Raw genomic sequence first — 60,240 nt, 5'->3', positions numbered from 1 at the left:
CGAAAGCGGTCCGTCGCTGAGCGCTGACCATTGCGAACGCGTTCCGAGGTCGAGTCTAAGGCAGCCTCTCTCCTCTCGTCTGCCCAGTGGGCGCTCAGGTGGAATCTGCTCCGGTGGAAGTGACTGACTGGCAAAATAGGATCCGTTGGTTGTTACTGTTATTTTGCTTATTTAGTCCAGCTTGCTGTGCCTTGCTTCCTCTACACTCCTCAGAAAGACCAATGGAAGTGTTAGAATGCAAAAGCAGCCTCTTAATAGGATCCCTAAAGCAGAGACATCACCTTGCCAACAAAGGTGGGTATAGTTAAAGCTATGGTTTTCCCAGTAGTGATGTATGGAAGTGAGAGCTGGACCATAAAGAAGGGTGATGGCCAAAGAATTGATACTTTTGAATTATGGTGCTGGAGGAGACTCTTGAGAGTCCCATGGACTGCAAGAAGATCAAACCTATCCATTCTGAAGGAAATCAGCCCTGAGTGCTCACTGGAAGGACAGATCCTGAAGCCGAGGCTCCAATACTTTGGCCACCTCATGAGAAGAGAAGACTCCCTGGAAAAGACCCTGATGTTGGGAAAGATTGAGGGCACAAGGAGAAGAGGACGACAGAGGACGAGATGGTTGGACAGTGTTCTCAAAGCTACCAGCATGAGTTTGACCAAACTGTGGGAGGCAGTGGAAGTCAGGAGTGCCGGGCGTGCTCTGGTCCATGGGGTCACGAAGAGTCGGACACGACTAAACAACAACAATATTATGAGACCAAGAAAGCAACCCTGGGAAACAAGAAAAGGAGTTATTCTGTATGGAGCCAACAAAGATGCTTCAAAAGCATAGGGCAAAGCAGGACCAGGCCTCCCCCCCTTTTTTTTTGCTACCCAAGGCAAAAGGTACCCCCCTCCATGTCACATGCAGAAGCCATCTGGGCTATCTACATTTGACATTCACACTTCCCGGCAGGACAGCCAACTCCATCAAGCCACATAACTCACACAGCTCCATCCTCCCAACACCTTGATGTCACGCTCACCTGCTGCTCTGCCTGACGCCTACTCGACTCAAGGAAATGCTTTAATAGTACGGCATTGGCTGGCAAGCATCCCATGAGCAGAGCAACATGTGTGTTTGTGTGCAAGACAGCTGCTGGAGTCCGTGGGCTGGGCTGATTGGCCTGACCTTAATGGCATTGCTGTCGGTGATGTGTTGGGAGAATAATGATAACAACAACAACAACAACAACAACAACAACAACAACAACAACTTATTTATGCCCTGCCCATCTGGCTGGGTTTCCCAAGCCACTGTGGGTGGCTCCCAACAGAATATTAAAAACACAATAAAACATCAAACATTAAAAATTTCCCTAAGCAGGGCTGCCTTCAGATGTGTTCCAAAAGTCAGAGAGTTGATTATTTCCTTGACATCTGATGGGAGGGTGTTCCACAGGGCAGGTGCCACTACCGAGAAGGCCCTCTACCTGGTTCCCTGTAACCTCACTTCTCACAGGGAGGGAACCATCAGAAGGCCCTCGGAGCTGGACCTCAGTGTCCAGGCTGAACGATAGGGGTGGAGATGCTCCTTCACGTATACTGGGCCGAGGCTGTTTAGGGCTTTAAAGGTCATCACCAACACTTTGAATTGTGTTTGGAAACATGCTGAGAGCCAATGCAACAAGGCAAGACAGCACAGCAACAACCAGTCATCATTACCCTGGTATGAGCGCAGGAGAATGTAAGTCGGCAAGGGGCTTTGGGGACACAGCTTTGGGGCTGCTGCTTCACTCTGCCTAATGGCGGGGACAGCCATAGGGTAAAGTTCCCTTTCAGGTTCATGGACCCTCCAAAAGTCATTTCCAAAGTGTATTTCCATATAATTACCCCAGTGTGATATGATTACCAGCATGTCATGGTTTGGGGGAGAGGGAGGGGAGTCATGTGCTTAAAGTGCATGGCTATGTACACAGTCTCCAGTGTGCTAATATTGTAATACCTCAGGATTTACTTCCCTCTCCAGCATTTCTGGAAGTGAATCTTCTTGAGTGGGTGAGTGAATCTTGTTTCTAGGGCACACCATGTAAACATGTACCCAACATGAAGTGCATATGGCGCCTAAGGCTGCCTACAGTAGATCAGACATATTTTTCTTTAACAAAAGAAAAATGACAGATTAATAGAGCATATGACAGGGTGCAAAGAGACACCAGAAATCTCTAACAGCAGAGGAGGGTGCGGTTCACAAACTGAGAATTCTGACTTTATTTCTCTCTTTTCACTGATTTTGCCCCATGTTCGGGAAAGCTGAAGCCATTTCTTTTTAGACTTCGGGGAAGTTTACCATGATGATTGTCAAGAACTCAGGTTCTAACATAGGCTTCTAGAACATGTTTTATTAACACTATTATTTTTTTATCAAATGCATTTAAGTCTATTACAAAATATCAAAATCTATGAAAGAGCACAGCAGTTTCCTTCTGTTATTTGCTGCAGTCCTGAGAACGACGAAACACCACTGCACAATACTTCTCTAGCAGCACTAGAAAAAGTAGTAATTCTTGGACAATGAAAGCTGCATTTTTGATGGGGGGGGTGAAATCTGGCTCTCTTAACAGTTTTCATTCATGGAGGAAGGCCATTCACAAATCAAAACATACAGGAAAACATTCTTTTTCTGTAATCTGAAGGACACATTGCCATAATCATTCTCTCCGAATGGGAGCTTGTCTTCCAGAAGCATAATACAAATATTTTATTTTTTAATAATGAAAACAACAATCCAATTGTCCTACACACCCTTGTTAATTACACACAAGGATAAAGAGCATGTCATTAAAAAAAAATCTAACAAAAGGAGTCAGCAGCTGATTGATGTTCTGGCCTGCATGTAAAATATAATTATAATCTATTCTATTGCACTTCCATCTTGCAGAGGTTTCTTTTTACTGTCCACGTATCATTCATTCTCACGGCAACCCTGAGAGGTAGGTCATTCTTTTCCCCATTTGCAGAAATAGAAATGAAAGACTGAAACAGGCCAAGTTCATGACCAACTTGAAATCTGAACCATCTCTCTCTCCACAGTCTCCTAGTTAAGTTCTTCAACCCGAGTTGAAGAAGTCCTGAATGGTTCAACAGAAACAAGAATTGTCGATTCAAGAACCTTAGCATGTCTGAGAGGTTACGGGTATGTAGATAGGCTATAGCAATGTTTTCAAGTGAAAGTGGGCATTGGTTCTGGGCTATCTTCTGTTTCACTGTAAACGTTGACAGGTAGACTGCCCAGGACACTGGGAAATTTCAAGTTTCTCCATCATCTGTGGCAAAGCTTCTGGTAGCCAAGGCTCTGCCGACTTCACCCAGGCCCCAGGCAAATATGCCTAGAGTTCTGTGAGTGGCAAGTGTTCAAAGCAATTCACCTCTCTTCAGCAAAAAGGGCTGGTTCTTCTTGGAGGTTCCATGGAGAATTTTAGGCTGCAAGGAAAGAAAGCAACATGTGAATTTCTAATTGTGATGTGGCTGTAGTTTTTTCTTCTGCTGCTGCAGGGTTAGAATAGCTCCCAGCTGTCTTCAGTTTCAGATGGCAGATAGTGGTTTAAACACTGATTCCATTATTAAGTCTTGCCACCATCCGGCAAGCTGTTCTGTTTTGCTTTTCTCAGACATGTTCACCTTGGTGCATCGAAAAAAATAATTAAATGCACAAACAAGTCCTAAAATGTTGTAAGGGATGGAAGGATGGATGGGACTGTGACGTCACAGCCGCCAGGCAATCAGTGCTGTGCATAACCGGATTTTGCTGCAAAACAGCAGGACTAGGCTTCTTTCCTGAGCTCGCTTCTGAAGAACAATACGATAGTCTGACTAGAACGTAGTTGATGTGCTTCCAGGGCACAGCAACTGCTGATTGAGTTTACATAGCGTGGATACAAATTAACATTTAAGCAGCAGTTGCTTTCTGCGTCTGCTGGGCAAACTGTCTGCTTTGGCTTTTGGTACAGAAAGTCTTAACCCTCCAAGACTGACCATATTTAAAAGAAAGAAAGAGACAGAAAGATGCTTCTATGTATCTATGTGTAGTTATCCTTCCACTTGCATCAAAAAGTATTAAGAACATTTTAAACCAGCTGCAAAACTCCACGGCAGCTGGGGGGATGGTAGTGGTAGTTGTTGGAGAGGTGTGTTCGTAATGTCACGAGTGCTAGCCAATAGGCACCAAGCACAGGTCTGCTTTTTCCCAATTGAATCTAAACCACACTGAAAATTTACTGAAATATACAGAACTTTCCCAGAGTATTTCCCCCCACAGGATAGAAAAAACATGTACGTCTGTTTTAAGGATGGTGACTTGGCTGGGAAGGGGGAATGAAAAGGAAACAGTTCAGGCCATGTAAGTATGAGAGAATGCCTACCAAGAGCTTTGGGGGACTAATCCAGCACTAAAGCCCAAATTACTTTCCCTCTACACCTCCAGCCACCCTCCCACCTATAGAGATAGAACCGGGCTTTAGTGTCCTGGCAGGATCATTGCAAACTTACCCTTTTTCTGAGTGGGAGGAGCCTGCCTCCCTTTCGCAATGTCACTCTGGGCCAAGACATCCACCATCCACGACAGAGCATTGGTGCAGTACTCCATCTAGTGGAAGCAAGTGAAGAAATGGCAGGAAGATGATGTCACAGGGGGTGGGACAAGTCGGAAAGCTGCCATCTTAGGCCCTCAACACAAATACAGACACGCCCAATCTCCCCCTTCCCTTTGCCTCAACTCCCCATCTTTTGGCTACTCCCATTTGGAATGTCTGTGCACCTCATCATCTCCCAGTGGCTTCCCATTTCCTTCCTCCTGTCAGGGACTGTGCTGAGGAGGGCTGCACGGAGGAACAATGGTGGGAGCCTCTCCCTCCCCCTGCTCCTGCTCCAGATCCTGAATCTTCCCAGGAGCAGGAGGGACAGTATGGATTTGGAACAGTGGTTTGCAGAGGGGCATAGTTCACAATGCAGAAGCTGGGAAAAACTGGATGGGGAGCAGCTGGGAGAAGAAACATTAGAAGGGAGAGGGTTAACAGAGTCACAGTCTCTGGACAGCATTCACACACACACCCGTTTCCAAAGTCACGGAGAGCTCAGAAAGTGTCAGAACAGAAAGCACAGAGGGTACAAGATGTAGAAGTGACATAGATTAATAGGGACGGCAGGGGGTGGATTCCTTAATTAGGAGCACCGCCATTCTAGGAGATGTGTTCTTTGTTCTCTTGCTGTGATTATTAAAGTTTCTAACTGGTAAGAAGACTCCCTTTCCCTTTTTCTGCTTATCTACTGCCACGGGGGTAGGAAGCCAATTCCCTGAAGCCTGACACCTCCCAACCTTTCAGCTCCACTCTTCATACCTGTGTCTCGAGGGTCCTTAGGCGCCGCTCCGATTCCTTGATCTCCGAAAGCTGCTTCAAAGCCTGATCCACCCTGCAGGGTTAGAGGAGGGAGGGAGTTACAAGAGGAGTGTTTTCGCCTGCCCGCCTAGAGCCTCTCTAACCATCTCTCTCCCACCTTCTCTGACCACTGCCTAGATCCAATTCCTGTGCTGGTCTCTTCGCCAGCACAAGAATACCCAAAGTGCATTGGATCATCTCTCCAAAAAGTCATAATGAAAACTCTTCAATATCCATGCCCAAAGTTGCATGTTTGGAATGTACGGAGTGGAGTTATTGATGGGAACCCACTTCCACCAGAAGACAGGCAGAATTCTTTCTGAGTTCCTTCTGGACCCTGCGGTCATCATCAGAGGCTCTTCCTTGTGTGCCCACCATCGCAAAAGGTCCTGAGGGTGGCAACATGAGAACAGGGACTTTTCTGTGGGGGCTCCCCATTTGCAGAATGTTCTTCCCAGGGAGGCCTGCCTGGTGCCTTCGTTACAGATATTTAGGGACCAGGCATAAACATTCCTCTTCACACAGGCCTTTGGTTAATAAAACAAGCATAGAATCATAGAATTGTAGAGTGGGAAGGGGTCCCGTGGGTCATCTAGTCCAACCCCCTGCAATGCAGTAATCTCTTTTTTAATTTTTTTTTAATGTGTGTAACTAACTCCTTCCCAAGCAGACTTAGGGCATTCCCTGGGACGTTACCCCGCCATCCCAAGCCGACTGCCCCTTTCCCTTCACTTCCCTCCCACATTTCTTCCTTGCCTCCGCTCCCCACAAGCCTTACTTTTGGGAGGTTCGCCGGAGCCTCTCTGTGTCACAATCGCGTTTCTGCCGAGCCTGAGCAACCAAGTAGTTTTCTTTCTGCACCGACTCCCAAGTGAGCAGCCGTTCGTCTTGGGTAACGGAGAGATCCAGCACTGCTCAAAAGACAATCGGAAAACAAGAGGAGAAGTGGGGAGACCTGGGTGAGAAAGCTGTGTATTGGGACGACTGATACTTGTTCACACTCATAAATGGACATAGCCCAAGGAGGTAAAGGTAAAGGGACATTGGTGGTGCTGTGGTCTAAACCACTGAGCCTCCTGGGCTTGCCGATCAGAAGGCTGGCAGTTTGAATCCCCATGGCGGGCTGAGCTCCCATTGCTCTGTCCCAGTTCCTGCCAACCTAGCAATTAAAAAGCACACCAGTGCAAGTAGATAAATAGCTCCTGCTGCAGCAGGAAGGTAAACAGTGTTTCCATGTGCTCTGGTTTCCGTCACGGATGGTGTTCCGTTGCGTCAGAAGCGGTTTAGTCAGGCTGGCCACATGACCCATGTCTGTGGACAAACGCCGGCTCCCTTGGCCTGAAAGCGAGATGAGTGCTGCACCCCCCCCCAGTAGCCCAAGAGTCAGTGGAGTGAAAAGTGAGTCCGGTTATCCAGCAACCAGCTACTGCTTCAAATGCAGGAGTGTCAGGGACTGTGCTGAGGAGGGCTGCACAGAGGGGGAGTGGTGGTAGCCACCCCCTCACCCTGCTCCGGATCCTGACTCTTTCCAGGAGCAGGAGGACAGTATAGATTTGGAACAGGGGTTTGCAGAGGGGCATAGTTCAGAAGGCAGAAGCTGGGAAATACTGGATGGGGAACAGCTAGAAGAAACACTGGAAGAGAGAGAGTTAACAGATTCACAGTCTCTGGACAGCATTCAACCCCCTTGTCCAAGGACACAGAGAGCTCAGAAAGTGTTAGAACAGAAAGTACAGAGCGTACAAGCTCAGGTTACAAGACGAAGGAGTGACATAGATTAATAGGGACGGAGCGGGGGTGAGTAACTCTTAATTGGGAGCACTGCCATTTCTAGGAGACCTGTTCTTTGTTCCCTCACTGTGATTATTAAAACTGAAACCGTTCGAAAAAACCAAGGCACAGCTTCTGATTGGCTGCAGGAGCTTCCTGAAGTCAATTGGAAGCCTCATTGGACGTTCAGCTTCCGAAAAATGGTTGCAAACCGGAACACTTCTGGGTTTGCGGAGTTTGGGAGCCAAAACATATGAGTACCAAGCTGTCCAAAAACGAAGGTATTGTAATTTTATGAGATCTATGAGTATAGGGCGGTATGCTAATAATAATATTGATAACATTGATAACATTGATAACATTGATAACATTGATAATATTTGGCGTAAGCAGCTGAGGCTTTTTAGCCAGCAGAATGAACGTGGCGTAGTTTCTGTGGGAGTGCAAAAAACACACACCAGAAGGTGTGAGAGTGGGAACAAGGGAAAGGGCAGCTGAGCGCTCTTTGATTCTGGACAAGAATGTCCCTTCTACCTTCCCCATTCCCCTGCCTCCATCCCAGCACTCACAGAAGTGTTTTCCCTTTGCCGACTGCACTTTACGGACGTGTCGCTTGAAGAAGAGGTGCAAGTGGCTGATCAGGATGAACGGCGGAGCCAGGGCAGGGCGGCTGTGATACTCCAGGATCAGGTTGTAGCGCTGGGATTTCCAATAAATGTCGCTGTTGCCTTGCACTTTGGAGAACGTGTAGCTGTTGTCGAGGGGAGTGGGGTGCAGGAGGGATAGAAATATCATAGGTGAAATTGTAAGCCACAAACAGACAAACCTCAGCTTCCCCCTACCTAAAATCCAGTAGAGGAGGCAATGTTGGACTGGATGGACCACTAATCTGACTTGGTATACAGGCATTTCCCCAATATCTGCCGCTTATTGAAATACTTTATTGTCACTTGTACAACTTGTATACAGTGAGATTACACGAGCACCTCCACTCAGCTCTCTTAGTCTTAATTCCCCTCGTTTACGGACGCACACCCACCCAACCCGAAAGTCAATTGCCCTGTTGTTATCTTTTCATTCAGCAGCCTAACAGCCCACGGATAGAAGCTGTTCTTTACCCTGTTGGTGCGACTAATCATGCTTCTATATCTTCTGCCTGAGGGTAAGAGATATTGAAAGTGCTGGCCAGGGTGTGAATCATCCCTGAGAATTTTCCTCACTCTCCTGAGGCTATTTCATCCAGCGGATTCATGGGACTGCCCATAATATCTTGTGCTGTATTCACCACCCTCTGTAGGCACTTACTATCAGTTGCTGTCAAACCATCATACCACACCGTGATGCAGTATGAAAGGACACTTTCTATTGTTGACCGGTAGAAGGAGATCATCAAATGTTGATTGACATCATTCTTCCACAATACTCTGAGGAGATGGGTTTTCTCTGTTGGGCTTTCTTAACCACCTGGGTTGTATTTATTTTCCAAGTAAGGCGCTGTGGGTTAAACCACTGAGCTTGCTGATCAGAAGGTCGGCGGTTCGAATCTCCGCAACGGGGTGAGCTCCCGTTGCTTGGTCCCTGCTCCTGTCAACCTAGCAGTTCGAAAGCACGTCAAAGTGCAAGTACCGTATTTTTCGCTCTATAACACGCACCAGACCATAACACGCACGTAGTTTTTAGAGGAGGAAAACAAGAAAAAAAATATTCTAAACAAAATAGTGGATATATGATTTTGTGGTTCATGCTGTGGCCACAGACATGTGATCTGACAGTGAGTTTGGAGTAGCCCAATGCAAAAATCCTGAGGATCCATGTGGATCCATGCTTTGTAACCACGGAGGAGGGAAGGAAGGGGAACCATGGATCCTCTGCTCATGACTGCAGCAGATCCCCCGCCACACGCAGGCATTCGCTCCATAACACGCACAGACATTTCCCCTTACTTTCTAGGAGGAAAAAAGTGAGTGTTATGGTGCAAAAAATACGGTAGATAAATAGGTACCACTCCGGTGGGAAGGTAAACGGCATTTCCATGCGCTGCTCTGGTTTACCAGAAGCGGCTTAGTCATGCTGGCCACATGACCCGGAAGCTGTTCGCCGGCTCCCGTGGCCAATAAAGCGAGATGAGCGCCGCAACCCCAGAGTCAGCCACGACTGGACCTAACGGTCAGGGGTCCCTTTACCTTTAAGGTCTTTACTGAGATAAACTCCTAGGAATATGCTTATGCATATTTCGTATCTGCGCACATTCGCTTTTGAACCTCGTCTGCCTGTGGGTTAAACCACTGAGCCTAGGGTATGCGCCGATTCACGACAGGTGCCGGCGACCGCGGTAGGTACCTGAACATAGCGATGAGCAAGTTGAGAAGCAGAATATTGGCTACCAGCAGGAAGATCACGAGAAGAATAAGCACCAGCCAATTGGCATAGGTGTTGGTGCAAGGCTCCGCGTTTTCCATCAAGATGGCCAAGGGATCGTAGGTGCAGTTTGACGCTCTGATCAGGGCAGCTGGAGATGGAAGGGAAGAACGAGGTGGGAGTTCCTTATAGAGTACAGCTCTCTGCAGCCCCTAAAAGCAGGGGCGTAGTGTGGGGAGGCCGGGGGGGGGGTTCATTGTCCAAGCACTTTAAAGCTCATTGTCCAAGCACTCTTTTTTCTGTGCAGCCTGCGCTTTCCCTGCAAACGCCTACTCTTTGCAGCTGAATCAGAACAAATGACAAGGTGTGGGAGACCCAAATTGCTGTTCCGATTTAGCTTTAAAGAGCAAGTTTTCTTGGAGAAAGCTGCGGGGCAAATAAGGAAAAAGCTCTTGGATAGAAAGCATGGAATGAAAAGTGAATCTGAAAAGCCTCGGCAGTCGTAGGGGAAAGCTCTCCGACTCCTTGATTATTTTGGTTGCGCCCTCCTGTGTTTACTCTATTGCTTCCCTATCCCTTCTGGGTTGGCAAGGGTGGGTGCCAGTCTAGAATGGAAGCCAGAGCCCCCTGGGACACCCACCGTCAATCTCATCCAGTGGGATCTGCCCGAAGATTTGCAAGTAAGGACGGTAGAAGACACGGCGGAAGATCCAGGGGAGACGTCGGTCGTGGGGGAGCAGCAGCCCCTCAGTGGTGACCCCGTAGGCCACTAGCCACACCGCAAGGAAGAACAGGAAGAGGAAGACATCCTTCATCTAAAGAGAGACGAAGGAGAGACCAAAAATTACCCTTTTGACAGAAGAGATGAAATAAAAGAGAGGGTTGGTTAAAATAAAACCTGCTAACTCGAATCAAGTTCAATTTCTCATCTGTATTTTGCAATGCACTCTGTTAATCAAAGGAAACCAATCTGCCTATGCGGTGAAGTACATGGGGAAAGAAAGCTTGCAGGGGGAAGCAACCTTTGCAACACACAAATGTGCGTAAAACAAAACGCATCTCCAAGGAACCTCAGATTTATCTCTCTTGCTCCTCCTTTCAACGTTCTTGTCCTTTGCACACTCGCTGCCTTTTGCATATTACATTCCCGGCTAAGCCCAGAAAACCTTTGCACATTCATCTGCGTTGCATCCGAATCAGGGCTGGATTTAGGTTTGATGAGGCCCTAAGCTACTGAAGGTAATAGGGCCCTTTATATGTCCAGCTGTCCTTTGTCAACAACAAATTGCTGCTGTTTTTTGTGTTGAATATATGCTGTATGGTAATTTATGGACCTAATAGGTATTAATAGGACGCGGGTGGCGCTGTGGGTTAAACCACAGAGCCTAGGACTTGCTGATGAGAAGGTTGGCGGTTCAAATCCCCACGACGGGATGAGCTCCCATTGCTCGGTCCCTGCTCCTGCCAACCTAGCAGTTCGAAAGCATGTCAAAGTGCAAGTAGATAAATAGGTACTGCTCCGGCGGGAAGGTAAACGGTGTTTCCGTGTGCTGCTCTGGTTCGCCAGAAGCAGCATGGTCATGCTGGCCACATGACCCGGAAGCTGTATGCCGGCTCCCTCGGCCAATAAAGCGAGATGAGCGCCGCAACCCCAGAGTCGGCCACAACTGGACCTAATTGTCAGGGGTCCCTTTACCTTTACCTTTGCCTAAAGCTATTTGCACATAACAAATAGGAGCCTACACAACACAAAACACTGTTGCTGTATGTAGGTTTTATTTTGTTTGTTTTTTATCTTATATTTTGGAAATGTACATCCAGGTTTCTTTTCCTTTAATTTTTTTGAGATCCCCAAGAGAGTGGGGCCCTAAGCTATAGCTTGTTTAGCTTATACGTAAATCCAGCACTGATCCTAATATCTCAATTTGGGGCAGATGCTCTTGCACACTCAAAAGGCCTACTGTTTACAACACCCCACACAAATCGCACGCGCGTCTGCTCACCATCTTGCCGACGATGATCATCTTGGGCCCCAGCTGCTTGTTGACAGCAAAGATGTGGATGAGACGAAGGGTGAATACCATGAAGTCCAGGCAGAGAATGGTGCGTCCAGATTCATATGACTTTGGAAACAGCCTGAGAGGAGTACAGTGGGGTAAGAAACTGCAGACAAACAATCCTTTTTCCTTTCTCCAGAGCCAGTCACAATCGGTGATGTAGCAGTGGTAGAACCAAAGGGGCACATGGCCCAGGTGCAAATTTTTTTTGGGGGGGGGCACAAAATTTCAAAAGGAAAAAAACACCACTATCTGCCCTTTACAAAAACAACTGAAAATATTATTGTTCTGACAGACTTTCTCGGCTGGATAAACGGGTCTTCATGGCGAGCATCTACTTTGTATAGTTTTTGCATTGCTTTAAATATGTTTGGGGGTTTTAGGGTTTTTAAATGGTTGTTGTTGTTGTTGTTGCTACAGATAGGTAGCCTTGTTGGTCTGCCATAGTCAAAACAAAAAATTCCTTCCAGTAGCACCTTAAAGACCAACTAAGTTAGTTCTAGGTATGAGCTTTCGTATGCATGCACACGTATCTGAAGAAGTGTGCATGCACACGAAAGCTCATACCTAGAACTAACTTAGTTGGTCTTTAAGGTGCTACTGGAAGGAATTTGTTGTTGGTGGTGTTGTTATATTTTGACAAAGTAATAATCATACATAAATAGGAATCAAAATGTGCACCCTGTCACCAAGACCATTCCATTGTAACTATCCAACTTCCTAAAATTTCAACACCTCTTTGCGATGGTTTGACCCCCTTTCTGTTTTAACAGTACAAATTCTACAAACACCTTCCATATCTCCTCAGAATCATTTCTCCTGCATATTCCCTGTCTTACCTTAATGGCACATGTTCATTTATCATTAATAGCTATATCCCACACCCCTTTATACCATTCTTCCATTTTATATTCTGCTTGCCCCCTTCCACTTCCTAGCTATCATAATTCGTGCAGCTGTCAATAAATTTGTGAGCAAGTCCTTCGTAGTCTGCAAGCCTTCCACCCCATCGTAAATTGATAATAATGCTACCTCTGGACTTTTTGTCAGCTTTAACCCAGTGATTTCTGTTATCTCCTTAAACATCCTTTGCCAGAAATATTGTACATATTTACACCCCCACGGTTTTTAATGATCTTCAGTGCAAACCGCCTTGAGACAGTTGTTTAGAAGGCAATTAACAGAATGTATAAAAAGGAGGTTTACTCTACCTGATTATTTTGTGGATAGGCTACAATAAAATATAACAGCCTTAGCAAAAATTGGTACTCATACAGCTGATGTGCAGGGAGAACGGATGGATTATTATTGCAAATATAAATATGTTTAACTATATTGAATATTGAAATGAAATGAAAGTTGGGATAGCTGATGTATTTGGAGCCGCAGTGGGGGAAGGGAAGAAGGAGGAACATCTGGGAGATGGGTGGGAAGTCAGCTTTTAAATTTATATTCCATTTGTATTAATTTGGTGACAAAAAGCTACGGAAAATCAATAAAAATAATTGGCAAGTCAAAAAGGAAGAAGGCAAAGAATAAACTGTTTGTGGTGACGATGATGATCATCATTTCTGTTTAATTCTAAGAGAATTGGGGAATGATATATAATGAATAGAAAAATATGTTTAAAAGTACCGAAAGTCCTTTTTGTTGGGGATAATTCAGAGGGAAATTCCCAGTTGTCAAAAAAGGCTGTTTATGTAACTACTGTGGCCTGTGTTTTGTTAGCCCCAAAGTGGAAAACAAGCGAGGTTCTAACCAAAGAAGAATGGCAACTTAAACCGATGGAATACACACAGCTTGCAGATTTTGTGGGAATGTTCTGGGGTGCAGGAGAGGATATATTGACTAATTATATCCTTATCCAACTTGTACTAACAAGTTCCCAAAATATCAGCAGAGTTTATAGACATTCCCCTTTAAGTTCGCAACGGTAACGCTTGCACAGGTTCGCTAGAACCTCTATAATAATTACTCTGGTAATTTCCCCTTTGTTCCCTCTTAAAATACAAGACACGACACAGTCTTTATAAAAGTATAAAAGAGTTTACTCACGTTCTGTTCACAATATGATCCCAGAAGGTAGGCAGGCTTAAAAAGGTTACATACACTTAGAATCTATCTTGTAGTAAGATATTACTGTCCTCTCTTGGCTGGGAGCCAAGAGGGCATCCTTAGATGTTTCCTCATCGAAGGAAGATGGCAGAGAGAGAGGCAAGAGGCAAGAGAGAGAGTGGCTGCCTGCCCTGTGCTTTTATCATTACCTGCACAGGTGAGGCCACACCCACCTCTGGTCACATGCGGAGGAAGTCCGTCCCCAGGAAGTTTACCTGCTTGCTGGACAGACATCCCTCCCCATGTTCTAACATGTACACTCTAGGAATGTTGTCATTGACTGCTCCTGTGTTTACATCCCACATACCCCTTCTCAGGCAATACAACATTATACAAAACATAAACAACTTTATTCAACCACCCAGAGTCCCAGCTTGACACGTAGATTCTGGAAACTCTCTCTTGGTAGGGGTTTCGTCAGGATGTCAGCAGTCATCTCTTGGGTGCTGCAGTAGGATAGTTCCACAAGTCCATCCTGGATCATCTGGCGTATGTAGTGGTATTTAACCCCAATGTGTTTTGTTCTGGCCAGGAACTTCTCACTCTGCGTCAGCTTTAGGCAACTTTGATTGTCCTCTAGCAAGCTGACAGGCCCTTTTCTCACCAACCCAAAGTCCTTTATGAGTTGATCAAGCCAGGCGATCTCTCTGCAGGCTTCTGTTGCTGCAACGTATTCTGATTCTGTGGAAGATAATGCTACACAGCTCTGTTTATAACTGCCCCATGAAACAGGTCCATCACCAAACATGAAAACATGACCACTTGTTGATTTATAATCAGCATTATCCCCAGCCCAATCCGCATCAGTATACCCAACCAACTTAGGGTCTCTGACGGCTGGTAACCTTAATTTACAATTCATGGTACCCTTCAAATATCGCACCACCCTCTTTACACCTGCCCAATCATGCTCAGTGGGAGAATTCACTTTTCTGCTAAGAATCCCCACAGCATTTGCTAAGTCAGGTCTACATGTGGTAACTAAATACAAAAGTTTACCAATCGCCGACCTGTAGTCATTGTTGTCTGGCAACTGCTTCGAATCCTGCTGATTCTTCAGGAAGTCAGTAGCCATCGGTGTAGCAACTGGATGTGCGTCTTGCATCTGCATGTGCTCAATCAGCTCGTGGATCTTCTGTCTTTGGCTGAGAAGAAATGAGCCGTCCTCTTCTCTTTCCACCTGGATCCCGAGGTAGTACTGGACATCTCCTAGCTCCTTGACCTCCACCTCTTTGCTAAGGTGTTTTACTATCTGTGTATAGTCTTTCTCACTTGCTGTGGCAATAATCAGGTCATCAACAAATGCTAAGATATATGAGAACTGTCCATTATTTGACTTACTGTACAAGCACTTGTCAGCGTCGCCTTGCTTGTACCCAAGTTGCGTCAGCATTTTATGCAACTTCTGGTTCCAGGCTCTAGCAGCCTGTTTAAGTCCATAAAGTCCTTTCTGGAGTTTGCACACTAAATGTGCCTCATGTGGTTTTACAAAACCTTTGGGCTGTTTCATATAAATTTCTTCAGAAATCTGCCCATGTAGAAAAGCGGTAGCAATGTCTATGTGTTTCACTCTCATTTTCTTGGAGGCTGCAATGCTCAGAAGCATTCTTACGCTGCTGTACCTCACGGTTGGTGCAAAAACTTCATCATAATCTTCACCAAAACGCTGTGAAAATCCCTGTGCTACAAGTCTAGCTTTGTAGCGCTGCACTTCTCCTTCTGACCCCTTCTTAACCTTGAAAACCCATTTACTGCCAATGGCCTTCTTACCGGGAGGCAGCTCAGTGAGTGTCCAGGTCTTGTTCTGATGCAGTGCATCCATCTCCTCCTGCGCGGCCTTCCTCCAGAGACTGGCTTCTGCAGCTGGCATCTCCTGTATCTCTTCCCAAGTGGAAGGTTCTTGTGGAAACGCCGACCCTGCAAAGTAGGACAACCGTAATGGTGGGACACCTTTGTTGGTTCTGGACGAGCGTCTGACCTCTGGTTCTGGGACCGCATCAGCTTCCTCATCCTCCTCCAACGCAGGCATGTCCCCATCTGAGTCCTCATCTTCGTCTCTGGTGCCGCCAGGGTTCTGGTCCTCTGCGTCTTCTGGTGTGTCGCCTGTAGGGGGCGCTGTAACACTTGAAGGCAGATTATTACTTTGTGGGGTCTCAAAAGGGAAATATACAAATTCTTGAGTCCTTTCTGACTCATCAGAAGAATCCACAACAGTGTTCTTAGTGTCTACTTTTCCATATTCATCAAAATAAACCGCATGGTATGCATTTGTCTTACCAGTTTGTAAGTCCATAATTCTATATCCTTTGCCTCCAGAGGCGTATCCCACAAGGATACCTGCTTTTGCCCTGGAGTCAAGCTTGTGTCTGTGTTCCTTGGGCACGTGGAAGTAACACGGACTTCCAAACACACGTATGTGTGACAGATTGGGAGCTTTCCCATGCCAAAGTTCAAATGGTGTGCGCTCTGCACCTTTAGTTGGCAGTCTATTCTGCAAATAGACCGATGTGTACACTCCTTCGGCCCACAGCTTCTGTGGCAAACATGCATCCTTTAGCATGCACCTTGTCATGTCCATAATGGACCTAAACTTTCTCTCAGCTATGGCATTCTGCTGTGGTGTGTAAGGAATTGTGGTTACATGTGCAATTCCTTCCTTGGCCAGGAGAGCCTGCATTTCATTTGAGCAGTACTCACCTCCATTGTCGCTCATTAGCACAGCTGGAGCTCTTTGGAATTTATTCTTGACCATGGCAATGTATTCCTGGAGCTTGTCCACTGTCTCACTCTTCTCTTTGAGAAAATATACAACACAAAATCTTGAAAAGTCATCCAGAAATATTAAAATGTATCTATTCTTTCCCAGTGAGGGAACATTCATGGGTCCACATATGTCAGTGTGCACTATGTCAAGCACTTTGTTGCTTCTTTGTTCTGCACAACGTGGAAATGAAGGTTTTACAGCCTTCTCAGTAATACAGCTTATGCACTTTGCTGGAGCTTTGTCGCTCTGCTTTACCTGCAAACCTCTTACAAGATCTCTTTTCTGCAGATCCAGAATGACATTGGTGTCTCTATGTCCAAGCCTTCTGTGCCACAGGTCCAGATCTGCTTCATCCTTCTGGCTGGAATGTGCCACTTTTGCAGACTGATTCTCTGAAAGATCAAGCTCATATACACCATTGATTAGCTCTGCTTGAGCAAACACTTTGCCATTTCTAGTCACCTTGCATACTCCATTTCCAAATGTGATCTGGAAACCTTTCTTGTCCAGTGTGGACACGCTGATTAAATTGCAGCTCAGCTCTGGTACATACAAAACTCTAGAGATTGTGTTCTCAATGCATTCATTGTTTATATTGCATTTCAGACTCATGGAACCTGCACCTTTTGCTTTAACAATGTTCCCATCTGCAATTTCAATTTCAGATCCTTCTTCATCATTTATCTCATTAAAATAGTCCTTTTTATATGAAAAATGTGAGCTGGCACCTGAATCAATTATCCATTTATTACGTCTATTTTCACGATTCTGGACAGTTAAATTCCTTTCTTGCAGTAGCCATGTGCATTCACATTTCCCCTTCTTTTCCCCTTTTGGCTGAAAGGGGTGGGGTTTCTTGGCTTTAGGAGCCTTGCAATTCTTTGCAATGTGTCCTTCTTTGTTACAATTGAAACAAATCACTTTCTTAGGCATCTCTTTGGACTTTGTACATTGCCTAGATGCATAACTGCTGTCCTTGCTTCTAGCATTTCTCACTGGAGATTCAGCTCTATCTCTGCATTCTTCTTTTAAATAACCAATCAAGTCTTTAAAAGTCAGACCTTGTCTATGATCCATCAAACTTACAAATGCGCTAAAGCGTGGTCCAAGTGATGACAACAAAAATGCTATCTTTGTATCTTCATCAAAAGCTTTGGGAGTCAAATCAATTCTCTGAATAATCTCAGTGAACTTGTTGATGTGCTCTGTGAATTCCTCTTTTGAATTCATCCTCACTCTGGTTAATTTACACACCAAGTTTCTGAAGCAGTTTATGCTAGATTCTCCATACACGCGCTCAATATCTCTTAAGATTTGAGATGCATCATCTGTACTATTTATTAATGATAGCTGCTCATCACGAAGTCCACTCAAAATTATGTGTCTAGCTTCGCTGTTCATGCGTTTCCAAGCACTTATCTTGGCTAAAGCTTCCTCAGACGATCCCGTAGGTTGAGGGTTTAAAGCTTCCAAAATGTGCTTATAATCTAAACATGCTATCAAGCGCTGCTTCCAGTGCATGAAATTGTGTTCATTCAGCACAGGCATTCCTAGCTTTGCATCACTATCAAAAGCTGCTCTAGCCATCTTAAAATCCAAAAATTTGAAAATTCTTCAAAATTTCAAAATTTCTCAAAATTTTAAAATCAAAATCTCAAAAATCTCAAAATTCAAAACAATTCTTCACTGCCTTGGGTCACTGTGAACTCTGAGGGAAGGGGGGGGTGCTTAATCCCCACTGCACAATGGAACAAAGGACCATGTGCTTACCAGGAAGTTAACTCAGAAAAAATACTACTCAATTCAAAATCACAATCCAATGCAATCCTTCAAAAATACGCAGAAATATGCAATTCTGGGCCCATAACCCTTTGTGGGAATGTTCTGGGGTGCAGGAGAGGATATATTGACTAATTATATCCTTATCCAACTTGTACTAACAAGTTCCCAAAATATCAGCAGAGTTTATAGACATTCCCCTTTAAGTTCGCAACGGTAACGCTTGCACAGGTTCGCTAGAACCTCTATAATAATTACTCTGGTAATTTCCCCTTTGTTCCCTCTTAAAATACAAGACACGACACAGTCTTTATAAAAGTATAAAAGAGTTTACTCACGTTCTGTTCACAATATGATCCCAGAAGGTAGGCAGGCTTAAAAAGGTTACATACACTTAGAATCTATCTTGTAGTAAGATATTACTGTCCTCTCTTGGCTGGGAGCCAAGAGGGCATCCTTAGATGTTTCCTCATCGAAGGAAGATGGCAGAGAGAGAGGCAAGAGGCAAGAGAGAGAGTGGCTGCCTGCCCTGTGCTTTTATCATTACCTGCACAGGTGAGGCCACACCCACCTCTGGTCACATGCGGAGGAAGTCCGTCCCCAGGAAGTTTACCTGCTTGCTGGACAGACATCCCTCCCCATGTTCTAACATGTACACTCTAGGAATGTTGTCATTGACTGCTCCTGTGTTTACATCCCACAGATTTAACATATAGAATAAGAGAAAAAAGAAGAATGTACATTTAAAGAAGACTGGAAAATGTTTACTGAATATATGGGTGAAAATTGTGTTCATTTAAAAACACTGGTAGCATTAAGATAAATTCAACAGTGTAAATAAGTTTAGATGGATGTAACAATGGATTACTGAATGGTTTAGTTCATGTAAAATATGCAGGGATGTATGGCAGGCAAAATGAACCACAGAAAGAAAAGAAGGGAAGTCATTGATTTAAGGTTGTTTAAATTAATACAGTCGTACCTTGGAAGCCAAATGGAATCTGCTCTGGAAGTCTCTTTGACTTCCAAAATGTTCAGTAACCAAGGCGCGGCGTCCGATTGGCTGCAGGAAGCTCCTGCAGCCAATAGGAAGCCATGGAAGCTGTGCCGGACATTTGGGTTCCAAAAGAACATTTGCAAACTGGAACGTTCACTTCTGGGTTTGTGGCGTTCGGGAGCCAAAACGTTTGACTCGCAAGGCGTTCGTTAACCAAGGTACGACTGTATTTTGAAATGTAAATTAGAAAAATTAATTTAAAAATTATGTGTACATATAATAATTCCTGCCCAGTGCAGAAATTCCTCTGACCTGCAGACAAGCCCCAGCATGAAGAGGAGCAGAGCCGTGATGTCAAGCTGGTTCCAAGTGTCCTGGAAGTACCGCCGGACCCTCAGCGGCAGAGGGAGCGAGCCCACGAAACAGCCTTGGCGCACCTCCTCGCAGACCAGCGTGAAGACCCAGATGTACAAAGCGATCTCTGTGCCGGAAGGGCCTTTGGGAGGCGGGGGGTCGAAATCCAGAAGCAAGACGTAGGAGAAGAGGAAGAGGAAGAGCAGGTACATCACAACGTTGCCCAGGAAGGCCGTCACCGGAGCCACCCAGAACTGACGCCACCGTCGTAGCCAGGATGGGCGAGTGGAAAGAGGGAAGCGAGGATCTGGATTGCTAGGAGAGGGCAAGGAGTGGAAAGGACGAGAGGAGGTAATGAGTGAGAAAGAATCAAATGACAGCTGCCACCCAAATCCAGTGGTTCTCAAACTTAACCCGTTCTGGGAGCCGACTCCCTCAAACGCATAGCTGTCAACGTTTTCCTTTTTTTAAAGGAAATTCCTTTATTCCGAATAGGATTCCTCGCAAGAAAAGGGAAAAGTTGACAGCTACAGTGGTGCCTCGCAAGACGAAAAGAATCCGTTCCGCGATTCTCTTCGTCTAGCGGTTTTTTCGTCTTGCGAAGCAAGCCCATTGACAGCTTAGCGGATTAGCGCTATTAGCGGTTTAGCGGCTTTTAGCAATCAGCTGTTAAGTGGCTTATCAGCGGATCAGCTGTTAAGTGGCTTATCAGCGGATAAGCTGTTAAGCGGCTTAGCAGCTTAGGAAAGGGGGGGGAGCGAAAAAAAACCTCGGGAACTCGCAAGATTTTTTCGTCTTGCGAAGCAACCCCATAGAGAAATTCGTTTAGCGAAGCACCTCCAAAATGGAAAACCCTTTCGTCTAGCGGGTTTTCCGTCTTGCGAGGCATTCGTCTTGCGGGGCACCACTGTATGCTCAAGCGGAAGCCGCATCAGACATTCGGCTTCTGAAAAACATCCGCAAACCAGAACACTTACTTCTGGGCTTGTGGCGTTTGGGAGCTGATTTGTTCGGCAACTAAGCCGTCTGGGAACCAAGGTTTGACTGTAATGACCGCTCCCCGCTTAAAATGGGGGGCGCCCTTTGTGTGGACGCGCGCAGCCCCTAGATCTGGAGCGGCTCCATCAGCATAGGCTTGGCTTTGCCTTCCCTCAGGTGGGATACCTGGAGGTCTCCGCCTACCTCAGTCAGTTGTCCAATCCCACCTGGGGGAAGCGTTGCCAAGGAGACCAGGCCAGGTAGGGGAGGGATTACCTGCCCACACAATAGAGGGAGGATCTTACCTGGGAATCCTCACTTGGCTCCAGAGCTTCTGGAGGAATCTTAGTTGATTCATCATATGGGTTCTGGTCAACTAATCAATTCATCTATCAATTAAGCTTGCAGATGGATAAAAACTACTACTACTACTACCACTAATGATTATAATAATTTTATTATTTATACCCCGCCCATCTGGTTGGGTTTCCCCTAGCCACTAATCTTGAAATGAGAAGCAATAAAAAATATACTGCTTTTATTATACGCACATATGTCCCAGAATAATTCAAAGTGGTCTTATGTCACTTTTAACAGTCATGGCAGCCCCCAAAAGACTGAGCTGAGAACTGTAGTTCTGTGGGCAGTCTCCAATTAGCACTCGTAACAAACTACAATTCCCAGGATTCTTTGAGGAAAGCCATGGCAGTTAACGTTGGTATAGGAGTGCTTTAAATGTAGGGTACAGATGTGATTCCTTCCTCTGCTTGAGAAAAGGGAGAAGGCCTCTTAAGGTGGTGTTTACCACCTGCAGCTTTTAAGTGTACCTGTTTTACACACGCTCACATATGCACACACACACAAACACACACGACATCCACATTGCCTAATTCAGCAAGCTAGGAACAGTCAAACCTTGTTTTTCAAACGTCTCGGCTGCCGAATGATTTGGAAGCCGAACGCCAAAAACACAGAAATGAATGCTTCCGTTTATAAATGCACCTCAAACTGCTTCCAAGGCATTTTTTTCATTTTTACCCTTTGACTTTGCAGCCAGCCCTTTGATCCTCGGTTTACGAACGTTTCGGAAGTCGAATGGACTTCCGGAACGGATTACGTTTGAAAACCGAGGTTCCACTGTAATATATTTTAAACTGATTATGGTGTAGTGGTTAAGAGCGGTGGACTCGTAATCTGGTGAACTGGGTTCGATTCCCCACTCCTCCACATGCAGCTGCTGGGTGACCTTGGGCCAGTCACACTTCTCTGAAGTCTCTCAGCCTCACTCACCTCACAGAGTGTTTGTTGTGGGGGAGGAAGGGAAAGGAGATTGTTAGCCACTTTGAGACTCCTTAAGGGGAATGAAAGGCGGGATATCAAGTCCAAACTCTTCTTCTTCTAACCAATTCATATATTCAGCCTTGCACCCCAATCTGGAATGTCTCTCCTTCTGACCCTTCCTTCAGGAACAGAGAAATAAAAATGACCTGATTCTAACCATGCTTCCTATCCTTCTGGCATGCCTGCAGCTGTGTTTAAAAGCCCCTGGTCAGTGTGTGTGCTAAAAAGTAGTAATAATGTTAAAATGCACCAAGTCCCAGAGAAATCCATTGGCTATGGCAGAGTATGTTGGACACTCAAAGAGGGGATCTGGAATATCGCTAAATCAGAGATGGGGAACCCTCTTAAGATCCCTGACCACGGATGATGCTGGCAGGGCCTGAGGAAACCTATAAACCAATAGCATATGGAGGGCCGCAGGTTATGCAAGGAATCCAGCCTTCAGGCTCCTTTGTGGCAGCAGCGCTGAAGGTTAGGGTCTCCCCTCCCTGCTCCCCACACCTTCCCAAGGATATGACCGTTCCCCCTACTCAAACAGCATGTCTCCGATGGTACTTTTCACATCCGTGTCAAGGCTGTCCACCTCAGCTTGGCGCAGGTCCTCATCCATGGCTCTGTCGAAAGAGGAAGCCACGCTCAGGTTCGGAGCAAGCATGGTTAGCATCAAGGCATGGTCCTGACTTCTGCCTGAATTCAAGTCTGCGGCTCCCAGAGGCCTTCTAGGGTGTTAACGCTGTGAGCTCCTCCATCGTAGGCTCACGTTGTATATATGGTGGTACCTCTGGTTGCGAACGGGATCCGTTCCGGAGGCCCGTTCACATCATGAGCAGAACGCAACCCGCGTCTGCGCGTGCGTGGGTCACGATTTGCCACTTCTGCACATGCACGTGATGTAATTTTGAGCGTCTGCGCATGTGTCAGCGGCGAAACCCGGAAGTAACCCTTTCCGGTACTTCCGGGTCGCCATGGGACGCAACCTGAAATATTTAAGCTGAAGCAAACGTAACAAGAGGTATGACTGTATGTGTAAATAAACCATATATCATAAAGACACCACAGTCTCTGCTGTCCCTCATTCCAGAAGAAACCGAGCCCTGAGTAATAGCCTGGAACCCCAAGAATCTCACACTGCTAGGAGATTGGGGTGGCCTGCAACAAGCACAACAGTCTTTTGGCAACCATTTTAGTTTTAGACAGGGTTCACCCACCTGTACTTGATGAGGTCGGTAAAGATGAGAGGGGGGCAGAAGAAAGTCAAGAGGAGCTTCCAGACAGCGGTGCCTCGGTCCATCTCTCCCCACCAATTCTGGGTGAGCAGGGACTGCGGGGACAGCATGGAAGAGAATTAGCAGGGGTTGGGACCCCTCAACCTCCCAAGCCTTAACAATGCGGGGCCAGTTTACCTACAAGATCATCGTACCCCACATGTGCCCACTCGGCTTCGATTGGCAGAACTGGCATAGCTACAGGTGCCACAAAACACCCGTCCCGCATTTGTAAGGACCCGACACAGCTTCCCGCGCTATAGGGGTTGCTGTTGATCCTGCTAAACTGAGCATATGCAAACTCAGCCCTCCAGATGTTTTGGGACTACAATTCCCATCATCCCTGACCACTGGTCCTGTTAGCTGGGGATCATGGGAGTTGTAGTCCCCAAAACATCTGGAGGGCCGAGTTTGCCTAGGCCTGTGCTAAATGTTAGCTGCTTCACAAAACTCTTAAAGGGAAAGAGGATTCAGCAGCGCTGTAGCAGATGCTCGAGCAAGAAGCATCCTTGCAGTGCTGGACACAACCATACCTGCACACCATCATGTGCAAAAAACAGGCGGGCGTCAGCCTGGTGAGCGAGCTGGAGGACAGTGGCTCCTCCCCAGAGTTCGGAGCGGCGCACCAGCAGTTTGTAGGCCCGGGGCTCCCCATTTCGGTAACATTCCCCAAATACACCTGGAGTTGGGGTGGGAGGGGGGTGGGAGAGAAGAAAGTGAGGGGGAGAGGCTTACTTACTATGTGAAGGAATTTCCAACACATCCCACAAACCACACTCATTTATAATAGCCGTTTTCATTGCAGTAGACTTAACACTGGCATATCACTCTTGCGACAATGCAAACATGCTTTCCTCCATCACCTCTGCTATCCAATGGCGACGTTCGAGTGTGGACAGCCTTTGGCCCGCCAGATGTCGCTGAACTACAACTCCCATCAGCCACAGCAAGCATGGCAAACAGCGAGGGGTGATGGGAGCTGCAGTTCATCAGTACCTGGAGGGCGACGGGTTCCTTGGTTCGAAACAAACAGGGAGCGACCTAAACGCTCTTTAGAAATCGAGTTTCCCTGGAGTCTGAACCGGAAAGAATTGAGGCAGCTTCGCGGTCATTGACTGCAAACAGCCTCCCCTTCCCGACCGTTCCTCTCAGGTCCCTCTTTCCCACCCCAGCCTCCATGTCCTCAGCATGTCCGCACCAATGGCCAAGTTCTCAAAGCGCATGGCGAGGTCCTTCATGGCGGCCTCTTCCTCAGCCTCCTGCTCCAGGTGCGAAAGCTCTCGGAGAATTCGCGCTGCTGCCAAAGCCCCAGCCACAGCGTCGGGTGCCTAAGGGGGAGAGGAAAGGGTGGCCATCAATGGAGACAGAGGCAAGGAAACAGCCCTCCAAAAAAGCTGCAGGCAGCTGAGAGCCAGGAGGGGAAAATACTCTCATCAGTATCCAGATGTGGCAAAAGCACTGCCTGGTTGCCATGCCATTTCCAGCCGGTACCTTATTATTTCAACTCTGGCTCCTTGGTTTCTCCCATTATGAACCCCATACAGGAGCCTATCTATTTGTTTGTTAGCTCTGTCACATTGAGGTTGCTATATAATAATACAATAATAAAAATGAATTTATTTATTTATTTATACCCTACCCATCTGGTTGGGTTTCCCCAGCTACTCTGGGTGGCTCCCAACGGAATATTACAGGTAAAGGGACCCCTGACCATTAGGTCCAGTCGTGGCCGACTCTGGGGTTGCGGCGCTCATCTCGCTTTATTGGCTGAGGGAGCTGGCGTACAGCTTCCGGGTCATGTAGCCAGCATGACTAAGCCGCTTCTGGCAAACCAGAGCAGCGCACGGAAACGCCGTTTACCTTCCCGCCGGACCAGTACCTATTTACCTATTTGCACTTTGATGTGCTTTCGAACTGCTAGGTGGGCAGGAGCTGGGACCAAGCAACGGGAGCTCACCCCGTCACGGGGATTCGAACCGCCGACCTTCTGATCAGCAAGTCCTAGGCTCTGTGGTTTAGACCACAGCTCCACCTGTGTCCCTCAACAGACTATTATAAACACGATAAAACATTAAAAACTTCCCTAAACAGGGCTGCCTTCAGATGTCTTCTAAAAGTCAGATAGTTGTTTATTTCCTTGATATCTGGTGGGAGAGAGTTCCACAAGAAGGGCGCCACCACCGGAAAGGCCCTCTGCCTGGTTCTCTGTAGCTTCACTTCTCGCAGTGAGGGAACCGCCCGAAGGCCCTTGGAGCTGGACCTCAGTGTTAACTATATTAATAATAGTCATCATACACACCATTTCCCAGAAATACATGGCCATCTCTCTGCGGTTCAGCAACACAGCCCATATGAAGAGGTCAGTCCAAGGGTTTGGCGAAAGTTTGGAGCGGTACATGGCGTCTCCGTTGAGTAATGATCCTTTGCTCTTGGGAGAGGAGAGAGAGGCACGATTAGCAAGAGACAGAAATTGCTCACACTTAGCTTAGATCTTTGGTTGATATTCAACAGCTGCCCAGAATCTATCACCCCCCAACTTTAGCCTCAGCAGCTTTCCAAAATTTTACCGAGGACACGAAAATCCGAAACAAATTATTTCGGTGACCAGGTGAACATTGCCTTAATGTGTACATGTTGCTTCTGGTAAATAAGACACTGTAGCCGCTAGAGGGCTGTGAAAATTTGTGCCCCATGCTTTTTAGACTCATCTACCCATGTCTTATCTGAAACCAAAGGGGTGTATCAATTGCCAGATGTCAACTCCCCCCCCCCAGCTCTCCTACCCCGCTACAGAGACTCTCAGGACCAGAAAATGGGGGAAACCACTGCCTGGGGTGAGAGATAGTTAGCAGAGACAAAAAAGACCAGAGTTTCAAAAGGGTGAGGCAGAATTGCAGGGGGCGATGAGATAAGTGAACAGGAAAAAAGTGTCCCCTTTGCAAGCTGGAAGGTGGGGGCAGAGAACGAGGCAGACAGTTTGTTTTATGCTGCAGAGATGGTCAGACATTATGCCTGGGGTCTCTAGGAATCTGAGGGTGCAGCAATGGAAGGAACGGAACCCTCTCAGGTAGTGAATGCTGTGGACTCTCTCCATCTCAGCTCAGGTTGTATATATGTGTAAATAAACTACATATCATAAAGATAATAGGGTTGCCACCTGTCCTGTATAAAACAGGATTGTGCTACATTTCAGTGTAAAATGCTACGTCCTGTATGGATACAGTTCTCTCTCTCTCTCTACACTACACTACACCACCACTACAAGAGTGGTGGACTTGTAATCTGGTGAACCGGGTTCAATTCCCCGCTCCTCCACATGCAGCTGCTGGGTGACCTTGGGCCAGACACACTTCTTGAAGTCTCTCAGCCCCACTCACCTCACAGAGTGTTTGTTGTTGGGGAAGAAGGGAAAGGAGATTGTTAGCCGCTTTGAGACTCCTTAAGGTAGTGATAAAGCGGGATATCAAATCGAAACTCTTCTTCTTCTCTTCTCTCTCTCTCTCTATCTCTCTCTCTCTCTCTCTCGTGTGTGTGTGTGTGTGTGTGTGTGTGTGTGTGTGCGTGTGTGTGTGTGTGTTCCAAGTTAGGGATCCTCTCCAAATACATACGCTTGAAAGGAGTTGTGAAAAATCATGTATTTAAGCTCTAGATAGCCAAGCACAGACATATTTACAAATTTGTGTGTGTGTGTGACAAATTCAAGAGGGATAGTCTGTTAGGCTGCAATAGATTGTAATGGATTGCTTTGAAGTCACTTCAGCACAAGATGAAAAAAAACACAAAACCCCCAGCCCAGCCCTGCCCTGCCTTATATTTTGCCAGAACAAAGGTGGCAACCCTATAAAGATCCCACATTATCCACTGTGCCTCTTTGTTCCAAAAGGAAGGGCAGACCCTGATAAGCACACCTCGCAACCTGGAGATTGAGATGGCGTGTATCAATATATTAAGGGAAAGCATGCATAAAATGCACACGTTAGGAAAAACAGCATCCAATATATATATATAATTATATCAGTTTGCAAAATGTGCACATTAGAAGGGGCACTTCATTGAAAGATGAGCCTTTGGCCTGGTTCACCTACCCCTGTCCCTCTGGCGGGGTGCAATCCATCATAAAAGGGAGCACACACATCCCCCAGTAGGTCATGGAGGATGTGAGCCACCTGGGGCAACTGGTACTCAGGCAGCGACCGATCCAGCAGCAAGTATTCAGCAGGTGAGGCGGGCTCAGGGCCTGCGACTTGGCGCCGCTCCAGCAGCTGATGCAGAAGCGTGCCGCTTGGGGTCCCTGCGTAGAGCTGCTCCAGCTTCCCCCACGTCAGGAACTGCCCAATGTCCAGTCCGTTCTCCACAAAGAGGCGCACTAAGGCGGGACGGTCGCCCACCAGAGCGTCGTGCATTGGGTCCATCAGCAGACTAGGCTGCAGAAGAGAGAAGGGGTGGCGGTAAAAGGGGATGGGAAGATAAACCCCATGAGTGGTACCTCTGGTTATGAACTTTATTTGTTCCGGAGGTCCGTTCTTAACCTGAGGTACCACTCTAGCTAATGGGGCCTCCTGCTACCGCCGTGTCGCCACTGCGCAATTTCTGTCCTCATCCTGAGGTCAAGTTCTTAACCCGTGGTACTACTTCCAGGTTAGCGGAGTGTGTGTATGTGTATGAGAATATCTCCCGCACCTTGCCATTTGCCATTGTCCTTTACCTTTACCTTTTACACAGCATAATTCACAATATTGCCAGGCCAAAAATTATGCAACCCGATATCATGATATGGACTTCAAACTGGTTTTGGATGATATAATTGTTATAGGAACTCTAAGATCTTATATATATGGTAAATATAAAATAAATGTTCATAAATGTACAAGGCAAACAAATACATAAGAATATAAACCACGTGTCTGAAATAGTACAGGAGAGCAATCCTGAAGCCATTTTGTCTCTCCCAAACTGACCTCAAATGTTTCTCTGCAAAGAGGAAGGAAATGAGAAAAGCTTTCCAATTGTCTTTGGACTGTAGGGGCTCACACCTCCCTGTAAATACAGTCTGGCAAGTTATCTGTTAAGCTGAGCACACTATCAATATGCCTAAGAGATTCAGGAACTAAGTATTTACCACCTCAAAAGAATGGCCAGGCTATCCAGAAAAGGCAATCAGATAAGGCATTATCAGGTATCCTGGCAGACAGGAGAGAACCAACACACTCAAATTTCTGCTGGGAACCACCTCTTTCTGTGATGTATGTATGATGTTTTTTTGGGGGGGGTCTTGAGCTACAGGGTGGGCAATTTCAAAAGTCTATATAAGAGCTTGCACACTGATGTTCTGGGTTCCTCTCCTCCCTCCCTGCCTGGGATGAGCAGGGGACCCTGTTGCAACAGTTTAATAAAGATCAGGCTTATTAGCTGCTTTGCTTCTCAATATTCTCTGGTTGGCCTCTGTTATTTTCTCCTACCGATAGAGAACCAACTTAAGGACTCTATACGGGCTCTTAGACACCCCATAAGGGAAAGGAGTTTTTCTTATAACATACAGTGGTGCCTCGCAAGACGAAATTAATCCGTTCCGTGAGGCTCTTCGTATAGCGGTTTTTTCATCTTGCGAAGCAAGCCCATTGACAGCTTAGCGGATTAGCGCTATTAGAGGCTTAGCGGCTTTTAGTGGATCAGCTGATAAGCAGTTTATCAGCGGATCAGCTGATAAGCGGCTTAGCGACTTAGGAAAAGGGGGGGAGGGGGAAAAACCCGCAGGAACTCGCAAGACATTTCGTCTTGTGAAGCAAGCCCATAGGGAAATTCGTTTTGCGAAGCGCCTCCAAAACGGAAAACCCTTTCGTCTAGCGGGTTTTCCGTCTTGCGAGGCGTTCGTCTTGCGGGGCACTACTGTATTGATATATCACCCAGCCCTAGTCTGCACCCGGCCTCCTTGCTGCTCCCCAAAAGTCCCCTCCTCCATGTCTTCTCTGCCTTTGCTTTCATCCTCTCGCCTCTTTCTCTGCTGACTTACCTCCCAGTCAACATCCCCACGGAACAGCTCGGTGCTAGCAATGTCCACACGGTTCCAGGCCACAGCCAGGTGCAGCTCATCCAGGTAGCAGGTGGCCTCGCGCGATTGTTTACAGGCTGAAATGAGGGGAGAAGGAGAGACCTCCTTAGCCTTGGATTCTGTTGTCTCCCTCTGCAGCACCATAAATGGGGAGAGGGTGGTGGGTGCGAGGAGAAGGGAATCCTTGGAAGGGAGAGGATAAATTCTCAGAAAAGGGAGATGAGAGCTTTGCAAGGAGGAGATGTCTATGGGAATGACTTAGTTTCGAAATGAAACACCAGGGTTACTTTGCTTGGATTAGCTACAGAAATTGAACCCCAAACTATATAATATGAAATAAGACGATGGGGTAGAAACCTTTTTTTAAAAAAAAAAAGAGAACTGGGATGGATTCTTAAACTGTTTTAACAGATCTGATCAAAATGTTTATGGGGCATTTTGGGTACTTTTGTGGCTTACATTGATATAATAATTGATACCATGCCAATATGTTGCTTACAATGCGTCAACTTATTATTTAATTATTTGATTTCTATATTGAAAGCAACATTTAGGGTTGGCGTGTCATCAATGCTAGTCCAACTCAGGGTAAACCTATTGCAGCTTCTGGACATGGTCAACTTAGGTTCATTAATTTCAGTGGGCTAACTCTACTTAGTTCTAAGTTCTACTTAGATTGCTACAACCCTCAAAAAAAGTAAATGCAAGTTGGGAATGTTCAGCAAATCTCAGTCCTGGCTGACTTCCTTTTGTGGTTCATATCCAGCCCATGTTAACTTTTAAAATATTGCAAGGGCCAGACAGGCACCACATCTGGAGGTCCCTTCTTTATGATGCTGGTGCCGCTCCAGAATTTCCCTCAACCACTGAGCGAAGAAGGACTTTCTGGAATGTTAGCTAACTTCCATGATTGGGTTGTTTTTCAGAGCTCAGGACTGAAGGTTAGTAGGAACCATTGACTGGAAAGGAGTTTGTATAAAACTTCTACAGCCCACTTTTATATTTAGGAAATATCCAATGCAAGAAGAGGTTGATTGGGGAGGTGAACCCCAAAGCCACAGCTCAGCCAGAGATATCTGCGGTAGGGTACTCACCTTTCACCAGTGCTTGGAGAAGAACAGTCTCAAACTCCTCAAGACCCTCCTGGTCTGAATAGACAGTGACCAGTTCCCTTAGAGCCCCAATTTGCTCCACCTGTGGAGGGGGAAAAAGAAGAAGCATTGTCTTGGAGATCTATGAGAGAAAACGAGATTCCCTTCCCCAGAGAGAGATTTTCAAGTGAGGACTGGTAATGGGAGGTCTCAAAGCTCCACAGGAAGGAATGTGAGCTCTGGGTAGCCCATGGAGAAATAATAATTTGTGAAGGGGGTCAGGGTGTTGCAGTTCTGGATCCTACCTCCTCTGCCAAGTCCTCCAGTTCATCGGCGGGGAACTTCCCCTGCATTTTTTTCATCGCCAGGGCCTTCATGGGCTCTCCAGGCTGTGTCTCCTGCAGCAACCCAGCTAAGCAGTCAGCTGCTCCTCCGGTTCCTGCCAAGAGCAGGCAAGGGATGGAGGCATGGACCGCATCAGAGACGCGCTGAGGGAAAGAACAAGACAGAAGATGAGCCCCTCAGGAACCTACGAAGCCAGGGGCCATGAAATTGTTTGGGCCAGTGGTCACTAGGGATATTTCAGGTTCTCTCTGTTTTTCCTTTTCTCCGTTCTTGTTTTATTTTCATTACCGTTCTGGCCTGAATATAAGCCACACTTCCCCTCTTGCAAGTAGTGACCATGAAAAATTAAAAGTGTGGCTTATATCCGCGACCTTACGGTATGCAGCCAGGAGTGTGGCAAAGAGGGGCCTGCCCCGCGCATAGTCCCCCTGCCCTCTCCCCCAAGGCTGGGAAGGGAGAGAGAGCAACGAAGCGCCCCCCCCCAGTATACAGCCAGGAGCAACGAGGAATGGAGTGGCTTATATTCAGGTATTTCCCCCTTTTTTCCTGTCCTCCCTCCTCCAATTTTAAAAGTGCGGCTTATATTCGGGTGTGGCTTATATTCGGGTCAATACAATATGTATTTTGTGATTTTATGCTGCGATTTTATGCTGTGAACCGCCCTGAGACTTGCAGATATAAGGCAGTACGGTCGTACCTTGGTTGTCAAACGGAATCCATTCCGGAAGTCTGTTCAGCTTCCGAAAACGTTCTACAACCAAGGCATGGCTTCCGATTGGTGGCAGGAGCTTCCTGCAGCCAATCGGAAGCCATGTTGGACGTTTGCCTTCCAAAGAATGTTCAGAAACCTGAACACTCACTTCCGGGTTTGCGGCATTCAGGAGCCAAAACGTTTGACTCACAAGGTGTTCGGGATCCAAGGTATGACTGTATACAATTATTATTATTATTATTATTATTATTATTATTATTATTATTTCCAATCTTTACTTCAGTGTACCACAACAGCTTGTGATTTATTTCAAAGACTTCCTGATAGACACCTGTTCATATGCAATTTTGCCTAATATATTTTGGTTTCATGAATTTTTTGACGTTGTTATCGTTATATGCTTCTTTATGCACATTTTGGCACCAGTCGTCCCCCCCCCCCAAATGTGTATATCAATACACAAAGGGTGATTTGCAGCACGTTGCCAAGGGTTTCTGGCTCCCATTTGTTTAACAATAGAACAACTTTTGCGCCTACATTAGGCAGCTGAAATGAAGGCTCCATGCACCTTGTACATTTGAAGGGCAACCTGACAAGAATCCTGGGAACTGTACACAGAGCTACAGTTCTCAGCACCCATAACAAACTATAGTTCCCAGGATTCCTCAAAGAGGTGTGTGCTTTACAATGCGCTTTAAATGTATGCAGCCGGAAAAAGCTAACTGGAAGCGGACTTTGACGTGAAAGGATTGTGAGCTCAGTTCAGTCATTGCACAGAAAACAAATTCTTAAGGCCAGAATGTGCTCAGAGCCACCCTGGTTGGTGGGTTTTTAAATTTCAGCTATATCTTTTGCTCCTGGCTCCTGGCTTGTAGATCCTGAGGTTCTAGTAAAAAATGCAAAAATGCAATAGAACCTCAGTTTTTGAGCGTCTTGGAAGCTGAACATTTCGGTTTTCAAACGCTGAAAACCCATAAGTAATCGCTTCCGTTTTTGAACGGGCCTCGGAAGTCGAACGGCTTCCATGGCATGTTTTTCCATTTTCACCACTGAAATTGACATTCTCCCTTTGCGCCTCAGTTGTTGAACATTTTGGAAGCTGAACGGTCTTCTGGAACAGATTACGTTCGACAACCGAGTTTCTGCTATAGATCTGGCAAACCTCGAGTCTGTCCACCTCACTTTCTACTGCCCCTTTTACCATGTTCACAGCGACCACTTCATTTGCGTCTCTCCTTCCCAACAGCTCTTTCTTTTAGGACTGGGTGCTCCCGTAAGCCCATACCCTCCAACAGGTCCAGGCCAATAGCCAGGATGGAGCTTGCGGGCCACGCTCCCGGGCGAGTCACGTGATCCTGTGTGAGATTGCAGTCCTTCCCAAAAGGTTTTTTCCCCCCCAAATGCAATATCACAGCACCCAAAATGGCTGCCATGCTCTCGTGCAAAAAAGCAGGGTGTCCTGTTTTTCCCAGGACAGTTGAGGGGTATGCAACCCTCGCCCCGTCCCACTTCCCTTCACAAGCTCTCATGCCCATTACCTTGAACATAGCCGAGTCCCCGCTGATGAGAAGCAGCAACACAGGAATCTCAATACTCCCAGCACCTGCAGGCAGCAGCAGTGAGATAAGGAAATTACACAAGAGAAACCTAATGATGCAGGGCAAAACAAGGGACCAATATTTTGGGATACCAGGACGGAAATCTATCACGGGGGAAGCTGGCCAGGGGACTGGAAGTGTAGTAGCCACAGAATTTTGGGTACAGTCATACCTCGGGTTACAGATGCTTCAGGTTGTGTTTTTTCGGGTTACGGACCCGCCAAAACCCGGAAGTACCGGAACGGGTTACTTCCGGGTTTCGGCGGTCACGCATGCGCATAAGCACTAAATCGCAACCCGTGCATGCGCAGATGCAGGTTGCGAATGCTGCAGGTTGCGAATGTGCATCCCGCACAGACCATGTTCATGACCCGAGTGTCCACTGTAAATGCATACAGTGGTACCTCAGTTTTCGAGCGTCTCAGAAGCCAAACGTTTTGGTTTTCGAACGCTGAAAACCTGGAAGTGAATGCTTCTGTTTTCAAACGCGCCTCAGAAGTCGAATGGCTTCTGAGGTGCGTTTCTCAATTTTCTCCATTCCCTTTGCCGGCAGCCCATTGCGCCTCGGTTGTCGAATGTTTCGGAAGACGAACAGTCTTCTGGAACGGATTACGTTTGACAACCGAGGTACCACTGTATTAGTTAATGAGGCAGCAAACTCTGGCCTCACTAAGGTGGCAATACTGTGCCTGAACGCTGCTATTTCAAACAACAGATGGGGGGGGGACACAAACTGACTATTCCTCCAATACAAATACAGTGGTGCCCCGCAAGACGAATGCCTCGCAAGACGAAAAACCCGCTAGACGAAAGGGTTTTCCGTTTTTCGAGGCGCTTCGCAAGACGAATTTCCCTATGGGCTTGCTTCGCAAGACGAAAATGTCTTGCGAGTTTTTTCCCTCCCCCTCCTTTTTCTAAGCCGCTAAGCTGCTAATAGCCGCTTAGCCGCTAAGCCGCTAAGCCGCTAATAGCCGCTAATAGCCGCTAAGCCGCTAATAGCGCTAATCCACTAAGCCGCTAATAGGGATGCTTCGCAAGACGAAAAAACCGCTAGACAAAGAGACTCGCGGAACGGATTATTTTCGTCTTGCGAGGCACCACTGTAACAGCAACATCCTCCGTGTAGAAACTTTGACGTTAGAGAGTAAGGTCCTTCTAATCTTCAGCCCACTCCTGAGCTGACAAAGTAGTTTGCTCAAGAAAACATTCCGTCATTTATGGGCTGAAGGAATACAGAACAGGTTTGCCAAGTCAGAGAAAAATCAGGCCTCACCCCCAGGGATGTGGGAGACAGGTCTTTTTCCTAAGGGGGCACTGCACCAGACCCTCCCACCACCAGGTCTGGCACTGCTTGGCTCATTTATACGAGGGCATTCCCTCTGCAAAGGACCGTGTCTCTGAAAAAGCTCACTGCTGTTGTCACTAGGCTAACATAAAACAGAAGCAGCGGTAATAAGTGGTGCAGCTGAGGACACCTGGGGCAGGAACCTGAATAAACTATCTGACGTTTAGAAGACATCTGAAGGCAGCCCTGTTTAGGGAAGTTTTTAATGACTTGGTGTTTTAATGTATTTTTAATCTTCTGTTGGAAGCCGCCCAGAGTGGCTGGGGAACCCAGCCAGATGGGTGGGGTATACCGGTAAATAATAAATTATTATTATTATTAAACAGAATTTCAATTGGCCTGCTCTGAGTAGAACCAGCATCACACACATCTCAATGTATTGTATTTGAATTTGAATTTGAATTTGAATTTGTTTTGTTTTTAAATTTTATTTTATTTCCATGCTTACTACATACAAAAAAAAGGGAACAATACTGAAAAGGGGGTACAACTTAAGAGGGGAGGGAAAAGGAAAGAAAATGAAATTTCGACAATCTGTTATTAAGATAAAAATTTTGACAACAATTTATGATTACAATTTCATGCTACAATAAAAGTAAAAAAATCTCGTTATCTTTTATACCCGACTTCCCATTTATTCCTTAATTCTTTATCGAAACACTATTTTTTATGTTAACATTTTCACAATTTATAAATGTTTATATTTCTATAAGCAATGAATAAAAACTGCTGGGATCACTCAAAAGCTGCTACAGATTTTAACACGGTATAATTTTGTTTAAGATATGTTCTGAAGGCCTCCCATTTTGATACAAATTCAATTCTCGGTTTATTTTTTTTCAGATAGACTATCTATGAATTAAAATTTAAATTACAGAAATCACTTCTAAATCTGCAACTGTACAAATACAGTATCATATGCAAACATTAACTTCCTTTTCTTGAAAGAAATAAACTTGGCCTCGCCCCCCACCTCCTGATGCAATTCCTCTTTTGAGGCAGAGGAAGTTGCCACCCGCCCCAAGGTAAGCCAAGGAAATGCAATCCTTGCATCCGGGGAAAGTGTCTTACCGCCAGCTCCCACTTTCTGCTGGGCAATGTAGCGTTCTAGGCGGGCACGGAAGGAGGCCTCGCCGCCCACCCTGCCCTGCGTCCCGTTGTCCACCAAGAAGAAGGCAGAGTGGTTGGCATCCAGAGGGCAGTAAGGGGCAGAAGGGACCGTCCTGGGATAAAGTGCGGGGAACAAACCCTGCAGAAGGAGGGAAAAACAGGGAGCAAATGAAGGAAGGTGCCAGGGACTTTGAAAGTGACCCGGAAACTACAATTAATCCAGAATCCGGCAGCTAAACTGGCGACTGGGAGTGGCTGCCGAGACCACAAAACTCCGTTCCTGAAAGACCTACATTGGCTCCCAGTACATTTCCAGGAACAATTCAAAGTGTTGGTGCTGACCTTTCAAGTCCGAAACCAGGCATAGGCAAACACGGCTCTCCAGATATTTTGAGACTACAACTCCCGCCATCCCTGACCACTGGTCCTGTTAGCTAGGGATGATGGGAGTTGTAGTCCCAAAACATCTGAAGGCCCAAGTTTTCCTATGCCTGCCCTAAACAGCCTCAGCCCAATATACCTGAAGGAGCGTCTCCACCCCCATCGTTCAGCCCGGACACTGAGGTCCAGCGCTGAGGGCCTTCTGGTTGTTCCCTCACTGTGGGGTTATGGGGAACCAGGCAGAGGGCCTTCTTGGTGGTGGCGCCCGTCCTGTGGAACACCCTCCCATCAGATGTCAAGAAAATAAACAACTATCTGACTTTTATAAGACATTTGAAGGCAGCCCTGTTTAGGGAAGTTTTTAATGTCTGATGCTTTATTGTGTTTTTAATATTCTGTTGGGAGCCGCCCAGAGCAGCTGGGAAGACCCAGCCAGATGGGCGGGGTATAAATAATAAATTTTTATTAATAGTTGGATGCAGAGGAGCAGTGGGAGGCACCAGCTGGGGAACCCCCAAGGGAAGAAGGGGAACCCCCAAGGGAAGAAGAAGGGGTTGGTGATGGGGTGATGATGTGTGGTCAGAGGAAGAAGAGGGAGAAGACTGGGAGCAGGAGAGGTGTCGGAAGCTGAAGAGGTAACAGGGTTTAGTGAGCAGGGAGAGCCTGTGGCAGAGAGCAGTCCAGAAGCAGACGCAGAGGCTGGCCAAGATGCAGAGAAGAGGCCGGCTGGTGAAGAAGCCAGGGAGTCACAGCCCAGCTCCCCTCTTTGCTGGCATCCCAGAACCCAAAGACGTGTGAAGAGGACAGAGCAAAGACAAACAAGCCATGGTAGTCTCAGATTGCTCGGAAGGGACCCAGGGAGGGAGGAGACTTGGGCACCTGTGGGAAGGTGGTGACCTTCACTCCTGACTACAGTATTTTTCGCTCTGTAAGACGCACCTTTCCCCTCCTAAGAAGTAAGGGGAAATGTGCGTGTGTCTTATGGAGCGAATGCAGGCTGCGCACCTTTCGCTGAAGCCAGGAAGGCAAGAGGGATCGGTGCGCACCAATCCCTCTTGCTCTCCTGGCTTCAGGGATAGCCGCACAAAGCCTCTTCAGGGCAACGGGAGGAATGCTCCCCCTGGCCTGAAGAGGCTTGGCACAGCTATCCCAGAAGCCAGAACAACAAGAGGGATCACTGCTTTCACTGCGCTGCGAGGGAAAGAATATTTTTTTTCTTGTTCTCCTCCTCTAAAACTAGGTGTGTCTTATGGTTGGGTGCGTCTTATAGACATAGCTGTCAAGTTGCAGATTTGAAAATAAGGGACCAGCAGCCTCGAAAATAAGGGATCAGCAGCCAAAATAAGGGGTTTTAGACAGCCAGCTGAAATACAAAGTTAAAAGGGACCAGATCATTTTGGAGAGCAGCGCTGGTTTTTAGCCCTTCGTTTCCAGCGGTTGCTGCTCAAGACACCAACTGATGAAACACTGCAATTAAATAACTACAAGCAGCAACCACTTTTAGCGCAAATGAAGTCCAAGCTACAAGGATGTTGCTGCAGTTCCGTATCTTTTCTCTCGTGCTCCATCTGCAGCTCTCAGTTCCATCAGGCGGGGCGGGAGGAAGGGGGGGGAATAGCGCCCAAAGTAAACCTGCAGATCAGACCATCTATGCTAGTCTACCACTACAAATCTATGGGAGAAGTGCTTGCGGTCCTTTCTCCGCTTTCCCCCTCTATGGTTAGCCCTTGGAACACCTGTCCGTGCCTGCGCCTCCGCCTCCTCCTCCTCCTCCTCCTCTCTCTGAACTGCTTTCTCTATGGTTGCCCTTGCTCTCCTCTCAAGGCTCCTCAGCAATTCATAGGCCGCGCCAGGCTGCCCATCTCATCCGGGTCCTTCGGCGGTGCAGCCGCAGTACGGCCTAGTGGTGGTGGCGGCAACGGGCAGAGGGGAGGTTCCAGGCAGAGACGCTCAGTTCGGCGGCCGCGAGGAGGATGGCAGTGGCAGGGCCCAAGGCTCCCGCCAGTCCCAGCAGGGAGGGGCTCCTGGGGGCTGAGGCTGGTGAGAGGAGGCTGGAGGGGGGTGGGCCGGGCAGCCAAGCAACACAGTTGGAGCCTCCCTCCTCCCTGGCTGGCAGGGAGGGAGGGAGAGGAACTGTTTCCTTTGAAACCCTGGAAATTTAAGGGACATCATCAATAAGGGACAGCAGCGGGACACGGTGATGGGATAAGGGAGTTTCCCGCCAAATAAGGGACGGTTGACAGCTATGCTTATAGAGCGAAAAACACAGTACAGTGGTGCCCCGCAAGACGAATGCCTCGCAAGATGGAAAACCCGCTAGACGAAAGGGTTTTCCGTTTTGGAGGTGCTTCACAAAACAAATTTCCTATGGGCTTGCTTCGCAAGACGAAAATGTCTTGCGAGTTCCTGTGGGTTTTTTTCCCTCCCCCCCTTTTTCTAAGCTGCTAAGCCGCTTATCAGCTGATCCGCTAAGCCGCTTATCAGCTGATCCACTAAGCCGCTAAACAGCTGATCCGCTAAGCTGCTTATCAGCTGATCCGCTAAGCCACTAAGCTGCTTATCAGCTGATCCGCTAAGCCACTAAGCCGCTAATGGGCTTGCTTCGCAAGACGGAAAAAACGCAAGACGAAGAGACTCGCGGAACAGATTCTTTTCGTCTTGCGAGGCACCACTGTACTTGCCTCATTTGGGCAAGATTGACTGGGAAGAGTTGCTGTGCTCACAAGACCTATCCTCCTGAGCTGATTTCATTTCTTTGAATAAAGAGAGTTCACTGACACCATGTGAGTTATTGCTGACCTGCTCTTGACCCCCCCCCCCGCTCTGACAGAAAGACCGAAATAACCTGCTGTGTCTTCCATGCCCATCCCATCACCTCTGTACCCATTTGCGGTCTTCTCTGTCACCCCCCCCTCCAATACCTTGGGGTTCACAAGACATTGGCGCTGCTCGACGATGCCCCACGGAGCAATGCCCATCGCCACCACATGGGTGCTGGGGTTAGAACTAGCGGTCGTGTGGTCTCTCACAGCTTCCCCAACATGGCGTCCGACGCCAGCTTGGAGTCCACCAGTCATAATCCAGGCACCTGTGTAGAAGCGGCAGAGCGTGTGTGCATTACAAAAGTGGCGTGTGTTACCAAAAAATAAAAATAAAGTATGGTCTTGGAAATAAAACATTATCATCATCATCATCAATTATTTTTCATTTTGCCATTTTACAAATAATTCTACACAAAATTACATATCCAAAATTGCATATCTGTCCCTATAATTTGGGAATTATAGGGACAGAACTACCTAAAATGTATAGGAACTTATTCATGTATGCTACTATAGCGGCAAGAATGTTACTTGCCCCAAAATGGAAAGAAACAGAAGTCCCAGCAAAGGAAGAATGGACACAAAAACTTATGGAATATGCAGAAATGGAGAAACTTGCCGGAAGAATAAGAAATCAAGATAACAATTATTATTTTTTACAAAAGAATGGAAATGGTTTATTGAGTATTTACAGATAAATTATAAACAGAAAAAAACATTGGCAGGATTATTGTAATAACCTGCAGTTTTATAAAAGTATATATTTAGAGAAGATGAATAAATTAGTAAATTGGTTTAATTTGGATGTGCAGAAGTTATTAAAGACAAATTTAAGGAACCGCAGAAAGAGGGGGAAGGAAGTCAAGTTCTGAAATGTCAAAATGATTGTAAAATTAGTGAAATGCACAAACTGGAAAAGAATAAATAATTAAATAAACAAACAAACAATTAAAAAATATATCCAATAAAAATAAACAAATCCTTAAATCGGCTCCCCTCCCCCCTTCTTTGCTTACTTATGTTTTATCCTTTATTACTGCATATCCAGATGAATTTAATTATTGATATTCCCCTTAAATTAATTCTTACGGCACGTTTTTATATTAATCCTGCTAATGTCAGCAGCTCCCAGCTGCTTGCCCAGGAAAGTATAAAGACAAGGAAAAGTTTCTTACAGTCCTTTTTTATTTCAAACTTTACAGAGAGAGGTTATAGAACAGAGCCTCTTAGACAGGCATAGGCAAACTCTGGCCCGCCAGATGTTTGGGACTACAATTCCCATCATCCCTAGCTAACAGGACCAGTGGTCAGGGATGGTGGGAATTGTAGTCCCAAAACATCTGGAGGGCCGAAGTTTGCCTATGCCTGCTCTTGGATAATGGCGTTGTCCCAAGTGAATCTCCCCCCCCCCCCCCGTCTCTCTCACTTACTAATCCATCATCTTCTATGGGTGCTGCAACATGCCCTCTGTCTTTGAGCTCGCCTGGTTCTGGGAGATGGAGGGCCTGGAATGCTTTCTAATGACAACATGTCAGCCAGGTGTTGTTTCGGCTCTCCCATGATTTCCCCACCTTTCCCCCTCATCTGCCTCTGAGCTGCGACCTCCTGCAAACCCCTGTTGTAAATCTACACTGTCTTCCTCTTCCTCCTCCCTGGAAGGGACAGGATGGGGAGGGGTCTCCACCCTTCCTCCTCCTCTGCCCACTCCCTGACAGCTAACAATTTACAATAGTTCCTCAAACAGCCCTCAAAATTCCCCCCATTGTTCAGCCCGGACACTGAGGTCCAGCTCCGAGGGCCTTGTGGCTGTTCCCTCACTGCGAGAAGTGAGGTTACAGGGAACCAGGCAGAGGGCCTTCTCAGTAGTGGCACCTGCCCTGTGGAACACCCTCCCTTCAGATGTGAAGGAAACAAAGAACTATCTGACTTTTAGAAGACATCTGATGGCAGCCCTGTTTAGGGAAGTTTTTAATGTTTGATGTTTTATTGTGTTTTTAATATTCTGTTGGGAGCCGCCCAGAGTGGTTGGGGAAGCCAATCCAGATGGGCGGGGTATAAATAAAATTGTTGTTGTTGTTGTTGTTGTTGTTGTTGTTGTTATCTCTTCTTGGTTTCTTATTCTTCTGGCAAGTGTCACCATTTCTGCATACTCCATCAGTTTTCTCTGCCACTCTTCCTTGGTTGCAGCTACATTCATTTGCTTTCCATCTCTGTGCATATTATTATTATTAAAATATATTTTTCAATATTCATTACACGTTTCATCAATATTTATTTAAATATTGAAAGGTGGTGTGCTTGCCTGGGACCGTTGAAAGCAGCCGTTATGCTGCCTGCCCCTAGGCCACCCCCTTGCTAACAGGTGTAACCTGTTGTTATATTTGACAACTGACCACAAAAGACAGAGGAACTCAATCGTTTCACTTGAGACACACCTATTGGACAAAGATCAACCCTGTGACCCATACATAAACTGACTATCTCACAAATTAAATGCACTCAAGCCAGGCTGAGAATGTCCCACTGTGTACCCAGGCCCTCTCTCCCTCTGTCTCAAGAACTACGCCCATGCAGAGTGCATGCAGTACACTCACAAATGCTGCTATAAACACACCCCAACACAGCACTCCTTCTCAAAAATAAACACCGGCAGGAATAAGAATAAGAAAAGCACACAAAACACCCTTCTGGAAGCAGCAGCTGTCGCTTCCTTCTCCTTCTGTCATGCACGCAAGCTTTCTTTGCAATAATCATGCCTTCCACAATGCAGGCAGGTCCCTCCTCCTTGTGAAATGTAGAAAAGCAACCTCCTGTTTGAGCGCACTTCTGCAGCCGTGGAAACACATACCGCCTCCCAAGTACACCCCAAGTACAGTGGGACCTTGGTCCTCAAACGCCTTGGTACTCAAACAACTTGGAACCCAAACACTGCAAACCTGGAAGTAAGTGTTCCAGTTTGCAAACTTTTATCGGAAGCCAAACATGCTCTGTTTTAAGTGTTACGCTTCCGTTTTGAGTGCCACACATCCGTTTTGAGTGCCACAGTTCTGTTTTGAGCGTTATGCTGAGGTGTGTCTGTTTTTGTTACAGTGGTACCTCAGGTTATAAACGCAACTAGGGCCAGGGCCTTTTCAGTACTGGCCCAGACTTTGTGGAACGCTCTGTCACAAGAGACTAGGGCCCTGTGGGACTTGACATCTTTCCGCAGGGCCTGCAAGACAGAGCTGTTCCGTCTGGCCTTTGGTTTGGACTCAGTCTGACCCTTATGTTTCCCTCCCCTTATGGTTTTGATTTATGGGCTACTACTAAAATGAGGCTGCATTTTAAATTGTATTTTAACCCGTATTTTAATAAACTGGTTTTTTGTTTGTTTGTTTGTTTGTTTGTTTGTTTTCCCCTATTGTGTTTTATTGTAATTTTATTGGTGTTAGCCGCCCTGAGCTCGGCTCTGGCCAGGGAGGGCGGGGAATAAATAAAAATGTATTAATATTATTTATTATAAACGCTTTGGGTTACAAACACTTCGGATTACAAACTCCACTAACTCAGAAGTAGTACCTCGGGTTAAGAACTTTGCCCTAGAATGAGAACAGAAATTGCGCACTGGCGGTGCGGCGGTAGCGGGAGGCTTCATTAGCAAGAGTGTGGCTCAGGTTAAGAATGGTTTTGGGTTACGAACAGACCTCCAGAACGAATTAAGTCCGTAACCCGAGGCACCACTGTATTTATTTTGCGTTTTTGTGGCTCTTTTTGGTGTGTTACTATGTGGAACCCAGTTCAGCTACTGACTGATTGATTGTGTGACCGCAGTACATTGTTTATTGCTTTCATTTTACAGATCAATGGTCTGGTTAGATGGTAAAATTCATGTTAAATTGCTGTTTTAGGGGTTGTTTCTTAAAGTCTGGAACAGATTAATCCATTTTTTTGCATTACTTTCTATGGGAAAGCGCGCCTTGGTTTTGGAACGCTTTGGTTTTGGAACAGTCTTCCGGAACGGATTAAGTTTGAGAACCAAGGTACCACTATACCAAACAGAACTATGAAAAAGATTTTATATCCAGTGGCACACAAAGATTTGATCACACGCTCCAACATTTTGCACGAAAAGAGGGACGTTCTCTTGCTTTAGAGTAGAATGTCCCTATTGTATTAATTCTTCTACACAAATAATCCAAACAGTAGCTGGCAGGCAACAGTCTCCTCCTCTGTTGCCTCTCCTGTTCCTGCCATTGCCTTCCCCTTATTGTTTATACTCCAACCAGAGGACATTAAAAGTGGTTGTAAACTAAGAAAGAAATCCAGAACAAAAGGAATGCACTAAAGCCAAGTAGAAGTGCACAGGGTGGGAATAATTAATCACACAGGAGGAAAGAACAGCTTATTTTCTCGTTTTGAAGGGCAGCCTCATTAGAATTATTGCAGAATTACATGGAATTATTGCAGAATTACATGGAATTATTGCAGAATTACATGGAATCATTGCAGAATTATCTAGCAACGGCTTTCATTTTAGCGAGTTTCAATTAAATACTTCAAGTAATAGCACCAAGACAGCTGGCAGTTCTAGCCTTAGTGCCTTGGTCAGTCACCTATTTTTCCTAGAAGTCTTCCCCCAACCCAGCCTGCTGTCAAATTGCTTTTTATTGCCAAATAAACTTTTATTTCCGTGTATTTGTCCAGGCTTTTTCAAGCATCAACTGTCATTCTGCCCTTCGGAGGCTTATGTATGCATTTACTGCCACCTCTGCTGTTTTATATGTTTATTGCTGCAATAGTTGTTTCATTGTTTTAATTGTTTTGCTGAGTGAGGTTATTGTTGTTGTTGTTTACAGAATGGGTGGGGGAATCAGAGGACAGGATTTGTCCCACAGCCCATCAGTTGTTCTTTTTAAAATTATTTTGGTTTTTTGTGTTACAGCTACACAGTGTAATAGCCACAGAACAAAGTTTACATGTATAATTCTTACAATTCCCCCTAGGTCATATCTGAGCAATAACCCCCACAAAACCCTACTCGCCTGCCCCCCAGCAAGGCCGATCAGTTTTTGATCCCTGACTCAACAGCTACTGAAGGAGCATCTCCACCCCCATCGTTCAGCCCGGAAACTGAGGTCCAGCTCCGAGGGCCTTCTGGTGGCTCCCTCACTGCGAGAAGTGAGATTACAGGGAAACCAGACAGAGGTAGTGGCTCCCACCCTGTGGAACGCCTTCCCTTCAGATGTCAAGGAAATAAACAACTCTCTGACTTTTAGAAGACATCTGAAGGCAGCCCTGTTTAGGGAATTTTTTAATGCTTGATGTTTTATCGTGTTTTTAATGTTCTGTTGGGAGAGGGCCAGAGTGGCTGGGGAAATCCATCAGCCAGATGGATGGGGTATAAATAATAAATTACTACAACTACTACTACTACTACAACTACTGTGCAGTACAAAAAACACTGAGTAGGAGGGCATTGCAGGGGGTTGGACTAGACCAGTGTTTCCCAACCTTGGGCCTCCAGCTGTTTTTGGACTACAACTCCCATCATCCCTAGCTAGCAAGACCAGTGGTCAGGGATGATGGGAATTGTAGTTCAAAAACAGCTGGAGGCCCAAGGTTGGGAAACACTGGACTAGACGACCCTTGGGTTCCTTCCAGCTCTAAGATTCTATGATTCTAAGAGCAGCCCACAATAAGATGCTGCAGCAAACATCCAAAGATGCCTTTCTACAAAAGTTGATAATATCATTTTACCCTCAGCCAGAGTATTGTTAGCCCAGAAATGGAAGCAAGAAGAAATTCTGACAAAAGAAGAATGGCAGACGAAATTAATGGACTATGCAGAATTGGACAAAATGACAGGAAGGATTCGAAACCTGCGGGACCAGAGATTTACAGAAGATTGGAAGAAGTATATGAATTATTTGAAGAGCAATTGTAACCAACAAATTACGCTAGTAGGACTACAAGAAGTTTTGTAAGGAGAAATATATGAAGTGTTACAAAGTAGATAAAGATAGAGATACTGGTCATGAGTTTTAAATGTAATAGGGAAAGTAAGAAATGGATACCAAGAGATTAGATTGGAGAATTTTCAGACAGGACTGATGGAAGTTAAAAAAATTGAAAAAGGTGTATAAGTATGTTTAATTACTGTTGAAAATGGTATGTAAAAAAACTACTTTATATATATATTTATATAGTATAGTATATATTTATATAGTATTTAGTATAGTATATATTTATATAGTATAGTATCTATATATTTATATAGATTTATAAAGTATATATATATATATACTTTATAAATCATTTTACCCTGGAAATCATATATCCATACCGCCCAACATTCCCCTGATGAAAATTGGGACTTGTGTCTTCTGGTGCTGCACAAGTCAGCTGTTTTGCACAAAAGAGTGACACCTCTGCAAGCTCCAGATCATCCCCAGGACATTCCGGGATCAAATCAGAAGCCAGGGTGTAATTCTGTAATTCTGGGAATATCCTGGGAGAATAGGGACAGCTGGAGAGTATGCATCCCCACACCCTGAAACCCACCAGCACAACAAGTAACTTTCCCTTTCCTTTTGCCCCTCCCCAACAATTACTTTATATAAAAAGTAAGCTTTGCAGCCTGATCTAGGCTGGATCTAGACAGGCGGGGGGGACCCGCTATAAATAAGTCAGAAATTATATTGTTACGGTGCTTTTAAAAAATAAAAATAAAAAAATGTTTAGGGGTACTCTCAAGAAAATCACCATTTTATAGCTCAAATCAGGGAAAATAAATACAGCAAAGGAACAAAAGTACAAAGTGAGGAGATTTCACCCCTCCCATATCCAAGAATCTCCTGACGAGTCTGCTGATTCTCCAGAGAGGAGGAGCAGTGTTCTGCTTTCTACTTATTCAGCTCCAGCACCAAGTCAGTCAGTCAGTCAGTCAGTCAGTCAGTCAGTGTGTCGGAGAGAGAGAGACTGAGTGTTAGAGATCGCGTGTAGAGATAAGGTTGCTGCTAAGAGCAGCTGCAGACACTCAGTGCAGCATTCATTTATGCTTAGACCTATTTAGCTCTGTATATAGTTTTGTATTATAGTTGTAGTTATAGAATAAAAGAAGATATTCTACAGAGCTGCTCTCTGAGTTGTTTATACACTGCCAGACTCTGCTATACTCTGCTGTGCGACGACTGTATTGTGGAAGTGAATCCGGTGCTCACAACTCTAAGCTGTGAGTCCACAGCAGTTTGACCTGGTGGTCTCTGGAAGTGCTACCCAGCTCGCCTAGCCCAGTCGGGGCTGAAGTGCATGAGTCCAGTTGGTTACACTGGCTCAAGGGCGATGCTGACACAAAGGACATGCATTACCTCATATACACAGCTGACAGCTCACATATAATGCACGCAGGGCCGCAGCTGTCAAAACTCTAATAAGACCCACGTGCAAAAACAGCACGAGAGCCTTGCCTTTTCCCACGACGTTTTGTTGCATGCATGGGAGGGGAAAACTGTGCGGGAAACCGGCACTGCATCTTTTAAGCTATCTTTTAAAAATACGTCTATAGCTACGTCTCCTCAGTGCTTCCAGGACAGCCCTGCGGTGTTTTCCAAGCACAAATGGGTCTTGAGGGAAGGGGCCAGGAGCTAGCAGTGTGCGGCTAGGAAGGCTCTGCTTTGCGATTGGTTCCTGTAGCAGCAAGGAAGCCCGGGCTGCACTTTCCCCCCTCCTTCTCCTCCTGCCTTTGCTGTTGCTGCTGGAGGAGGCAACGGAAATGGCATAGACGAGCGCGCCGGGTCCTAAGAAGCCTGCTCCTGCGGCTGAAAGCAGCTTTACTTCTTCACAGAAAGCATGTCGACAAAAATGTTTAGGAGTATGCATGCCACTACGTCAGATTCACGAAATGTTTAGTGGTACGCATACCCCCACTGGATTGTTATAACAAAAGAAAGAAATCCCTATGGAAAAGCGTGTTTTAAAATTTCCTGCCCTCTGGCGCCACCTGGTGTTGCATGTTTATAGCGCATCCAAATCGCTGTTTCTTTACTAATCTCAATGATTCCCTTAATATTTTTTTAGTTTTATATAGAGTACAGAGCAGGGGCTGGTCCACTGTTCCTCAGACCTTTGGGGGGCCTGACTATATTTTTTGTGGGTGGGATGAACGAATTCCTATGCTCCACAAATAACCCGATGATGCATTTTAAATAAAAGCACACATTCTACTCATGTAAAAACACGCTGATTCCTGGTCCATCCGCTGGCCGGATTTAGAAGGGGATTGGGCCAGATCCGGCCCCCGGGCCTTAGTTTGCCTTCTCATGGTACAGAGTATCAGCAGGACCAGGAATCACACTGGCCCCAGTGCAGTGTTTTGATCACATGAGTCTGAAACACCAGCGATGAAAGCACAAAGGTGTGGAATGAAAACAGGCCACAGGGTGGTCCTTACCTGTGCTCTGGGCGGCTTTGACGAGCCCTTTTCTCAGCACATCCTTAAGCCAGGCCCTCACCCGTACCTCGCCTTCGCCCCCTACCACTGATACGACCAGGTTGGGGCGCGGGATTTTCCAGTGGTGCATTACCAGGCCGTAAGCAGCAGCGGGGTCAGACGTGTCAGACAGGCGAATGAACTGCAGTGGGAAGAGTGAGGATGTCAGCCTCAAGATCTCCACCCCCATCGTTCTGCCCAGACACTGAGGTCCAGCTCCGAGGGCCTTCTGGCGGTTCCCTTGCTGCTAGAAGCCAAGTTACTGGGAATCAGGCAGAGGGCCTTCTCGGTAGTGGCACCCGCCCTGTGGAACACCCTCCCACCAGATGTCAAAGAGAAAAACAACTACCAGACTTTTAGACAGGCAACCCTGTTTAGGTAAGCTTTTAATGTTTTTAATGTTTAATAGACTATTGTTGGAAGCCGCCCAGAGTGGCTGGGGAAACCAGCCAAATGGGCGGGGTATAAATATATTGTTGTTGTTGTTGTTGTTGTTGTTGTTGTTGTTGTTGTTGTTATCTTCGCTCATAACTCTGCCACCTCCACAATCTATCCCCTTCCAGGAAAAACCTTACCTTGCTGGGTCTGCGGCCGGTGCCCACAAACTTCACCTCGCCATAGGCATCGGTGGGACCCTCTGTTGTGTGCTGGGCCGAGTCCCATTTGCTGACAATGGCTGCTCCAAAGGCGTCTTCTGTGGCTACAGCGATGTGCTTGCTGCGAGGGCTGCCGCACTGGCACAAACAAGGACCCCTACGGAACGGGAAAGCACAGAGGAGAGATCTGAAAAAGAGTTTACCCCTAAGTTTTTTCGGGGGGGGGTATAGACAAAAGCCTGTTCTCCTTTGGGTCCACACCTTGGGTCAAGAAGGGCCCCGGCAGCTGAGAAAAAAGTATATATATATATATATAAAATGTACGTGTGGAGTTAGGGATGGTGGAGCAACTCCGTTTGCTTTTAAATGCAAATCTATCGAATTTGCAGTTTCCGAAACACTAAGAGAACTAAAAAAACAACAGCCATCCTTCAAAATTCACACTTTTCCAAGATCTGTACAAAATCTGAGGTCCACGGGGCAGTTTACAAAATCAAAACACAAAAACACGTACCATAGTAACAAACAAAAACAATACCCTCCCAGTTACAGGCCGTCGATTGTTTAATTAGCCAAAGGCCTGGGGGAAGAGGAATGTTTTTGCCTGGCGCCTAGGATTATGTAAGAAAAGGAGCCAGGTGAGCCTCCCTGAGGAGAGTATTCCGTAAGCGGGAAGCCACTGCAGAAAAGGCCCTGCTCTCAGGTCACCTCTGAATTCTGCACCAGATGAAGTTCTTAAGATATCAATGACTTCCCCTTTTCTCTTTCCATTGTTCATTTTACATATCATAAATCCCTGCATATTTTACAAAAACTATACCATTCAGTACAGTGGTACCTCGGGTAACATACGCTTCAGGTTACAGACACTTCAGGTTACAGACTCCGCTAACCCAGAAATAGTACCTCAGGTTAAGAACTTTGCTTCAGGATGAGAACAGGAATCGTGCTCCAGCGGCACGGCGGCAGCAGGAGGCCCCATTAGGTAAAGTGGTGCTTCAGGTTAAGAACAGTTTCAGGTTAAGAATGGACCTCCGGAACGAATTAAGTACTTAACCCGAGGTACCACTGTATTCATTATTGCATCCATCAAAATTTATTTACACTGTTGAATTTATCTTAAAGCTGCCAACGTTTTCAGCTGTACACAATTATTTCCCATATACTCAATAAATGTTATCCAATCTTTTTTAAACATATGCCCTTCTTGTTCCCTTATTCTATATGTTAAGTCTACAAGTTGTACTGTATACAGTGGTACTATACTTTGGTTCTCGAACTTAATCCATTCCGGGAGTCCGTTCGACTCCCGAAACGGTTCGAAAACCAAGGCACAGCTTCTGATTGGCTGCAGAAGCTTCCTGCGCTCAACCGGAAGCCGCTTCTGATGTTTGGCTTCCGAATGGCGTTCGCAAACCAGAACACTCACTTTCGAGTTTGCGGCATTCAGGAGCCAATTTGTCTGGGAGCCAAGCCATTCGAGAACCAAGGTACCACTGTATTCTGTCAACTTTAGTTTCCACACTGTCTTCAGAGGCAGCCCCACGTATAATGTGGTGCAGTAATTTGGCCTAGAGGATATAAGAGCATAGATGACAGAAGTAAGGCTATTCTAGTCCAGATAGGGGTGCAGCTGGACCACTAGCCAAAGCTGCTGAAAGGCACCTCCCACCACCAAGGCCAGGCGTCAGCAAACTTTTTCAGCAGGGGGCGGGTCCAACGTCACTCAGACCTCGTGGGGGGCCGGACTATATTTTGAAAAAAATAATAATAAACGAATTCCCTATGCCCCACAAATACAGTGGTGCCTCGCAAGACGAAAAGAATCCGTTCCACGAGTCTCTTCGTCTTGCGGTTTTTTCGTCTTGCGAAGCAAGCCCATTAGCAGCTTAGTGGATTAGCGCTATTAGCGGCTGATAAGCGGCTTGTTGTTGTTGTTGTTTAGTCGTTTAGTCGTGTCCGACTCTTCGTGACCCCATGGACCAGAGAACGCCAGGCATTCCTGTCCTCCACTGCCTCCCGCAGTTTGGTCAGACTCATGCTGGTAACCTCGAAAACACTATCCAACCATCTCGTCCTCTGTCGCCCCCTTCTCCTTGTGCCCTCCATCTTTCCCAACATCAGGGTCTTCTCCAGGGAGTCTTCTCTTCTCATGAGGTGGCCAAAGTACTGGAGCCTCAGCTTCACAATCAAAGGGGGGGAGGGAGGGAAAAAAACCCGCAGGAACTCGCAAGACATTTTCGTCTTGCGAAGCAAGCCCATAGGAAATTCGTTTTGCAAAGCACCTCCAAAACGGAAAACCCTTTCGTCTAGCCGGTTTTCCGTCTTGCGAGGCGTTCGTCTTGCGGGGCACCACTGTAACCCAGAGATGCATTTTAAATAAAAGGACACATTCTACTCATGTAAACACACCAGGCAGGCCCCACAAATAACCCAGAGATGCATTTTAAATAAAAGGACACCTTCTACTCATGCAAAAACATGCTGATTCCCGGACCGTCCGCAGGCCGGATTTAGAAGGCGATTGGGCCGGATGCGGCCCCCGGGCCTTAGTTTGCCTACCCATGACCAAGGCCTTCTGGGCAGCAATGGATTCAGAAGTACTCCAAGCTGCATACCTGCTCCTTCAGAGGGAAAGCAAGCCCATCAATACCAGGCAACCTTCCTTTTCTGATCTAGGGAACCACCCACCAACAGTGTCTCCTGCCTTATCTGGCTTGAGCTTCAGTTTATTGGCTCTCATCCATTACCAAGGAAATGCCTGGGGGACTTGGGTACCTTGTGTGGGGACCTGATATATCTTGTCTTTCGCGCACACGTGCATTTTCATGTACACGAACACTTAAATTCTCCAGTCATGTGCAGCCTTTCATTCTCACCCATTGGCGAGAATCACATTGAACTGTTACCTAGAACAACATTGTAGGAGAAGTTTGCTTGTTTAATGCTCTTGAGTGCAAATAGTATCAGATCTAGGCTGTGTGCCTAGGCAAATTAGGTATTTCCTAGCTTAAATGCACGGTGCTCACCTGTACCACTTCGCCTCAAGCCAGCTCATAGTGTACTAAGACACCGAACATAGAACAATGTGTTTTGAGTTGATACAGTTCTGCAGTGGACACAAACAGAGCCAACAACATAACTTATGAAAAAAGGAAACTCTTGCGATCAAATTACTTGCACCACTCGTGCAAGTCGGTCATTTTAGACTCTGGACTTAAGACAGTGGTACCTCAGGTTACATACGCTTCAGGTTACATATGCTTCAGGTTACAGACTCTGCTAACCCAGAAATAGTGCTTCAGGTTAAGAACTTTGCTTCAGGATGAGAACAGAAATCGGGCTCTGGCGGCGCGGCAGCAGCAGGAGGCCCCACTAGCTAAAGTGGTGCTTCAGGTTAAGAACAGTTTCAGATTAAGTACGGACCTCCCAAACAAATAAAGTACTTAACCTGAGGTACCACTGTAGTCTTTCCCCCCCCCCTTCAATAATTTTTATTAAATTTTCCACAATTATAACAAATATTGCAACAAACATTGCACAACCGAAGTGCAAACCAGAACAAACACAAGAAAAAACATCAAAGAAAAAGCAAACAAACAAACAAACAATAAAAACGAACTTAATTGTTTTTAAAACCCAACCTTATGAACATATTAATTGACTTCCTCCAGTCGCTCCCTTCTGAGTTTCCTTGTATCTGAATGTAACAGCTTTCCAATATCATTATTTAACAACAATATTCCAATTATAATTAAAATTTATTCACTTTTCTTACTGTGGACTTAATAGTCTTAGGTCACGTCTGCAGCATATATTTAAAGAGCTCTGATGCCCACTTTAACAGCCATGGCTCCCTCTGCCAAGAATCCTGGGAACTGTAGTATGCTGAGGGTTATTAGGAGACATGCTGCAGAGGGAAGTGAGGGGCTTGTCCACCTAGGAAGGTACCCCATCGAGGAGAAGGAATACTCTGATCCTAAACCTTCACTTCCTTGCAGGATAATCGTTTGGAGAAGAAGTCTAAGGAGTAAACCCTACCCAAATCTGAAGTGGAGTCCCTAAGATGGTTGGATGGGGCCTTATACGCCTCCTTCCCGCAACGTCTGCAACTAAGCTGGTGCCAAATGTATTGCGCTCCTTTCCTTTGGACTACATCAGCGAGGCTGAGAGGGGGGTCTTGTCGTCTGGGCAGCTCAGGACCTCCATACACACGTCCCAGGGAGGTCACTTGGGTCCTGTTCATGCAGCTGTTTGACTTCACCCCCGGAGGCTGACTCCATTATCTCTCGAGACAGATAGTTAAAAGGTAAAGGGACCCCTGACCATTAGGTCCGGTCGTGGCTGACTCTGGGGTTGCGGTGCTCATCTCGCTTTATTGGCCGAGGGAGCCGGCATACAGCTTCCGGGTCATGTGGCCAGCATGACTAAGCCGCTTCTGGTGAACCAGAGCAGCGCACGGAAATGCCGTTTACCTTCCCGCCGAAGCGGTGCCTATTTATCTACTTGCACTTTGAGGTGCTTTCGAACTGCTAGGTTGGCAGGAGCTGGGACCAAACAATGGGAGCGCACCCCATCGTGGGGATTCGAACTGCCGTCCTTCTGATCGGCAAGTCCTAGGCTCTGTGGTTTAACCCACAGCGCCACCCGCGTCCCTCTCTCAAGACAGATAGATGCCAACAAAAAAATTACACGGAACTACGATTCCCAGCATGCTTAACAAACTGCATTTCCCATTATTATTATTATTATTATTATTATTATTATTATTATTAGGCAGCTGTGCATGAGAGCCATGACAGCTAAAATGACATTAAGAATGCTTTAAATGTGCAATGTGGGTGTGACTCTAGGCACTCATCACAACCTTTCGAAGGTAATATCACCTCCTGGCCTCCTGCTCCAAAGTCCTGCTCTGGTGGCACCAAGGAGTCTACTAATCCGTTTACTAACACACGCCCTTCTTCAGGAATCAATACCAGCACGATTGCAGAGGAGGCTACATTTTTAAGCAAGCTGTTAACAGGCTGTGTGTGGTAACAGTGTGCAGCGCAGCCACAGTTCCTTGGAATGAGAGTTGCAGCGTTGCAAGCAGAGATGAGTTTCCCAGTTTTCGTTTGTAAAATGTGTGTGTGTGTGTGTGTGTGTGTGTGTGTGTGTGTAAAGGGGAGAGATGATGGAAATCGGTGTATGCATACGTATACACTGGTCCATGGGGTCAGGAAGAGTCGGACACGACTAAACGACTAAACGACAACAACATACGTATACACACACATATGTATACAGTGGGGTTGCCATGTGTCCCACTTTACAGGAAGCAGTCCTCTCTTGGAAAGGCTACTTGATCCAAGTTTGAATTAAAAACAAAGAACTATACAAAGGGACTGCAAGGGCCTTGAAGCTAACCATCATTACCATATTATTTGCTCTATAAGACTCACTTTTTCTCTCCTAAAAAGTATGGGGAAATGTGTGTGCATCTTATGGAGCAAATGCAGGCTGCGCAGCTATCACAGAAGCCAGAACAGCAAGAGGGATTGCTGCTTTCACTGCGCAGCGATCCCTCTTGCTGTTCTGGCTTCTGAGATTCAGAATACTTTTTTTCTTGTTTTCCTCCTCCCAAAACTAGGTGCATCTTGTGGTCTGGTGCGTCTTATAGAGCGAAAAATACAGTACTTAGCAGCACCTAGATCAGCCTTTCTCAACCTGTGGGTCCCCAGATGTTGTTGAACTACAACTCCCATCACCCCTAGCTAGCAAGGCCAGAGCTCAGGGATGATGGGAGTTGTAGTCCAACAACATCTGGGGACCCACAGGTTGAGAAATGCTGATCTAGATAGTGCAAGCACTCAGGTCACCTGGCCCCATTCCCCTTCCCCATCCCACAAAATGCCCTGCATTTGTATTTAAAGTGTAGCAATTATTTCTAAATTTGCATCTAAACTTAAAAAACCGCCATACACAAATTATGTGCCAATTTAATGCAGATTTGGCTCCTCTTAAGATACATTTCCTCTCTGGTTGTTGTTGTTTGGCGATGTGTAAGCGGTCATCCTAACACAGAGAAACCACTGGAAGAAGCTGATGCCGAGAGGCGTTAGGCAGAAAACGCAACGGATTGGAAACAGGATGCGAACAGGAGGAATCACAGAGATGCAGCTAATATCTGGCAGTGCTGGGAGGAAGCAGAAAATAAGCTAGGAGTGCAATATAGGAGTGACCAAGAAGTAGGTAAATATGTCTGTTTCAGTTTCTCATCTTTCCAGTCTTAGGTTTGCACATCAGTTTGTGGGGGAAAGAAGTTTTTAAAAGTTTCCACATCAGTTTTTAAAAGTCCTTATCGGCATTTTAGAGCAAATGTTCAATTCATCAGAATTTTAGTGCAATTTTCTCCCAAGCTACACATGCTTCCATGCAATTTCCCCTAAGTATTCATTTTTGCAAAGCAGTTCCTCCTAATTTTTTAGTATGTTATTTTCACTAACATAGGCATTCACCTGTTAGTGTGTGTACACACACACACACACACACACACTTATTTGTACATGCCAGAAAACTGCATTGCAAAATTCAGAGAAGTGAATATTCTGAAGGACAGCTGTGCTGCTGTTTTTATATTGTTTCAGAAGTGCAAACCAGCTAAGTTTGCCATTTAAAAGAGAACAGAATCTGATCCCTCTCCCACCCATAGCAGAGGCACAGGAGAAGGGGGCGGTTATGATAACACAAACCCTAGGAGCTGGAAGTTGGGGTTTCACACTGTTGCCTATTCTGAATCTTGACGAGGGCGATAAAACCAGGCTTCACTCACCCAAGTTCCCCCGGTTGCTCGATAAACGTGGTGCAGACTTTCTTCTTGAAGAGTTTGGGGATCCATGCCTACGGAGAAATCAGGAGTTATGGACACAACACTCCTGGAAAACCAACAGCCCAGGCCCATAACTTGGATCGCCCACAAAACCGGCACGGTCTGAAGAGGGATCTGTACCTGATCTTTCTTGATAGAATTGGCCATGGAGCGGAAGAACGGGGCGCAGCCGCTGCCAGATTGCAGCCGGCGTTTCTCCAGGCACTTTCTCTGGTGTCTCACCCGGAATGAGTAATTGAAAGACCGAGCAAGGTAGAGACAGCTTCAGATCCCACCCACAGGCGGCGGCAGAACCCCACCCTACCTTGGAACTTGCCTGACCGGAAAAACGCTTCAGAGAGAAGTATAGAGTTCACCGGGGCAGATTTTGATCACAGTTACTTTCACAGCAATGCTTGAATTATTGGGGTGCGTATGTGTGCTTCCAGGGATAGCTACTCCTTTAGTCCTCTTTGTTTTCGTCACAATTACACCTCCCCTCTCGCCGGGCATGTTCGGTTCAACTCATTCAGCCAAGTTTTGAGAAATGGAGATAAATAATTATGTGTGAGCCGGCGTTCTTTCAGTTTGATGTTCACTTTCCTACTTTTCCACCACCAAACCCCATAATTTGCTTTAATTGGACGAGGAGTGTTGTGTTGAGAAGTGGCCAAGTTTCTAATTATTTGAATATATCTCAAAGCCTCTGGCTGTTGGGAGGCTACACCTCTTCCCACCAGGAAGAATATACAGTGGTACCTCAGGTTAAGTACTTAATTCATTCCTGAGGTCCGTTCTTAACCTGAAACTGTTCTTAAACTGAAGCACCACTTTAGCTAATGGGGCCTCCTGCTGCTGCCGCGCCGCTGAACCACGATTTCTGTTCTCATCCTGAAGCAAAGTTCTTAACCTGAAGCACTATTTCTGGGTTAGTGGAGTCTGTAACCTGAAGCGTATGTAACCTGAAGCATATGTAACCCGAGGTACCACTGTAATGGCATGATAAAGATGAGGCTGGCTCCATCCATTGGCTAAATAAGGAACAGCTCGCTTTCCTCTTCCCTCTCCAATCCTTTTTCCTTTTGCACTGTATTCACAACTATGCCATACATTTGAAGCACATGACTTCTCCCAAATAATCCTGGGAATGAGAGCTACAATTCCCAGCACACTTAACAAACTACAGTTACCGGGATTCTTTGGGGAAAGCTATGCAGATGGTCTCACCTTCTTTCACAATCCTCTGTCATCAGCCATGTGCCTGTTGCCTTTCCCACTCTGCTGATAACTTAGGGTTGCCATATTTCAGGAAGTAGAAATCAAAAGTTGTGGAGCTTCTGTTCCCCGCCTTTTTAGGGGCCAAAGTTGTTGAGTCCCCACCGAAACGAGTTTTTTTTTTGCACGATCTCCATCCCCCCTAAGTTGTTGAGCCATTTTAAAACATTTTCAGCATAAAACCCAACTTCCACAATGGGTTGCCGGACATTTAAATCAGCTGGCGAAAATTCTGCCTGGACGTGACTCTTAACCAAACAATTAAACCCCTGTGTTGCAAACAATTATCAGTAATTATCAGAAATCTTATAAATCTCTGAAAATTTTTCTTTTGCAGAGTGCATAATTCATATATTTCATACTGTTCAGTGTTCTGTATAGATTATATAAAGAGTTTATATTGACATCGCATTGTTGTACTTGGTCATCGTGTTGCCTTGGATATTACTGGACGTGACTCTTGGCAGCCAATCCAAAGAACTTTATTGTACTAGCCATTGGCCATGACAAATTTGAATCAAAAATAAACACAAGCAAAACGGGTGTCGCTCCACAAATAATGGTCTATATTTATCTGTGTCCCTATTACAGTTCATTGCTATATTGTCCAGCGTCTTCTTTCAGATCTTTTTGGCCACCAAAGTAACAAAGGGCAGTTTTATGAGTCACTGTAACGCTTACATTGCTGAGAAGCCATAGACGGCAAGGTGAGAAATTGCCTCCTGGGTCCAATGTATAGTGTGCAATATAGTAAAAAGTGCAAGAAGTCTTCCACCTGCGGTTGCCCACATATACAGAGTTTGTCTTCGTACAGCACCCTGTTATATTATCTGTCTATGGCGGAAGCCATAGCTTGAAAACACAGCTAGTAAAAGCAAATCTAAGTGAGGCTAGCTAGAGATTTGACAGGTAACTGGTTCTAAAATGGACTGTTTTTAGAAGGGGAAGCCAAGGAGCATTTAGAGGATTCGATTGCATGCAGATCACATAGTGATTCTGTCCAGACTTTCGGCAGCCAAATCCTGGCATTGTCTGGGAAATTCTGGGTGTATGGCAGCCCTAGAACTTCTTCCGCCTTCACTTTACCTTCTCACACATTTCAAGTCGTTCAAAGTAGCAAAGAGAAGGTAGAAGGTGAGAAGTAAAGATTCAAACAAGCCCCGAGCCAAACTGAGCACATTTGGAAGGCCTTGGGCCTTGGATGAGTTGGGTACACACAGCCACAAACTGATGTGAGTCTGGTTTGATTGGCCCAGAGAGATCCATGTCTGTCGGGGGGGGGGGGAGGAAGGAAGGAAGGAAGGAAGGAAGGAAGGAAGGAAGGAAGGAAGGGAGGGAGGGAAGGAGAGAGGGAGGGAGGGCAGAGCAAGAAAACCACACAAAAAGACCAAGACTTACCTAGAATCATAGAATCATAGAGTTGGAAGAGACCACAAGGGCCATCGAGTCCAACCCCCTGCCAAGCAGGAAACACCATCAGAGCACTCCTGACATATGGTTGTCAAGCCTCTGCTTAAAGACCTCCAAAGAAGGAGACTCCACCACACTCCTTGGCAGCAAATTCCACTGTCGAACAGCTCTTACTGTCAGGAAGTTCTTCCTAATGTTTAGGTGGAATCTTTTTTCTTGTAGTTTGGAACCATTGCTCCGTGTCCGCTTCTCTGGAGCAGCAGAAAACAACCTTTCTCCCTCCTCTATGTGACATCCTTTTATATATTTGAACATGGCTATCATATCACCCCTTAACCTTCTCTTCTCCAGGCTAAACATGCCCAGCTCCCTTAGCCGTTCTTCATAAGGCATCGTTTCCAGGCCTTTGACCATTTTGGTTGCCCTCCTCTGGACACGTTCCTGACCAGCTGTTGCATCTTCCTAGAAGGTAGGCCCAATATTGCAGCTCTCCTTCCTGTCTGATTCACTGCCCTGCAGGTTCAGTGCCTCCGCTTGTGAAAAAGCACCACACAGGGTCATATTCTCCCGCTTAACTCATAATAAATCTTGGTTTGAAGTGCAAGAATAATAACATTTGTTAGATAGAAAACCAGGCCCAGCAAACATTTGGGCATTTGTGAACCTGATAGATTGACATATGGGCCTCCTAATTTTGAGGTCTGGCGACATCACTAATAATTGTAAGAAGTAATTTTAAAAATACCATTCTCCTCCAGGAGATATAGCCAGGGATGCTTAGTTTAAAAGAAACTTGCTTGTATCTCAAAATAGTTGGGCACAGCCAAGTCAACGCCTGCTTGCAGAATGAAGTGGGAATAAGGCGAACTAGACTGCGCCACATCAGATTGCAGGTTGGCAAACTGCATTTTTTAATACTCCCCCTACATTAGAAGCTTAAATAAAAATGTAGAGAAGGCTAGAGCAGGACCATTCTCCTTGATGGGCTCATTTTCTACTTGCAGGGAGCGCTTCCAGGGGGGAACATTAAAAAAACCCGTAACTTCTGCCTGCGTCTGAAATGGTGCAGTCCCTTTCCCTACCCGTTACATGCGTGGACTGGGTCTTAGTGGATGAATCATACAAGTTTTAGTTGATTGATCCATTAAACCTGCATAAATATGTGTTATGTACTGAAGTTTTCACCCTGGGCCAGCAGGGGGATACTGGAGATAGTTATGCAAATGAAGGATTGAAAGTGACGTTCAGTGATTGGCTAGTTACAGAAAATGGTTACTGTTGCATTCTAGTGGAGCTCTATATAAGCAGGCTGACTGAGCTCCTCAGTTCAGTTCTGTTCCAGCTTACAAATAAAGAGCTGCTTTGGAAGAATCGCTGTGTCGTCTGATATGTTCGCCCACAACTTAACAATATGCACGTACATTTTTAAAAAGCCATCATTGTAGGTGAGACAATGCTTCCTGTGTGAAAAGAAAAAGGAGCATGTCTCTTCCTTTTTAAAAATCCCTCGTTGTTTTTTAATCTGCCTTATGCATCAAGGACCTGCTTTTGCTCCGTCAAAAGGCCTTTAAAAGATTAACCGAGTCATTGACTTGCATGCCGCCTCCCACATTCAAAGGCGTTATATCGGTATAGTAAAGTGTTCTGGGCAGAGTACATTTCCGCCTTTACTGTTTTCAAGAGCGACGAACCACTGAGGCGAGGCAACAGCCAGTGCTGAGGTACCTTTAAAATTCATGGGAGCAATTCGTTTCAATTAAATGGTTGCTTCCTTCTGCTGTGCAGGATGCCCTGAGCTTCTTTTGAAAACCACCAATAACGCTCCTCTCTTGAAAAGAAGACTCACAGTGCAATCCTGTACAGTGGTACCTCTGGTTACGTACTTAATTAGTCCCGGAGGTCCGTTCTTAACCTGAAACTGTTCTTAACCTGAGGAACCACTTCAGCTAATGGGGCCTCCCACTGCCGCCGTGCGATTTCTGTTCTCATCCTGAAGCAAAGTTCTTAATCCAAGGTACTGTTTCTGGGTTAGTGGAGTCTGTAACCTGAAACGTATGTAACCTGAGGTACCACTGTACAGGGAGGAGTAAGTAGGGTCCTATCCTGGAGGAGCCTTGGACGTTAACCCCATAGCACTTGCTCCCAGGTAGGTGTCTGTAGTTGCCATCCTTTTTGGTAGCCCACTAGCCCCTGTCCTCATTTGATAGGGTCTCCTATCAAATAAGCATTCTTGGGATCAACGTGGGGTCTGTAAGCTTGGTGTGAATAAGTAAGGCCGGGTGTGCGGGAGGGCAGAGTGCTGTGGACCTGCATGTATGCTTGAGAATCGGTGTGTGCAGGGCCAGATTTAGGTCTGATGAGGCCCTAAGCTATTGAAGGTAATGGTGCCTTTTATATGTCCAGCTGTCCTTTGTCAACAACAAATTGTCACTGTTTTGTGTGTGTTGAATATATGCTATATGGTAATTTATGGACCTAATAGGTATCTAAGGGACATGGGTGGTGCTGTGGTCTAAACCACTGAGCCTCTTGGGCTTACCGATCAGAAGGTCAGCGGTTCGAATCCCTGCAACAGGATGAGCTCCCGTTGCTCGGTCCCTGCTCCTGCCCACCTAACAGTTCGAAAGTATGTCAAAGTGCAAGTAGATAAATAGGTACAGCTCTGGCGGGAAGGTAAACAGCGTTTCCATACGCTGCTCTGGTTCGCCAGAAATGGCTTAGTCATGCTGGCCACATGATCTGGAAGCTGTCTGCAGACAAACACCGGCTTCCTCGGCCTGAAAGCGAGATGAGCGCTGCAACCCTAGAGTCATCCGTGACTGGACCTAATGGTCAGAGGTACCTTTATCTTTACCTAATAGGTATCTAAAGCCATTTGCACATAACAAAATATGTATTTTATCAAATTGTTGAGCTGAAATACAATTAATACAGTTTTTTCCCCCTTGAAATTTTGGGGGGGCCCTCAAGAGAGTTGGACCCTAAGCTATTGCTTGTT

At 46.1% G+C, this 60,240-nt stretch overlaps 1 protein-coding gene across 1 annotated transcript; it reads right to left on the bottom strand.

The window, feature by feature from the left end:
* Positions 1–2,360: 2,360 nt before the first annotated feature.
* On the bottom strand, positions 2,361–54,867 carry TRPM4 (transient receptor potential cation channel subfamily M member 4). The gene is made up of 25 exons (XM_081837631.1): positions 54,699–54,867; positions 54,522–54,589; positions 47,687–47,864; positions 47,073–47,253; positions 38,744–38,910; positions 35,403–35,580; positions 32,927–32,991; positions 30,637–30,819; positions 30,335–30,434; positions 29,202–29,317; positions 27,277–27,615; positions 25,491–25,619; positions 24,390–24,519; positions 23,725–23,870; positions 23,135–23,247; positions 22,457–22,540; positions 19,566–19,922; positions 11,545–11,677; positions 10,182–10,356; positions 9,524–9,692; positions 7,753–7,934; positions 6,192–6,324; positions 5,375–5,447; positions 4,527–4,623; positions 2,361–3,461 (listed from the first exon to the last, which is right to left on the bottom strand). Exons 1-25 carry the CDS (start codon positions 54,723–54,725, stop codon positions 3,457–3,459), a joined length of 3,528 nt encoding a protein of 1,175 aa, XP_081693757.1. The 5' UTR covers positions 54,726–54,867; the 3' UTR covers positions 2,361–3,456.
* Between the last annotated feature and the right edge of the window lie 5,373 nt (positions 54,868–60,240).

Source organism: Podarcis erhardii, assembly GCF_964252035.2.
Source record: "Podarcis erhardii genome assembly, chromosome: 13".
NCBI lineage: Eukaryota > Metazoa > Chordata > Lepidosauria > Squamata > Lacertidae > Podarcis > Podarcis erhardii.
Note: the sequence above shows the minus strand (reverse complement) of the source record. Positions and strands in the feature narration are given on the sequence as shown.

Excerpts from the sequence above, each read along its gene's own strand:
- TRPM4 (XM_081837631.1), bottom strand. The coding sequence starts at position 54,725 with ATGGCCAATTCTATCAAGAAAGATCAG. Across the intron at positions 30,435-30,636 it reads TGGAGGACTTGGCAGAGGAG|GTGGAGCAAATTGGGGCTCT; the intron begins GTAGGATCCAGA and ends CCCCCTCCACAG. Across the intron at positions 4,624-5,374 it reads TAAGGACCCTCGAGACACAG|ATGGAGTACTGCACCAATGC; the intron begins GTATGAAGAGTG and ends TGCTTCCACTAG.